The sequence below is a fragment of the Agelaius tricolor genome, unplaced genomic scaffold (assembly GCF_023055355.1).
Source record: "Agelaius tricolor isolate 1412-34295 unplaced genomic scaffold, bAgeTri1.0.p SCAF_1, whole genome shotgun sequence".
Lineage (NCBI taxonomy): Eukaryota > Metazoa > Chordata > Aves > Passeriformes > Icteridae > Agelaius > Agelaius tricolor.
The window spans coordinates 34,758,393-34,830,481 of NW_027269261.1; the positions used below are offsets into that span (position 1 = coordinate 34,758,393).

At 37.5% G+C, this 72,089-nt stretch overlaps 1 long non-coding RNA gene across 1 annotated transcript; it reads left to right on the forward strand.

Moving 5' to 3' along the window:
* The first annotated feature begins 25,988 nt into the window (after window positions 1–25,988).
* Window positions 25,989–56,499, forward strand: LOC139589572 (uncharacterized). Its single transcript, XR_011679063.1, has 3 exons — window positions 25,989–26,199; window positions 26,312–26,504; window positions 55,793–56,499. It is a non-coding gene; the product is annotated as an uncharacterized lncRNA (long non-coding RNA).
* Window positions 56,500–72,089: the final 15,590 nt, after the last annotated feature.

The following is a 72,089-nucleotide window of genomic DNA, read 5'->3' on the forward strand; positions in this document are numbered from 1 at the left end:
AGTCCTCTCTTTTGGGGCTGGTATTCTGCAGAAGGACTACTGCACCTAGAAGCCTTTAGTCAGCTGGCTGGAGGAATATTTGGGTGTGTAACCACTAAAGACAACCCTATGCCACTGGAAAAGTGACAGAAGACGAGGCTCATCTCTAACTTGTAGAGTTAGGTGTTTACCTTTGAACTCCCTCTCACAAAACAACAGGCTAATTTTCATAAGGCACAGGATAGACAAAAAAATAAGTATAGAGACTGGTATTCTACCCTTGGTGCCTTGTGCCCACTTGGATACCACCATGCAGGTAGAAATATGTACAGAGTAATAAATGGTTAAACTTTAGTTTGTTTCCAAATTAATTTTGCTAATAGAGAATTTTTTCTCTATTAGGCTTGGTTCTTTGAAACCAGGGTTTTATCCTGGAGAATGTTATCAGAGTTTGTTGGACTGGAAATCAAAAAAAATGAGAGAACACTTTAAATTATTAGATTATTTTTCTTTTATTTATTCTTTTTTGAAGATATCAAATTTCTTCTGAAACAATTCCGAAACTCCTGAAATGGAATTTTCATAGGTAAATAATAGGAAATTTACAACTAATAAACTTTGGGGCAAGGAAGAAGGCAACTATTTTCTAGTATTTGATTTGTTAAAAAATCATTTGGTGAAGGAAAACTTGACTGAAATTATTTTGATTTCTTGTGTTTTATACTTTTCTGGCCCATTTTCTGATAGAAAAAATCTTTCTTACCCATTCGGTCAACATCTTGCATAACTGTTATTTTGATAATCATACCTGGGTATGAAAACTGTTGTTACAAACCCAATCTTTTTATGGATTCCTTATTTAGCATTTTGTCCTATTGGATTCTTTCATGTGTTTTCACTGACTGTGTTATTGTGTATGATATAAATTTATCTCTGCTTACGCACAAAGATAGCAGAAGGTGTCTTGGCAAATGAATAAGAACTAGTCCATCACAGTACTCACTGAATAAGATACCCATGAAGATGTGTTCAGAAAGTGGCAGCAGGGAAGAGCTGGGACATGATCACTGAAATCAGAGACAAATGAGCTGCTGGAAACTGATTAGAATCAAGGACTGTTGAGGAAACATGCAGTGCAGGAGTCAGAGATATTCAAACCAGAGATAAGCAGGAGGATAGATACCCTCTGTGCTCACTACAGTGGAATCTAGGTGTCAAAAGTGAAAAAAAAACACCAACCAACCAAAAAAAAAAAAAAAAAAAAACAAAAACCAAAACCCAAAAAACAACTAATGTGGATTATTAAGAAAAGTACTATCAAATATTTGCAGTCAAACACTCAGAGTAAAATGGCCCTAGAGGGAAAAAAGAGAAGTCTTGGCTTGGCTGCACTAAATGCCATCCTGAATGAAATATAAAACAATGCAGGAAGGCCTAACAGTCCTCCTCCACATATTCCCTCATCCCTGCCTCCTAAAAATGAAAGAAAATAAAAGATGCACAACTAACTTATAACTTGTTAAAGCTGCCATTTAAAAAACCCTTCATAAATTAGTGTTGCCAACTCATCTATGGAACAGTAATGAGACAAGAGAGAGTGGAAGGACAATGCTGATAAAGTTTGAAATTGCACTTCGTGAAATGAAATCAGATGGCTTGGTATGGTCCTATGGACAGGAAATACAAGGTTAGAAACCAGTGATAGCCTCCAGTGCATCTTCTGTGTGTTTCCAGAGTCTGTTTCCTATTTGATAAAATTTGTGTCCAGAGACCTCTTTCTCTAAAGGAGAAAATAGATGTAATTCTGAGACAGGTACCTAAATCTTATCATGTTTGCAGGATTTAAGAGCATCCAGTATCACATACTGTAAATATGGATTTGAAAAAAGCCCTCATCCCTCTTACCATGCTTAGAAAGATGTCCTGCCCCTTCTTTAATACACTTAGTGAATTCTGTGAGGAGTCTGCTAGGGGCAGGCTAATGGGAGAGACACCAATTCATTAGGTGCTATATTAGCAATCCACACACAGTCGCAAGTCTTTAATCATAGCAGGGTTCACTTTCATCTTGTGGGTAGTGTCCAGAAGTTTAATGAAAGAAGAGTTGAATGGTTTGTTATTCCACATGCATTTCTACTGATGCTTATGAACAAAATGTTCTGTTTTAATAAACCAACACCAAAGAAGTTCTCCTACAGTCTTCAGGAGGGCTGACTAAAAAGTTAGTGCTCAAACATCATGTATATTTTTGTCTTCTTAAAATTTGTTTCCACAAATAATTTCCAGACTTCACTCTTGAATTTTCTTGAATTTTATTTTGTTCAGAAGAGAAGAATGGCTGAGCTTAAAATTTGCCATAGATACATATGACCCTGCCTATGGAAAAATATTGTGTATTCATCGAGTGGTAACTAATATAAGGGTTAACAGCACCTCAGCTTATTGCTACAGAGGCAATCCAGGAATATCCCAATAGCAAAAGTCTTCAGGCAAACTTCACCACTCATTTCTTTATCTCCTGCATGCAGCTATTGCTGATATTTTCCCCTCCGTCAGCCAGATGAAGTGTCCCATGCAAGTATGACTTTGCCTGCTCCTGGACATGGATCACTGGGGTCTCAGGGGTTCTATCCTTGTGACTAAATGTGAGCATGTGCAGAACAGGACTTACAGCTAGTCTTGTCACTTAATACTCAATGGAGTTTATCTAGTTTATATAGTCAGTAATGTATCTAATGCAATCCATCTTATCCTAAAGTCAATGTCTGTGTTTTCTGAATGAATCATGCTCTTACTCTAAGGACATCAGCCTTGTTGCAGATCCCTACAGTGCCATTTAAAAAAGATAAATTCCACAGTAAGATTTCATTGTATCACAAAACTGATCTATACACCTATTCATACCCTGTTATGGGCAAACAGGGAACACAGCGGACATATAGACAGAATAATTTATTGTTAGTCTCATTAAATTCTTGACACATAAAACAAATAGTTATTAATAGTCCAGACACAATAATAAGAACAGTCATAGTCCAAAGGAACACAGGAAAAAACCTAAAGAAACCTACCTAATTAGCAACTTATTAACAACACCTTATTAGCCCTATTAACAACACCTTATTAAAATATTTAATTGAAAAACCCTAAAAACCTGCAAAGGCCAAATTTCCTCTCTCCTACCTGGTTGTTTCACTATTGTTATGGTTACTCCTTCTCTGAGTCACCATGTCACTGTTTCAGGGTTCTTCCAGCAAGGGATGAGGATATCAAGAGTCATTGGTGCCTTGGAGGCATTGCCCAGAAAGGGTTTGATACTGGTCACAGTGATACCTTCTTTATTAGTGCTGCAGTCTCCTAAGGGTTATTAATCTCTGGTTTCCTGACACGACATATATGTATGTATATACTCTTTCCTTTCCTTGCTTGTCAATTCTGTTTCAGTTGTCCTTGCTGTCCCTGATTTGCAAGGCTGCCCTCCTGCCGAGACCAGTGGCAGCCACTGTGATTTGTGTTTGCTGTAGGGGACCTCTGATCAATCTACCAGTGTTGGTGCTCTTCCACAGCTTGTTTTATTCTAGAATTTCTGCCGCAGAATGCAGCTACTGGGTATTGTTATTAACAATAACCATTAACCACATCGTTGCACAAGATTAAATGAAATCAAAACCGATTTAGGGAACAGTTACATAGTTGCCAGAAAATTGCTATTGCAGTTTAAACAAGCTAAACCCAGCTCAAGACAAGTCAACATCAGTCCTGCAGTCTATTACCGCTACTAATGGCAATTTGCATTTCGTGTGCCACAGAAGGGAGCCGAGAGCTGCAGGTGGAGTGAGGGTGAAACGTGTCTGTAGGAATATAAACTGCAATGCGAGCTATTGTGAAATGTTTTGGCTGTGCAAAGGCTTGGTAACCTTGTGTAGGGCTCATGCAACAGCTGGGGTTGGAGTTAGGATGCTGTTCATTTTTAGTACATGTGTATGACTCAGTGACATCACTGCACTGAGCATGTCCATGGCTGAGTCCCTTGCCTTCGTGCAGCTTCATTTTCTGGAGCAGTGCCAATCATGTAAATTCTTCACAGAAAAATATACCAAAAAATTCAGTGGGGTCAACCTCTTCTAAAATGTCCTTGTCAAGGTTATTGAACACCAGCCAAGCCTTTGCTCTTTAATCAGTAGAAGCTGCCATTTGAGTTATGATTGTAACCTTTGCTTTACTGTGTTCAACTCCCAGTAGAATCCCATAGAAACTGTGTTATATCCATGGGAAATTTATGTTAGAATTCTTTTGGTTAAGCTTTGCTTCTTTTGGTTAAGCTTTGTTTCTTTAGGTTCTTGCTTTCTTGCATTTTAACCTCAAACCAGAAAATTATTATCCCATTTTATCTCATTCATTGTAACAGTTATTTCATCAATACTCTTATTTTTTATCTAATAGTTATAATTTAGATTTCTTCTTGCTCTAGCCAATTGCTTTTGTGAATCTGAAAAATATTGCCTGCATCTTTAATTCTCCTTGCAATAGCTATTGGCTTAAGAAATTTTCAGGAGAATTTTTTTTTGACATAAAGAAAAATCAAATCTGTTGTAAGTTTGCCAAAGTGGACAGAAAAATGTATCCCTCAAATAATACCATTCTCAAATGAGCCAAGACATTTTATTATAGTATTTTTAGGTGCATATTTTAATTTTTTTTTCTGTTCAGAACAACTAGGAGCGTTGCAATTTCTCTCAATGTAAACACTACTGTCAATGGTGTGTAAAAGTAATAATTTAAGACAACGGCTCTCAAGCAGCTCTCAGAAGAGTCTTTGTAGCATATTTTTTATAGTCCACAACAGTCACCACATGATTCTCTTCTGTTTTATATTTCAAAAAGTAGCACTCTTATCTCAGGGAAGAAAGAAGCAACTGGATATCTTAGAGACAAGGGTCATCAGTGGAGCTGAGGTTCCATGAGTCATCAGCAACATATCACTTAAAGGGAAGAAGAGAACCAAATAGGACTAGTATCCTAACTTTTTCCTGGCTTGACAAGTTTTGAAAAAAATGAATGCAGATATTTATAGAAAGAGAAAAAAATACCGCAAATAATTCTTATATCATTAAAGACAATGAAAATGCGTTAAAGCCTTTTCTCGAGTCACAGATTAGTCTAAGCTATGAGAAACACTGGGGAAGGTGAGGCATATGACAGTTCCCCCATTAAAAAAAAATACAACAAACAAAACCCCTTTGGAAATGTTTAACATTTTTGGAATCCAAAGAGAAAGACATACATCCACCTGAATACCTTCCAGTACACTCTGGTGTGTCAAAAATAAAGCCCTTTGAAATCATGCTCACAGGTGTTTCAGATTTAGCTTTCCCTAAGTTTCTGTGTGAATTGTTAATCATAATACTTTCTATTATTTGTGAGAAGATATTTTGCTGTCACACAGACAGCATGAGTGACAGGTTTTTCTCCCACCATTTTATATGAATAATGAATTGTTTCATTGCACACATAAAAAGGACATAATTTAGAGTTAGTTATCATTTCCAGACTGTGCTTTATCTATTTTTCACACAGCAGAAAATGAGCCCATATCTTACTGCAATAGTTTCTAGTTCTAACTTATTTTTAGTATTTTTCAACATAGAGTATTTTATTTAAATCTGTCTTAGACCATGCTGTCAGCAGTTTTGGTTTTCTGTGTTTATTTGGTTGATAGGGTTGGGGGGTTTTTTTTTGGTTTTGTTTTTTGGGGTTTTTTTGTTTGTTTTTTTTTGTTTGGTTGGTTGGTTTTTTTGTTTTGCTTTGTTTTGTGGGGTTTTTTGTTTTTTTTTCTGTATGCTTGGTTTTTATTTTGGTTTCTTTTTCAATCTGTTCTAAATGAACTGTTTCTGGAAAATTGGAATTCAAATTCTGAGATTTGTGCTTTATTTTTAAGAAGAAATGTACGTTCTCAGTGTCTCAGTTAAGCATATGATATCTTTCTTGAGTATATCATCAAGTCAAGGGAAAACTTTCGCTTTGAATTTAAGTGGAGAAAAATGTATCAAAACTAAGGCAGAAACCCATCTGGAACTCTAAGATGTTAAAATACAAAGAAGTATTGACTATTGCAGAAGCTACATACACTGAAATGATTTCAAATTTTTTCTTACTTCCACTGTTCTGAATTACTTTGTCCATTATTTATGAACTTCTTATTTGTAGGTGTTGAGTTAAGGTTACCCTTTTATTGTTTAGTTTGGTGAGTAATTGACTTTGTCTCATACTTCTGCTGCAATCCCAGAGGCATGTGGACGGGAGATGATGTTCATTGTTGATTTTTAAATATTTTTCTCTTTTTTTCTTATATTTCACTCTCATTCTCCACTGCTTTATATTTTGCATAGCTACTAATAATTACACCTGTGCACCATGGGAACTTAAGCTTTTGCACTAGAGCAAGAGAGTGACAGGTACAAATGATGGAAAAAAAATTAAAAAACCACAACAAATCCCCAGAAACATTGGGCTTCAGCCTGATTTGTTTTTTGCTGTTTCTCCATTGTCTTCTGGTGCAACTGCTGCAGCTACCAGAACCCCTTAATATTCTGTAATTTTCCAACTAATATGCAGAAGAGTCTCATCTCTTGTCCCTCTTAAAAAAGATGATGGAGAAACTATATAAAATGTGCTCTAACAAGTTACTTCAAAGAATCATCTAAAACTGGTGCTCTTTTGCTAGAAATTGAGTAAGGCTAGGTGCTTCTGAAGAAGATGTAAGAAACACTAGATAACGATGAACTAACTTGTTATAATGACCAATTAGTAGCTGGCTTGTGAACCTAAGCCGCAAGGTTGGTATTCAATCATATTTTTTTCAACACCTTTTTCTCATATTGCTTTTCCCACTACTTTGTTTCTCTACAGCAGCACTGACTGTGCTCATTATCTTCAGAAATGCCTATTTTCTGACCCTTGAGAAATTCTTGGCCTTATTTTGTCAAAGAAATATATTTATAGGCTAGTTATGAAGTATGTTAAAGTGGCAGGTTTTTTTCTCAGTTTGTCCCATGTTGGATAAGTAAGTGATAAAGTTCAGTGCAAAGTAGTCCCAGGGAAAGCTAAACAGTATCAGGAACATCGGGAAACTCAGGAATATACAAGCTAGAGGACATTTCTTCATATTATCCAAAGATTTTCACATTTCGATACTGAAATCATATAATCACTGTCATAAACTTCAAATTTTATGCCTCTGAACTCACACAGGGAAGCTATTCTCACTTTTATGCTTATGAGTAGAAACTGGCTTCACATGTCTAATGTAAATTTATTTATTGACAATGTTTTTCCCTTTGACAAGTTGTTTTTTTTTTTTGTTTGGGTTTGGTTTTTTTTTGTTTTGTTTTAAATTCTGGTTTGCTCTCAGACAATCTTGCAAAACGCTCTTGGATCCTCACTCAGTCTTTGATTTACTAAACAAATTGAGCTTTCCTAGCCTCTCCTCAAAAGATCATCTACCAAGTTTATCTTTGCTTACCTGGTTAGAAAATGGTTTGTGGTAGGAACTGTGGATTTGTGCAGAATTCTGGTTAAGGCTTCATCAACATCTAACAAAATATTTCAATCACATCCACACATCTACTAGAAACAGCTTTTTAAAATAGAGTCTTCCTGTTTATCATTTTCTAGTAAGTTTACTCTTTGTGTTCTCATTGACATTATTTTGCTGTCTGCAGGCCTGAAACTGTTTTGTCTCTTTTTGTTCAAGATTCAGATTTTGCATAGTTTTTTTAAAAAGTATCTATCCTAATAAAATTCTAGGTGCTCTCTCAATATTTCTTGATACAGTTAACTTTACATTCCTCTTCTTTAATTAAAGTTTTCTCTATTGCCCTAAAGAATATCAATTACAGAGGTACACTTATTGTTTCATTTTGTTTAGATCAAGTTGATCATAGATCATTCTGACTGAATTAAGTCAATTCATCATTGACTTAATTTTCTATAGCCATTTTTTCTACACTGGCCTCATTACTTTAGGTAACTAAATTTTTATTTCTTTTCAGTTAGTACCTGGTAGGAAAAATATATCATCTTATTATCTCCAGGCACATTTGTACCCAAATTACTATAATTTCTGTCTCTATACCTGGAAAGTTAGATTATCACAAAAAAGAAAAGATTGATACTTTATTTCTTAAATTCTATTGCAGAGATTTTCATCCATAAAGCAGCTCAATCCTGTGAATTCTGTACTAGAGTCCTTAACTTTCCTTTAGCAGATCAGAAATATTCCACTGAAGATTAGCTGTGACTCTGCACCTTCCTCATTCTGGCATGTTCATTCTTGTTCTCTTGCAGCTGAAATCTGGCAATAGCTTTTATCATTGGCATGAACTGGATTCTTTTCCCCCCTCATTCATTTCATCCTCAAGTCCAGATTCAAGCCCTCAAATTTCAGTCTCATGGGCTCACTGAATGTAATTGCTTCTACAGCAATGAACTTTGAAAGCACAAGGCCAAATTCAGAAGCCAGGGATGTTGCATTGCCTATAGATCATAATTTCTCCAACACTTTCTATTTAATGTCATGTCTTCTTTTTACCACTCCCAAATCATGGCCAATGCCAAATAGGACTAGAAGTGATATCAAGTGATATTTTCACTATCAAGTGATATTTTCATTACAGCTGGGATCAATTATTATGGATCATTATTTTCAGATATTTTACTTTGTCTTATTATAAAATACTAGGTCATGTGAATGCTCCTGCTCCAGTGATTCATAGAGAATATTGACTATCCAATATTCTATTCCATTATTTTTCATCATTATTTTCACTTAGAGTTCTTTAATTTATATTTTCCCTAAACAACAGTTCTTTGTGACTGACTGTTGCCTTAAACTCCAGCAGCTGGCTGTCCCTTGCTGTTCCAGCACATGAAAATCAACAGAGGTTCCACAAGGGTAGCTCATGCTACAGGAGACTTTGCAAATTCTCACTTTTCTGGTCAAAATTCTCAGAAAGCAAAGTTCATGTCAGAGGTAAGGACTAGGACTACCCTCACAGCTGCAAAGCAGTCTTCCAATTAATTTGTGCTACACTTATCACTGTAGTACATGAACACCTTGCATGCTCCCTCTGTAGATTTTTAAAGACCTATTTTACTCTGAACTGAATTGGAGAAAATACACTTGGCTTAGCTGTTAATTGCTGACAGACAAGACAAAAAAGTAGATGAGGCAGATATAATGGGGGCACAACGTAATGTTATCTGGCTAAGGATTTTAGGAATGGCCCCTAATAAATGTGTACTCTCTCATTGAAGAATTGTTGGGAAGAAGGTTTCCCTTTTTCTGCCAAAGGAGGGCCAGGCATGTGATCAAAGAGGACCCACATCTTTTATTAAAGTAGTGTCACAAGCCAAATCTTTCTATTTTTCAACGAAAATAAAAAGAACAGTCATTACAAGTGTGAGAACTTCTGGTTAAAGCAAAAAATTTGGGGACAGGAGATTTTCTTCCTGTTGGCAATACAGCAGGCAGCTATGACTTAAGACTTAACCATTTATGGTCTGGTTTGTAGAGATCCCATTCACTTTATATGGAGCAGGTATGCTCAACACCTTTGAAAATAGGCTTGTTAATTTTTTCATGCTCTAATTTTCCTATTGTAAGGTGAGGAAGAAAACAAGAAGATCTAATTCATGGCTTGTAAAGAGTGCTGGAAAAGGTTCCCCAGGGAAGTGTCAGGCCAAGACTGACAGAGTTCCGGAAGTATTTGGACAATGCTCCTGTCACATGGTGTGAGTCTTGGGAAGGGGTCTGTGCAAGGCCAGGAGTTGGACTCCATGATCCTTGTGGGTCCCTTCCACCTCAGGATATTCTCTGACTCTGTGAAAAGTCATAGCAACTGCTCTTGAAAAGCTGTTCTTGCTGAGCTGAGCTACGTATAACAGATGTAATATTCTAAGAATGATCTAATGCCATACCCCTCCCTTCCCTGATCTTGCCCTTGCCCTTGGAGTTTTCCAGGCTATAGCCTCTTCAAGCCTCTGAATTGAAAGGTCCTTGATGTACTCTGCTGCAAATAGCAGGATCTCAGGAAGCAGGTTTTAAAACAACAAATCAGTCTGCAATGGCTGCTCATTTCATAAAACTGTTAAATGTTTCAGGCTGTAAAATTTTTTATATTTCACAAGTCTTGCTTTTAGAGCTTTCAAGTTCCTGATTTGCAGGGAGAAGCTAGTATTACTTTCCTAAAGCACTTGTGTAATATTAAGCTGGTGAAATTGCTTTAGCTTTAGTCATATATAAAGAGATAGATCATTCATCCCTATGTGCTGACTGGAAGAAATATCAACCCACCATTTGTGAAACAATATTTGTTAGCAGATTATCTATTAGCCCACAATTAACTTATTCAATTTAGGATCTGAATTCAATCTTACATTGTAAATAAGAGACAAAAATACTTTTTGTATTGGTATTTCACAGTAATATTTTGTGGAGATTCTTTGCTGTAAGCTTCCCTATTTTGCAGGATTGTATTTACCTTGTTACGTGCTGGCACAGCACAAAACATTTAACTGTTTCAATCTCTGCAGTAGAAGCATATTTTATATAGCATGGTATATCTTCCAGCCATCCACCTTTCTTCTAGCTTTGATGAGTACGTCTTCCCTGATAGTGGAAGACAAGGAAAGCCATCATGTTGTCATCAAATTTCAGAGACCTGGTGCAGCTGCAGCTGGGTGTCTGCTGTCTCTCTGCAGGTTGTTTCCAACCAAGCCCCTGTCATTTTGCCACAAGTGGGCAGTAATTAACTGGTAATTGAAATCTCGAGAATGTCAGGTTGCTCAGTCCTGGCTGAGAGTAGTAACTCTCAGCCTGCCCTTCCTCACTATCTGCTCTAGGAAGGAATCTGGCAGTTAGTGCCAATTTGCTCTGGCATTCCTACAGAAAGTGATTTATTGTCTGCAGGGCAGTTTGGGAATGTGTGTGTTTCTGACTGAGGCTCAGTACAGAGTGACACCCAAAGCAACACCTTCCTTTCAGAGCCACTGCTATCACTGGTTCAAGCCTTGTATTCTGCTCCCAACAACTTAAATAAGAAACTTAAAAAATATTTTATGTAACAAGATATTTGCAATATTGTAATTACTGCAGTTCTTACAAAGATAAAAAACTCCAACAGAACAAATTCAAGCAAGGCAATTTGTCTTTAGTATGATTGACAAGGCTTTGGGGCCAATGTTGCATGGCGTGAGTATGTCTTTTTATTGCACTTGTTATATTAAATAATGGAATATTTGCTTCCATTAGGCTGGATGATATATATATATAACCAATATCTTTTTAAGTCCAGGTTCTTGTCTTTTTCATTGTGGGAGTATTGCCACCGTGCTGTTCTGGAAGATTGAGAATGGTTTTACCTCACTTCAGTCTCTTTTTAAACTAGGAGGTGACTTATGACTATCTCACATGACAGGTAATACTTTATAATAAAAAGTGATATGTAAACATGACATGCCTCCCTTGGCACATGCCAGCCGGGTGAATTAAATGCTAAGAGAAGTTTGTCTTATTTCAAGTTAGTGTCTCTTGAAATGTGCTGACAGCAGGCATTGAAAGCTTCCAGAGTCCAGGCAGGAAGACAGAAGAACTGGAGTATGTGAGAACTGAACCTGGAAGATGACTGAGCTATGAGTGGCTGCAAAACTGTTTCTAGTAAGCCAAAATATATGTGGTCCCATTATGGAAAAAAAATGACAACTCTCATGATGATGGGAGACCTCAGTTTGGAGATTTATCCAGAAGGAAGGTCAAGGCCAGCAATAATTTCTTTCCCCTGGCCAAGCAGTGTCCACTTAGCCTCTGCAGGAACAATAATTTTTTTCCTCATCCTGTTATGGACATTTCTCTGTCACTGCTTTGCTTATGGTGGTGTCAGCTGCCAAAGCAGCCACCTGAAGCAGTCTGTGCACAGCCTGCACACAAGAGACAGGACACTTGAGGTGGGACCTCTCCTACCTCCTGGGGCTGCCTACGTCCCCCCTCAGCCCACACAGGCCTGGGTGCATCTGGACCCCATATTCTCTGGAAATTTTTCCAGCAGCTGGCTGGTTTCCAAAGCTCTTTGTATTGACAGGTCCAGTGTGATCAAAAAATTCTCAGCACATCCAGAAATCAAAACAATGCTATTCTGTAGTCCCTCCCCACTGCAGTCTCATGTCTCATTTGCTCTTCCGACCACCTCTGCTCACTGAGCAGATGTCTTCAGTGATCTGTTCATGATGATGCAGCCAGTGTACTTCAATTTTGTTTGGAAATAGGAAGCAAGAACAGATGGTGTAAAGAAGGTAAGAGAATTATCTGCCGTTAAAGGGAACAGGGCCCAAGACCAGCAAATGTCCTTTTCCTTTTCCTTTTCCTTTTCCTTTTCCTTTCCTCCCTTTCCCTGTTTTTTACCTTTTTTTTTTTTTTTTTTATTTGAAGAAAGAAGGTCCAGGGAATTGTGAAGCCAAACAAGTGGTACAGAAATAGACAACCAGGTGAGAACAGGTTCGGATTAAGGAAACACTGGAAGGAAACAAAGATGTTCAGATGAAACAAGAGCAAAAAATGCATAAAAAGAAAAAAGAATGTAAAAGCAAAAAAAGTTTTAAATGTATATAGGCAGACTCTATGCAATTTCAGGTGGCTACTCAGGAAAATGAACAAGTCAAGTAATTGAAAGCAGAAATGAAATTGCAAAGGATCACAGGATTTCAAATTAAGTGAACAAATAGTATGGGGGAGGGGTACAGACCATACAGTACAATAGCTTGAATTGGCAGACAGCTTATAACAGTGGTTCTGAGTGAATGACCCTTCATCTTCTGTGACAAATTGAAGATAATGCCAGGATTTCACAGTCATTTCACTTTTATTATCACCAAAAGTTTAGGCCAGTATTCTATTACCTTGAATGTCTTTATGGTGTCAAGTTAAGCTGGGCAAGTAATGAACTGGATGACAAATTTGCTGACTCCGAAGAAGAGGGTGAGAGAACAAGGCAAGACCTTTGGGATTATCAGAAATTTAAGCAAATAAAATAATAAAAATTATTCTAATAATGCATTTGGAATTGAACAGAAAATATTTCATTTTGTTTTGAATATTTTTTGATATTTCTAAACATTTTTCCCAAAAACTGTATGTCAATACAGAGAGCACCAATGCTATTTCAAGAGATCACTATTTTACATTTTAAAATGTCAAAAGTTAATGACAATATTGAAGCAAAAATTTTCTACCAATGAACAGCTTTCCTCCTGTTTCAGAAAATATTGCCTCTTTCAGTTGTCCTGGGCAGCAGTTGTTCCTGATTTGGATCATAGCCTGGCTTCAAAATGTGTTGGTTGTTTGTATATTCACTGGAAATATCTCTGCCAAATTTGGTGTCAGAAGTCCAAGCTATACCTAGCCCCTGAACCCTCAGTTTTCATGAAAATTACTAGGATGTGACTGAGTCTGTCAATACACAAATCTGTGGCACAGCTATAGTAAAAATAAGTAGGAACAAATTAAAGTTGAGAGAATTGAATTAATCAAAATAAGCCACCAGCTCCTATGGTGACTGTATTAGTGTTATATTCAGTTTTCTGTATTCTTCTAACCTCCCAAATAAATCCACTGCTTAAACTTGTGTTTGCCACATGCTCTACAACATGAAAAAGCATTTTTTGCTTCAGAATTCTGCATATTAAGAGGCAAGGTGTGTTGTGGGACAGCTGCTCTTAGGCACTACACTGCATCCCAGATTTAAAGCAAGATCCTGATTCTCTGTCCTACCCTTCTTCCTCTGCTTCCTTATGAAGGTGCTTTCCCTGGAAGTGTTGCTTCCTACTCATTGCCAATGTAAAAAGGTTTTACTCTGCAAATGGACATCAGCTCCTGTGATTTGACAGATGACTGTCAAAGACATTCAGGAACATGAGGAGAAAGTGATATAGACTATAATGAGATCATGTAAAATTTAATACAGCATATCAAATGTAACATTTTTAAAATTCATATGTTTAACTGGCAGCCAAATGCAGTTCTTTCTAGGGAGGTGATATGTGCTCCTAGCTTTTCTTATGAAAACTGTCAGTCACATTCTGCATCAGCCTGGGTTTATGCTTAGCTTTATCAGGCAGACCAGTCAGCACCGAATGGCATTAATGTCATCTTGGGGTAATGAAAGTGTAGATAACTATCTCAGAGACTGGTTGGGAAAAAAGTACTCATGCAAGTAGCTGAAGGCTCTATTGGCCACATAATTCACATTTCTCATAGAGGAAGTTATGGTCTATAAATTGTTTTAGACTTTCTTACTGATGAAACAGCAAGAATTTTGTTGCTGATGGGCACAGGAAGCAGTAATAAATAGCCATGGGTGCATGCACGGGAAAGAAAAATGGTTTGCATTTTATCAACACATAAAAGGAATTAAAATGTAGCCCTAGATGTTTTGCAAGTTACAGCACTGTTAATGGAGAAAAATGTGTCTTCTGTATGACAATGATAGCATGAATGATAATACAGATCATTCACCCCTTCTGCACTAGGTATGCGCTGCTTGCTGTAGCTGTGGAAGACATTCCCTGATGACAGACCACAGTGGAGTGAAATAATTTCTAATGAAACAAATCTCGTCAACCTTCATGGGGATTGGACACTTTTTGTTCCTTGTGGCATTCAAGGTATGTGCTGCTTCTAGTGGTAGATCCCCTGTTCACTGCTACACCACAGCACAGATGATAAATCACTTTATAAATGGAGAATCTCAGATGTTCTGCTGTGCTAGCCAGCGTACCTGGGCTCAAGGGATGCCTCACAACAAACTGTTTCAAACTTTTGGTTGAAAAGACAATAAGAAAACAGGGTAAAGCCCTTTCCTTCCTTTGCTGTTTGAACCATGTTTAAGCAATTATAAAACCAAAGGTAATATTTACACAGGCTTCATGTCTTTTTGGGAAAAATGGTGTACAAGACTAGTCTTCCCCCTCCCCTCATGATAGTCAAAATAATGTGACCAGTATGACCAATATACTCCTTGACTGCTGAAAGGGACAACTACAATGAATCATTGTTAATTGTTAGTTAAGCTATGACCCCATATTTTCATGAAAAGCAACCCAGGAGCAGTTGCTGCTGTGTAGTTGAAGGAAGCCAATATATATAAAGTGTCCATCAAGAAGGACTTGCTGAGAATTCAACCATTGTCTGTCAGTCTTCCTTAATTTGATTATTGGGATGTTTATATATTTATGTACAATATTTTATATATATATATATATATATATATATATATATATATATACACATATATATACACACATATACATATATATATATATATATATATATATATATATATATACATCTGTATTTACATATATATTTACATATATACTATATTTATAGTTTCATAGCTGGGGTGATCTATGATACTTTCTAAGTAAATTGTGGCTCAAGCAATAAGCAAGAGAGCTGGTGGGGACAGGAAATCAGAGAATTTCTTGAGGGAATTTTTGGGAGAAAGGACTCTATTATATTTAGGGACAAGACTTGCCACGATAAGCTTGAGTTTGCTAAAAAAAGTGCACACTGACACAGAGGTAATACAAACGTTGTTGGAAAGGTGGATTACAAGCCTCAGCCAGAGCCAGATCAATAATCCACAACTTTCAAACTGTTGGGAAAGGTGCCAGCTATGTCACCTGGTATGTGCAAGTGAGTAAGAGAGGAAGAGGAGCATACAGAGTGGATGGTGAATGCTGGAGACTGTCTTTGCCAGAGAACAAACCTGTCCAGTCTGACACACGAAGTGGAATTGATTTCAGTACACCCTTCTAGGAATGAGTGTCAGTCAGAAGGTGAAACCCAGACAGGGGAGAACAGGGTTGGTGAGAGATTGGATGCCAAGCTTTTGGGAATTAATAGCTTCATTGGGAGGTCTGTGGGTTAGTGCACAGAAAGTGCAGCGTTAAAGCCCTGATTTGTGCCAACTCCTGAGAACATGTTCCCTGGTGGATGAACTGTTGAGCAAGGGAAGGTATGTATGGTTTTTCTTGGTTCCCTGAAATGGGGTGATCACTACTATGCTTAGTTGAGCCAGTCAGGAGTGGCCATCATTGCCTTCTCTTTCCTTGCACTTTCCATGCAGACCCTCATCAGCATCTTCTCAGCTCCTGTGTCCAGGATGTACAGATTCAATGGCTGTAGATTTCCCATGACACAGTATGTGCAAGATCTCAAAATATAACCAGGGAAGACACCCAGTTTGCCCAAGCACTTGGGGTGGCTGATCCCTCCCCAGAAAGTGAGATATGGCTGAGACCTACTTTGGGCTGTAGGTGTCACTGGGATAGCTCTGGCGTGAAATCCTGAGTGCCATTTTTATCAACTGTCATATGGCTCTGATTCCCAGGAGACTTCCCTTCTGATCCTGGGCAGGTCCTATATGCCACATATCACCCATTTGCTGTGCCCTGCTTAGGATTATGTGGCCACTAGAATTTGTTAACTCAAAGTATGACCAAAAAGAGATGAGTTCTGCCCACCATTCCACATTTCAAGGTTACGTCCTTATTTGTGAATTGTACAAGGCAGAGTCAGAAAGAGTAGGAGGCCTGTGCAGCTCTGTCCAACTCCCCATTGTTCTCATAGAGCAGCAGCCTGGGTGACTTGCTGCTCATCATCTTAGACCTTGCTGTCCTAAGTGACCCAATGGGATGATTAATGACTTTATTTGCTGAAAAATTATCAGACTCAAATTTATACAGAGCTGGGTGGAGAACCTCTGAGGCTGGCCAAAACAAACTTGACAGGATTCCAAAGAAAAGAAAGGCAGCTTTGAATCATTCAAAAAAATAGTATTCTTCACATCTGCTGCATTAACTATTTAGCATCAATTTCTGGTGCCAAAGGCAAGGTCTGGAGGAAGAGGCAGGTGCTACCCTAGGCAGAGTGTGAGAGATGAGATTCCACCACAGTTGCTATGTATGGAAAAGATTTAGTGCTGCAGCTTTTTACTGTTCTAGTTTTCCCAGAAAACAAGGGCACGTTTTAACTTATTCATTCAATTATTTGCTTCTTTATTATTATACACTGTATAAAGTTTGGAAAGTTTGTAATGCACTGTATAAGGCAGATAAGCCCAAGAGAGAAAAAAACCCCTATTTTTTTCCCCTGTGATTGTGTGTTTTATCTAAGTTTAGGAATAGAACTCTGTAGTAATTGGAGATGGTGGCCTGGAGACAGTATCCAGCTCTAAAGGGCTCTAAATCTCTGCAAAAATGATCACAGGATATTTCCAGGAAAGAATCTCTGTGACTCATAATTTTCACCTAACTCTCTACCAGCAGACATGTTGAGAAGGAGGGTATCAGCCCAAACTGACTTCTCTGGCCCAGGCTGAGAGTTTTCCAGGTATGTGAACAGTTAAAATTTTTCAAAAACTTCAAAGAAGGGCTCCATAAGTCCTGGATGATTGTACAGTGCTAAATTCAAAATTGCCCTGTCTCCAAGTAAACATAGACTAAATGACTTAACATTAATGTAGCATACTAATGAATACACCTTTCAGATAACGACACAGGCAGTGTCTCATATATTCTTTCAAATAAAATGCAATACATCTCAGAAAGGTGTTTGAGAATCTGCTCTGCATATTTATTGGCAAGATAGTCTTTCTGGTTCATTTAAGTGTTTCATAGGTCTGTAGCATATACTCTTCTTTCCCTTGTCCTCCTCCCTACCCACTCTAAAGCTGACTTGATAAGGAACCATTTTTCAATATCATAATATTTACTTTATTAAAGTAGTCTTACACAATTGACTGCCAGGCTTCTCATTTTGCATTTCAGCATGGCACATGCACAGTTTTTACTTTATATCCCTTATAGGATTTTGCATATATTTTTGAGGAAAAAAAAAGAGACTTTTATCATTCAGGCTAAATAAAATGTTTAGTGAGGACAAAGAGACAGTAACTACTATCAGAAGCTTGTAACTCACAGTTATGGTATCAGGAAGCAGCCAACATTTATATCTGCCTCTGTCTAGGATGTATTTGGTGCTGGGTACTATATATTGGATGTGAGGGTGTCCTTGCATTATGGAAAATAAAGCTCTGAGTTGGTTCAAGGTCACTGTTGCTGAGAGCACAGGCGTTCAAGAAGCTGAGTAGGTGATAAAGTTTGACTTCTAGAACTTTCACATTTATAACACAAAGATAGCTGTTCTAAGCCTGCTGTTAAGTGTTTCAGACTGTCACAGCTACAGCTCTAACAGTCACATCTTGTTCTCTATCCTCATGAAAGGAGATGACCACAGTACCACTTGTTCCATGCTGTATTGTGCAATTACCTCTAAGCAGGTTATTGCAGGTATCAGAAATCATCTGATTGCAGCAGCATGAAGATCCACTCAGGTTAATTTCTCCTGCTTCCTAGTAACTTTCTTGGCAAGGAAATTGAGTCCACATGGTGCTCTGCTTTTCAGCAGAGCAGGCTGGTTTGGAGCTAGTGTGGATATCCATCCCGGCAGTGTACTCCAGAAAACCCTGTGGGCAAAGCCCCTACCTGCAGCAGAGGCAGACAAACACACACTGAGATGGGCTAGGAGGAGTCCACCCAGAAGGGTGAGGGATGGGAGGCCACTGAGGAGCCCCCTTGTACAAGGGAGGCATGGGCAAACTGGAGTGTGTTCTGCAGAGGCTCACCAAGATGGTGGGATCCAGATTGCTTGCCCTGAGAGCAGAGGACTGGTAATATGGGTTCATATTATCCTGGAGAAGAGAAGATTTTAGTGGGGGGTTCACAGCAGCCTCCCAGTCTCTACCAGTAGGGTATGATGGTGCCAGACTGTTTGCAGAGGTGCCTGGGGAGAGGACAAAAGATAATGGGTGTAAAGTTGAAACAGAAGTTCAAAGAGATAAGCTTTTTCAACATGAGATCAACCAAGGACAGGAATATGGTGCCAGGGGATGTGTGTGACCTCCATCCTTGCAGGGTTGTGCAGCAAAACCAGCCTATATCAACAAGAAGGCTCTGATAATGAAGCCTAGGGTGCAACTTATGTTTTCACATGACACAACACATACAGTAATTTCCTCATCTTTCCACATGATCCACAAGATACACTAATTTCCTCATATTTCCACAATGCAGTCCATCATCATCCAGCTGCTTGCCTGTTCATTTTATACCTTTTGTCATGTTTCCCATACACAATCTTTCTCATTAGGATATGTGTTGGAATTAAATTATTTCATTCTCTTTTGACTTACTTACAGCCTGATATTTCTTTTTCTGTGATTAGGTTAGATAAGTATTTGAACTTTCTCTGTAACCCTTTGATATCTCTTTGATGATTAACAACTAACTAGGCTGTATATCTTACTCCCAAATGTTCTCTTCAGAGTGAAATGCTCATGTTTAAACGTTAGAAATGAAAGAGATACCAGTACTTGCAGACATAATCCATGTAAAGTTCTGTAGATTAGATATGTGTATCAAGGTGTTTCCTTCTCATATTTTGTCCCAGCACATGGGCTCTACATGGCTCTACATGCCATGCTCTGTTCCTGCCTCACTGGAACTATAAGCAAACCCTCCAGCAGTGTAACACAGTGTGCTGTGGAGCAGGGCAGGAGCATCCCACTACACCAATGGGTGGCAGTGTAAAATCCCCAAGCAGATACAGAGCTTGATTGACCTGACAGAACCCCATATTAACAGAGACTAAAAAGAGTGCCTTGACAACTCCTGTGACCCAGGAGCAGCCTGTAGTTTTAAGGTTGCTGGTTTGACATAAATTAGCAGCACAGCCATTTTGCATTACCTGTTGTTCCCTCCATACAGCTTCTGTCTCAGCCCAAGGCCTTAAGTCACAAAAATCCTTCAAAAAGCACAAGGTCCTTTTCATTTTGTGTCAATTGTGGATCTCAGGAATTGCTGTATATGCAGATTCAGACATTATCTTCCTTTTTTCTTCTCTGGGTAGTAAAACACACTCTCAGAGAAGGTTTTACTGGTGTAAGAAGAATATCTGTTTCCAATTCAGCTTTCATAGCTGCATGGTTTTCCACCAGACTAAAACAGGAGATTACAGTGTCAGAACTAGTGCTCACTGCAAGGTGTTCTGACAGTACAGGTTACAAGTAGTTCTGAGAATAACCTTTGCCTGTGAACGAGGCTTCTTCATCTTAAACTCTTAGACCCACTGTCTCTTTTCTATCTTTAATATATATATTTTTACCATGTGATACAGAAACAACCCTTGTGTCCTTGTCCTTGCGTGTGGCTGAGTCTTCTAGATTCTTCCTGACTGCATTTTATAACAATGCACTTGAGAAAGGACTCTGACTACTGTGAACTTAGCAATGTTTGAGTATATTTAACACTTGAGATGTCAACCTTCAATGATTTAGTATGAGGACTTTTCAGGAATAAAGGCAGTAAAAATGTAGATAATTGGATTTAAAAGTGGTTTTGACTTTACAGCCATATAATAGACTTGCTAAAATCTACTGTTGATAAGGTGATATCCCTTTTGTTTGGAGCTAAAGACATCCTGTTTTCCTCAACCATTAAGGGAATGAAGGGCTCAAATCACTGAAAGTTCAGTGGCTGCATAAGTCATGTTTATTTTCCCTGGAAGGGAGTCCCTGATATTCACTCAGTGGAAATGAAAAAAAAAAAAAGGGAAAGGAGCAGAATCTCATTTTCATGTCACAGTAGCATAATGAATGAGACAAGCCATCCACTTCACAAGGATTGGACACTCTTGATGTAGGCAATCCATAAATCTCTTTCATTGTGTTTGTCAGCAATCATTTTTAAGGGCTTCTTTCTCAATTCACAGGTTGTGGTTATTAGTAACCTCATAGCAGTGCTGCAGATGTCATTGAAGCTTATTCCTCGGAGCCGTGTCATCAATCATGGCTTTCACATGGCTTTCACATACTGGAGCAGAATAATCCATACCATTTTTTTCTCCCCAGTAAGTATGACTTCAGTAACTAAATGGAAAATGTTAAGATATAATCATCATGCCCATGCACAAACCACATTGACTTGGCTGCTTAAACTGACACAAGGCAGTGACATTTTTGGTAATGCTCTGAGGATTACCCTGTATGCATGGAAAGAAAAGGCAAGCACAGCTCTGAGTTACATACAAGAGTTGCTGCTGATGCTGCTGACATTGGAATTGCCATAAGCTTTTCCCAGATATCACTCCTCATGAGGCAGGTTGCAGTGTCATCCCCCAAGTGTTGCCACATTGTTAAACATCTCACATAGAGCTGTTCAAACATATATGAAGAAACCATATGTGATGGTTGAAGTTTTGTTTCAGGGCAAGGAGGTTTCTTGTTTTTGAAAAAGTGTCTTCTTAATTAAAGCACAAGAGGTATTTCACACATTTCAGCAAGAAAATGTTGTAATCTTACTACAGAAAACATCTTATCTAGTACGCAGTTCTCAGCTCTAAGGTGGAAGATGAGGAGTCTAAAGTTTTCTCCAAAATATGGTGCACAAGTGTGGTAAGATATGATATGCTTTCTTATATAATTAGTTCTAAATTTGTGCATGCACATTTTCTAATTATGATATTTCCAATCCAGGAGGCTTTGTAAGTATGTTGCAAACATGGTGAACAATCAACTTCTTCCCTGGAATGAGTTGCATCTTACTAGTGAATCTCATAAATTTAATCAGTAGGCACATATATCAGAGTGGTGATTTATGTTCTTAAGTTCTTAGATGTTCATCAATGACACCCTACATTTGCTGCTTGTTTGCAGACTAGATGGAGTATTTTGGATCTGTGCAATTGCAAACTGAGCTCTCCACTTTACTCTCCTTGCCAAATATTCTTTTTAGTATTTAGCCTGAGCATATTTCTTCTGTGCTTTGATTCTGGATTTAGCAGAAAAAATACATCTCTGATGAGCTCTTCCTGAAATTGCTGCTGCAGCTCTCCTCATCCACTTAAACCATCCCCACAGACTGTCAAAAACCAAAAGCAGAATCTTCCCTGATGTGTAAGCTTGGGGCATGAGCTTCTGATCTTGCCTCCTTTCACCCACTTAGTTTGATTTTTGGTTCTCTAAAGCTTAAATCTAGAGTAAGTCAGCTGACATCAGAGGTGGGAAAACAGCCTTGGAGGAGAATGTATAGATATTTGTCTTCTGTTCTTCCAAGAATGGAGGAGGAAATGGACTCCCCTTGTAGAATGTAAGCCTAAACACAAGAACAGACTCAGACATGTAGATGGGGGACAAGCCTGTCTGCTGCTGGTCACCATTTCTGAGGAAGCAGGTACTGTCAGATCACCTTCTCTCACCTCCTTTGCAGTTCCTCCAACTGGGGAAATATTTCCTGCTGCTGATAAGCTATTTGAAAGAGCACTGTGGTGGAAAGCTATTCAGAGTACACTGTAGGAGTGCAGTTGCACACAAGTACAGCATGCCATGCTCTGTTTCTGTCCCACTGGACCATAATGGTGGCAGCTTCCTGAGCCTGCTTGTAAAGAGAGCATTGACTTAGGACAAGCTCTAGACGTTAGGTCCTTCTTTGATAATTTTCTGGCTGCTAACAGCTATCCTTATGCAGTCAAAAAGCCAAGCTTTTTTCTCTGCCTGACCCTTTTCTTTGGCAGGTCTGATTTCCTCCTATTATTCTGTGCACCCGGAAAGTGTTTACCACATTCCATCCTTGCTTTCCTGTACAGAGGTGCCATCCATTGCTCTATCTGTTCCTCCATGTTCCTGATGGAACTCAGCTATTTTGAAAACAGCAAGTGTGTTGAAAAGATCAGATCCCAAATGGGACCATGAATGAGGGGCAAAAATCTCAAACTGAAATGTTGGCTGTTGGACAAAAATTTGGATGCCTGGATAAAAGTGGTTTTGTTTTCTGCAGCGCTAAGGACTTGGAGCTCTGGGAGCTCTCATTGAAATCCAAACCAGGAGCTGTTAAGATGACCATATTTTAATGTCCTTGGAATTTCACAGGTGAGCATAAATACATGATATTGCCTGATGTTCATGAGTAGCAAAATTCCACAAGTTTCTTAGCCCTAATACCAAACAGAGAAAGCATAAATCTTTAATTTCATTGCCTTGTTTAGCCATGTAAGGCCCATTAAGATATTGACTCTATCAATGCTTTTTTTTTTTTTTTCCTTTGCCACAGGGAAATTCTCATTCATTGTTGCAGAAACACCCTTTGAAATACTCACAGCTTTTATTCTAATGAATATTCTTTCTTCACTTGTGGAAGCATTACAAGGGTCCGTAAGTGATGCAACAGCACAATGGGGAGCAACATCAGTTTCAAGTTCAATATGAATTGGCATATGCTAAAACAAACTAACATCCCCAGAGACAGCTGGATTTACTCCCTCTGCTCAGTACATTAGGCCCATCAGATAATTCACATATACTTTGTACAACATTACGCTGATGACATTAGAAAAATGTGAACTATCAAATAATTTTTGAAGCACCTGTCAAAACAAAAGAGCTTGATGGAATAATTTAAATATTCTTAGATTAGTTGCTAAAATTTTCAGACTTTCAGCTCATTTTTCCCCCCTTTTTTCCAATTTTCAGACTTTCAGCTCATTTTTCCCCCTTTTTCCCCTTCCACAGAGTAAAATTTTCTTATGCATATAATTCCTTTGATTTTACTGAGAAATGAAACAGTCCAGTGCAAAGTAACAGAAGTAAAGCTGGCTGTATGTTTCCCAGCTTCTCTGCACTAGACCAGCTTTGTGGAAGCTTGTACTGCAAAACAGTACTTCCACTCTATGAAAACTGCATTTGGTGTACTCTAGAAACAGCTGTGGAGAGAATTTCTTGTGTAGCTCACTCATTACTAGCTCTTCTGTGGTTTTCTTGGATGATTAAATGCAGGATTTTTTGCTGTTCCTTCATATGCTGAAAGGCAACTTATTTTCTCCAAAATGTTCTGTGCAACATGACACCATAAAAGAGAAATCATTTCAATTGGCTGAAGAGATAGGAAATTGCCAGAAAAAGTAATTGAATGCCTCTTAAAATTTAAGGAAAAGAGATTCCAATAAACTGCAATAGCTCAGATGCAGAAGGTCTTCTGTGTTTTGGAGAAGGCAAAGCTCAAGCATTGCGGGAAGTTGAGACAGGTATATCTCTTATGGTAATTTAGATTGTATTTAGATCTGTAGCTTTAGAGCACACATCTTTCAAAAAATCTGGGGAATTGTCACCTGCCAGCTTGTAGTATCTCTTTCATTTATCTTAGCACCTTGCTGTGTGACACTTCTGAAGGTGTACGGGGTGCAAGTCTCTTCATGAGGCACAAGTCTTAAAGTTTTTTATCCACTCACCTTGGATACCCACTGTTGAATGGGAACTCTGAGTTTGATCTTCACAAATACTGATATTTTGAAAATTTGATCTACAAAATTATAAAGGGGCTGAAGACAAGGGCTCAAATGCTTAGATTTAGGATTTTGTAAGTATTTATTTTGAGTGACAGTCAACAAGTCAACGTAATGTATACAAATATGGCCGCCATATCATAAAGCTCAATATTTTTATATTTTGTGGGGTACATAATGATAACTTACATGAGAAACATGTTCTTCAAAAGAAAAACAAAGTCCTCAGAGACCTGTAAGATACTATAACCTCTGATCTAAATGTTTGATACCTTTTCCCTTCTGTTAAAATATCTTTCTCTCATATAAATTACAAATCAATACTCTAACCACAAGAGATTCATCAGTCTTATCTTCTGCTTGGCACATACTAAAACGATCATGATTATCACTTGTAACAAATACTTGGTGTTAATTAAAGTACCTTTTCAGGTCATTTCTTCATGGCCTATGACCTAAGATTAATGGCTACAGCTCAGTAGACCATTGTTAGAGATTGTTTTCTCCATTCTGAGGAATGATAAAAATTTAATTAATTATATCTTGATTAATGAATTGGAGTAGAACATGAAGTTGGTGGGGGGATCATTTCCTCCTATAGAAAATAAAAGTTTTGAGTTTTGTTCCTAACAGTATTTGCTAGTTAGTAATGAGATATCAATATTTAAAATACAATTTTGAAATGTTCAGATGAAACTGATCAGACTTACATTGTATTATGTAGCATTATATATAATGTGTATATATATATATATATATATAATATTATATATAATATATATATATATATACTTTATGCCTCTAGGGAGGCATGACCTGTGGTTAAAAGCAAGACAGGACAAAATAAAGAACTCATTCTTTGGTAATGACTGACTTGGACATTTTCATTATGTTGCTTCCACATTCTCTCCTCACCTGCCATTTTGGCAGAATGTTTGACAGAACGGTGCATGGCTTGTGCTGTATTATTTGACAAATATATTGTGTTATAAACACATACCCTACTTTATATTATTTGCATAAAGAGTAAAGCTAATAATTGAGGTATTATAATAAAGTATTCATGTCTCTAAGTACCACAGTTTTCCACAACATTTTAGTATAACTGAAACTATTCAGAATCCTTGGTGTATCTATGAAAATGCTTATTACTTAGTATTAGAGCCAAAATTTGGAACTAATCACAGTGCTTTGACAAACAGAGTTTTGGCTGACTGACACAATGTTCCTTAACAATAAAAAGTTTTGTGAGAAAAGATACATAGGGTCATTTGGAAATTCAGGAACTTCTAAGATCCTGAAATTAGATACAAATAAAATTATGCTTCATATAATCACATGTTATAAGGAAAGAGTTCTTGAAATGAGTGTGGTGCTGTGCTAGGATGTTGTTCAATTTGAACTGGGAATGTTTTAGTTTCTGATATTTTATGTGTCAATAATCCTTGATGTACAGTGAAATTAATGGCTGACTGTTCTTTCTTGCTTTGTTCTTTTTCCCACAATGTCATTTTGCATTATCTGGCTGATTTGCATGGATTATTACTTCTCAGAGGTAAGGACCTGCATGGTGTCATCCTTTTTTGTTGGAGGGAGAATTGGGCAGAGGGTGAGCTGTGCAACTCTGTTGGCTTTTGAAGGATACTACGGACAGCTGGATTGAAGCCCAAACCTTGCCTTGAACCTCAATCTAGTTTGTCACTTCAAGTTCCTAGTGGGAGAAACACTTGCCAAGGTGGCACTGGAGGCTCTTTGGATTCCTTATTTTTAAGGTAGAAATGTGCTGATTCCAGATACTCCAGGTACTCTATTTGTCTGGTGTAAATAGACCAGCAAAGTTGAATTCTTTAATCCCAATACCTATTGTGGTTTCTTTTCTTCTAGACTGTGCAAAGAGGACAAATGATTGTGTCAACTCAATGCAGGCATGCCAAACACAGTCAGTGTCTCTGTGAAGCCTTCGAGAATACCCAACAATTGCTCAGCCTGAACAAAGAAACTCAATCACAGACAACCCAGTCTTGTCTATGTAGGAGTTCTTCTATTTCTCAGGACAAACTTGCTTGGATTTTGGGAGGTAAATGCCATTATTTTCAGTGCTCTGAAGATTTAAAGAGCAGCAGGCTGTGCACACATCCAAAAAAGACTGATTTGTTTTGAAAAATCAGAGAGCTTTTTCATGGTCCAAGCTGCTTCTTGTTATGTCCCTGGTTATAATGTCACATTGATTACTGGGTCTGAACTAGACCAGAAGCCTTTACCAGGAAGACAGCAGCTAACCCATTTTCTTCTACTTTTTTTTTTAGGCTTAAATTAGAGCAGTTTGAATATTTACTTATTTCATACTTCACACAATCACATACGGACATAGAATAATTACCTTTCAAAACACAGAAGAGCATATTTCCCCTTTTTTAAACTTTAGTTTTTATCTTACAAAACCTATATACTTGAATTCCAGTGATGTTTCACAGTGGCAAGAACTGACAGATGATACAAAGGGGTTTTTATGTTGGGTAAAATTTTTTACTTGTTTTCTATAGTTTAATTTTTCCTGCATTTAATTGTATTAATGTCTGTCTGTCCATCTCTATTGGAGTCTGCTGGTAGAAAACCAGTTCTTCTAATGAGGAGGTAAAACTATCAGTTTGATTAATCAGAAGTACTCATTTTAATCACACTATAGTTGTTGAAAGTTGTGGGAGAAAAATATTCTGAAGAGCCCAACCTTTTATTTCATGTTGCCTTTGTGTGTTGGAAGGGGAAAAGGAGAAAGGTGCTGCCTGGGGCAGTGGTATGGGACAAGAGGGTGCAGTCCTGCTCTGGGCTGGGGAGTGCCAGGATGCAGAGGGTGGGCTTGTGATGGGGGACACCTGGGAACTGGTACAGAGAGGACCCTTTGAGGGGGAAAACAAAAATAGAAAAATGTGACAAACCTATTCCTGTGTGAATTTGCATTGAATGACTATGATGCAGATTTTTTTCTTCATTTTTTTAAAACTTTTTAGTGCATCATGAACCTTTCCATTAATATCTTTCCAATGGATTACCTGATATCTATTTTTTTTTCCTCAAAATAATTTTCTAATACCTAATTTCTTTCCATAAGGGCAAACTCCTTGTGATGCCATAAAAAAAGGACACAATCAGAAAGTACCAAATATCTCATGAGAGCTACATGAAGAGCAGACATTTGATACTGTTAGAAGAGAGAAGTGTAAGACATAGGTCCTTCAACTGAGTCAGATGTGGTGTGTAGGTATCCTTGTAGATGGGTATCCATGGGCATCTGAAAGAGAGAGAGATGAACATAGAGAAATATGTGAATATACTTCTAGGTATAGGACATATTCCCTAGTAATAACAATGCTGTTTTCTAGAAAAGGTTTTGCCTGTCTTCCATATTACCTCTGCATAAAAGGATTTGATGAGTCTTATTTTACTATGGATACGCTTGTGGGTAAAAAAGCAATGTCTTCAAATGCAAGGACTACATTTTGCAATTATAAAGCCTGCTTTTGGTAATAATAAGCCTAGAATAGTAATTTCATGTGCCTAGATCTTTGGTATGAATTGTATGCCCAATATTGCAAACAATTTCTGAACTTATTTTTAAGGTTTATCACTGCATTTTCTTTGTCATGTGACTCATCCTTTTTATGTATTTCTTCATCACTTTACTTATAAAAACTAATTTCTAATCTTTGGTTTTGAATAGAGATACAGGCACTGCATTCTGAAAATAAGGAATATGTATCTTTCTCCATCTTGATGTAATACAAATGATAAATAATATTTTAAAAGCCAAGTTTCAAAGTACAGATTTCTATCTAGATCTCTCTAATCTCCTTTTTGTCAACTCTATCACCTCATAAAATAAGGAGCAGGAAGTAGAGAGTGATGCAACAGGCAAAGCAAATTTGTATTGGTGTGTTGAATGTTCCATTAAGTGCCTTGTACTGCCTTGTCAAATCGAATCAAAACTCTTTGATGTTGTGCATTCTGGATGAGTGATTTGATTTTAGGCAAATTTGGCACTCATATTTGTGCTTTAAACTAGATGTGGCATATAATGTTCATGTTTTGATCACTGCTTCAGTAAACACAAAGGGTTTTTTTAGTATTTTATGCGTAAGACAGAGTTGCAAGATTGTACTTGACTTGCAAAACAACAAAATAAATCATACAAGAAAGTCAGCATTCGATAAATTATGCACTTCACATCAAGCTGTGTCGACATCTTAAATGAAGTATAGCTTGAAGATAAGGTGTTAAAAGGGAAAACTATAGATGTACAGTGAGTTTCTTTAAAACTATCACTTATCCCCATTCCATCACTGTCATTTCCTCTTTTGGGCTTTAGTTTTCTTTCTACATTTTTTGGCCTAAAGTGTCTGAATTATGACAGAAACTCCCATATTATGAATAATTCTTGGTAAATGCAAAAGGAGATGAAATCTCTACAAACTCAATGAATATTTAAGGTCACATATATAATATTAGCTCTGACAGATTGTTAAACCTGCAGGCTCTTTTTGAACTGAAGGAAGTTTCATTGAAAACCTGGGATTTTCTTTAGGTATATATTGCATGTCATACATTCATATTACAAAATTCTTGTTTCTGACAAGCACATGTTCACTTTTCCTCCCTGTAGCTCCAGTCTGATACACAGCACTCCTGTTCTTTTTACCCTCTCACCCTACAAGATGATACTATAAGCCATACACTTTCTACTTTCACTACGGGGCTATCACTTCAAAAGGGCTGTTTTGAGTTGGGAAGAAAGTTTACAGCTGAAATATGTGAGAATAAGTTCCAATAAAGAGGAAATCTCAGAAAATTCAGGGTTTGCATTTGCTTTGGATCAGCATTTAAAATTTCACTTATCCAGCTCATGTGTACTGTACACAAAGGCGAGCCATTTGCTCCATTAGCAAATGTCAATTCTCCCAATTGTTGGCATTTCCTGCTTTCTTTCAGGGTGGAATCAGGAAATGTGAATATTATGAAAATATTTATAATAACTACAAAAGGCTGACAATTATCTTCAAAGCAACTGAAGTCAGGAAATTCAGCCTTAAGCTTCCAAAATTGACCTAAGATCTGACTCTTATTTCCATCCTCTATCAACCTCCTTAAAATACAGGGTCTGAATCATATATCAAGGCATCACAGAGGTTTGAGACATTTTACTCAATGCCAGGATGAATGCTGAACACAGGTTTTTTTCACAACGAATTGCATGCTTTCTCTGTAAAGGCATAAAATGGGAAGAGGGATGTAGAGGTGGTTAATACTTGTTGTGTGACATAGTTTCAGTAGATTATGTTGTGAGTTTTGGCCATTTGCTGGCCAAAACTTTACAGATGTAAGCTGTATTAATAACTCTTTCCCTTTTTAACTTTGCTTCCTTAATATTGAAGAAAACTGCAGGATTGTGGGCTCATGATGATGCCTTAGAGTAGGAGCTGTGTGAGGAAGCCTGGATTGTACATGGGGACTGAAAACTGATAATTTACACTTGAGAAACTTAGCTATAACTGTTAAAATTAAAAAGAACACCAGACATAAAAACTTTGGTTTATCAAATATCCTAAAAGCCCATTCAATTCTATATTGTTTTTGTGAATATATTATGTGAATAATATGCAAAAACTTGCCAATATTGGATTTTTACCTGCTAATTCTTGCTAAAAGGGTAGAGATGTCATATGGTAAAGTACAAGGAAACTTAAATCAGATTTTTAAATAGCTAAGAATAAATTGTGTGGCTTATTTGACAAATTTTGCTTGCTTCACTGGCTTTCATTGCAACCTGCATTGTCTTAGGAGCACCTTGAAGTTCTGCAGGCCATGGTTCACTGCCCCAAAAGGCCTGAGAAGCTTTCTATTGAATTAAACAAAGAGTGTATCTGAGCCAAGAAATACAGCATATCTTTGATTGAATTGATGAACCTTGCAGTGACTTGATGAAGCTGTCAAAGATGGAGATATTTTTTGAGAAATTACTCAAAATTTACAACTGAATCTTCATAAGATTAACTAATGTGACAGCGAACGGAAAGGTGCTTAAGGGATATTTTAAATAAGTCATCATCACATAATCATTCTTGTATGTATTTTACTAACTCCAAGCTCTATCCTTAAAAACTTCCTGCAAGTGAGATCTGCTTTTAGTGGTTTTTACTGACTTAGATGCAGCTTTGAAATAACTTAAATTAACCATTGATTCTTTTTACCCATACAGTATCTTCCTATCTAAGGGCATGAAACTTTCTATTCTGTAAGATTTATCTTTGTACTGTGTCTGAGGAGAACTTAAAGATTCATTATTATTAGAAATACAAGACATATTATCTAATGTTAAATGAAAGACAAGTTTTTCTGCATAACTGTTTGAAGTTCATTTATGGTTATGATGGGAGATTTTAAGGAGCAGTTTCTGAAATATGGAACATGAAGGAAGGATGTCTGCAATCCTTCCTGAGACTACTGAATATCACAAAATATGAAGAAAAAGCATATTTTAGTACTTCATGAATTCAGACATATAGGAGAAAGAATTCCCTTTAATCCTTTGATGTTCTAGAGGTCAGAACATGATTCTTAATTTCTGTGGAAACCTTTAAAATTTTAGTGATTTATGTTAGTCAAAACTCTGAAATATTTTGGTCAGGAAATATTTCTTAGTGGTTCTAGTAGTCTGAACTGTATTGCTCAGGTTCTCTTGTTCCTAGTCAGGCTACATCTTCCCTCATGTATCATAATTCCTCAGTGAAATGAAAATGTCCTTCATTTTCAAATAAAGTTAAGTTGTATGAACTTCAGTTTCCTTCTTCTCAGATAAAGTTTGTTGTATTCTAAACTCTTCTTTAGTACTACTCTTGGTTCACCGAACATGCTGGCAACTGCATAAGATAACTTTTGTTTTGTGATTGAAAAGTAATATACAAATGTGGTTAGGGTACATTTTCCATTTTCTGCTGCTGGGCTCAAGTGCCTTCTTTGGAAGACAGGCAATTTACTTCTAGCCTCCTATTTATTTTTGTCCTTTGGTCCAATTCCAGCCCTTATTATTCTGCTTAGCATTAATTTGCCTTTCCAATATCCAATGTATATATATCTCATTTATTGAATTTTTTCTTTTATGCTTACCCTTATTTTTATAGTTCAACAGAGAACAGCCTTTCAATTTACATATCCAATAAATTTTTATAATGTGAAGTTGTATCTAAAACTCTCTGTAATTGCTTGAAAACAGAACATCCAAGAGACAACTGGTTGATGAGACAAAATTCATTGCCTTGGCACAGAAGAAGAACAGATTACCAGGCACATGATTTTACTAGTTTTTAGCTTGTTAGTCTAGTCCCTGTGAATTGTTCTCAAGGTAACTGAAGAAATACAATTCAGCTTTTCCTTCTGCTCAAATCATCTTCCTATTAGAACTTTATTTCCACATTTGAAGCTGAATGGGACCATGAATCAACCAAGTCCTTTCTCCCCAGGTTCTTAAGGAGATTTCTTCATTATATCTTTCTTTTATTGTTGGTGTATAAAATACAAATTGTAAGTAGAAAATTGTGAGGTAATTCCCTTAGAGAGCCCTGGGCACCTGCTGCCTGAAAGCCTCTCATCCTATCCCAGGAAAGATTGCTAGATTACAAATCTTTCCTTCAGGCTGGACATGGATCTAAACTGCCCAGCAGGAGACATCTCTATGATCCTTGAAAAATCTGCCCATATAGTGTGGCATTTTTCATGTGCCATGTGCCCTGCCACCACCATGAGAGGACCTATTGCTCTGTCTGACTTGGCATACTCAAGCAGACTGAGACTCGAGCACTGCACATTTCTAAGACTCATTTCTTAGTATAATGCCATCTTGCCAATTCACATACAGGCCCCAAAACAGCAAAGGAAATGCAGTGTCATATTTTCATTGGCATGTTAGGAGACAGCTACTTCACCAGATTCCAAAGAATTCCTTCAGCCAGCTCAACAGTGTGAAGCAGACCAAAGAATGCTCTGGAATTTTTGTAGTGAATCCTCTTACTGCAATTACTCTTACTTGCCATCTCTCACTGCAATTTCAAGAGGTTAATTGGGATACAGTCAAATATTGGTACCTCCCATCATATTCCTGAGTAGTGCAGAGAGAGATGATAACCATGGTGTCTTACAGACACTGTCCTTTCATTTTCTTAGCTTTTGTTGGGGAAATGGAGATAGACTTTGCTAGAGCATGCATTTTAGTGTAGATAAGAAAAAATGTTCAAACTTTCCCACATTTCTCTATGATCTCCTTTTCCCTGTTGTCAGTGGAGTTGGCAGTGTGGCTTTCTGTCCCTTCTCTCCCCACTGTAGAGATTGCTTTCACCTACAAGCTGAGCAGAGGGTACAGTGAGTTCTGTCCTGTCCTCCCTGTCCCCCAGCCCTTGCACCCCTGTACCTCATGGACTGAAAACAACATAGTTGCTGTAAAAATCTTGCTGCACTTCAGACCTTGCTGTGTCTGACTTCTACCTCACACTGACAAAATGCTGAGTTTTCACAATTATTCTCTTCTGAGCAATTGCTGTATAAGTTATCTGTTCAAGTGAGGAGTGGCAGACACTGTGTAAGGTAGGACTGCTATGATGATAATGAGCAAGGGTGCAAAGTCAATGGACTCAGACAGGCAGAGCTCAGAGACTCAACTCATTAGTGTTCTTCTAACCTCCAAATCATTTTAACTCCATCAAATCATCCTTTCAACTCCATCCCTAGGGGCTGTGATTTGTGTGAGACGTTAAAGATAAGGCCTTAGGACTTCTGGTACCCTTGACAGCAAGAGGAGGTAGATCTTTTCACTCCTTTCTCTTGGTTCTGCTCATTCTGTTTCTGGGAATCTCTTTGTGGAAGTTCTGCACCCCAGATTTTGAGCTTTGGAATGTCAAATACAAATTCTCCTCTGTTGTTTGAGAACTGTTGAATAAGGAACTGCTGATGTACATGAGAAGGGAGAGCAAAATAAAAGTATCCCTCCCAAGGACATTGCTCACTCAATGAAGAATTGTAAAAAATAAGAATATGATATAATTTTTTATTCAAGTTTTCAATAAGGAGAACTATTGACTGAAAAAACAAGAAATCTCAAATGACTAACAATGACCTTCATGGTCCAATCTTTCTCCAAGTATAATTATACTGAAATTAACTGATTTATTAGACACAAATTTGATGGTATGGCACAGAGAAATGGACACAATAATCTGTCAGCACTTTCTCTAGGGCTAACAAAAATAGTAAATACTTTGCAACAGCAATTGCATTAGCTCATTATTTACTTCAGTACTTTCTGAAGAATTTTTACAGCTGGAGAGTAGAAGGAGGTGGCAGAGCCCTCTGAATGCTGAAGAGAAATTATTGCAGTCTAAATGAAAAAATAACTGATCTTTTTCATTTAGACTTGTATGCAGTCAGCTTTTCTGATAGTTGGCCTGAATTGCCAATTGCTGTGCTTCTCTGTTCTTGTTCTTTGGAAGTGTAGATAAGGTGTCTTAAAAAAAGTCTGCTCGTTTTCATTGCTTGATCATTTTGATTTTAGCAAAAATAAGTATTTGTTAAGAGTAACACTGTGAGTAAGCTCTTCTAGGCCAAAGGGAAGTGTTTGAATTTTGTCAGAAGTACTGAAATCTGGACAGTTTCGGAAATCTGCCCTCTTTTTGGTCCTCTTCTCCTTTATTTTTAAAAGGTACGAATCTCTGTATGGGCTCTACTGGCAATACACACCTGACTAGCTGCAGAAGATGGGAATCCATGGAAGTACTTCTTGCAGTAGGTACAGACGTTTAGCTTTGTGCATTGCAGAGATAGCTGAACTAATTCCTCTCGGAGGACATGTGTGCCAGAACCTTCTAGAATCTTCTGATCCTCTGATGTTCTGCTCCAGCTGAGTTATCCAAACTCAGGAACTGCACTAATGTACCTACTTTTGGTTGTTGAGCTGGCTTGAAGAAATGCAAACTTATACTTGCATATAATATTCTGCATGGACATGTGCAAGGTTCACTTCATAAGGGTTTGACCACACAAAAAACCCCAAACATTATACTAATATCAATCCTGTTTAATCATCTATTGTATTGGATTTGATAAGGCCTGAAATGATTCCTGTATGAATATTTATAATAGGACTATCACTCTGAAATAGTAAAAAATATGTCTTTATTGCATGACAAATATAACCTATTGTCATATAGATAAAAAAACCAAACAAACAAACCAGCAGGTATTTCCTTACATGAGGAATTCCATAATGCATGTACTATAGTGCTACATTATTGATTTATGCTGGAATCAAAGCATCCAGTATCACATAATAGATTAGAAACTCTGTCATACAGAGAGCTGAGTTAATGCATTGAGCAGTACTATAACCATTAGTGTTTAAGATCTTGTGATTATTTTAAAAGGGCTGTTACATTTGTCACTGGTCAAATTTGACAGCTACATCAAATTAAGTGTATCAGCAAATAGAAGGAAGTTAAACTGCAAGGAGACTTAAAGAGGTTAGAATAGTACAGTGCAGGAACATGACATACATTTTGTTTAAAATACCAAGGAAAAAAAATATCATCAAAAATTTGAAGGTGGATTTCCTGAAAGAACCAGGGAACATCTGAAAATGATAAAAATAACCAAAACACATGACAGATATTCTGGATTCCATGTAGAACCTCTGAGGAAATAGGGTAACTTTCGTAGCTCTGATGAGTCATTGTGTGGAATAATGCATGATCTTTTGATTTCACGGCATTGGAAATATTAAAGAAAGTGTGAAAAGATAAAAATACAAACAAAAATTATCTAGGAGACATTAAGTCAGGATTCTCATGTAAGAGATTTCAAAAAACTTAAGTAATGTGAGTTTTTACTTCCCAATGCTTTAGGACAGAGGTAGGGGTCAAATGCACATTTAATTCAGTAAAACACTACAGTGGACCTAATTTTGAACATGGAGCTCAAGCAGACTTCTTTTTTTTAGACATTGATTTATTTTCCAAAATACTCGGTAATTACAGAATTTAAGCATACAGGATAATTTTCACATTTGAAAGACTTTCCTAAATTGCAACCTATTAAGAGAGAAAAAAAATATGAGAATGAAATCTTTGTGCAGCAGGAGGTATATGGAATAACTGATTTTTGGGAAATGTTATTTACCCTGTTTGCTTTATTTTGCTTTGGTGTAAATAATGATTCAAAATGGAAGACCTTTATAGTACACCTTAAAATATATTTCAGTTCTTGGACTTGCTGGGATCTAAATCCCCGTGTGTGAAAAGAACAAATGGGAAAACTGTTCTTCCACTGATCCTTCCACCTGCATTTGTTTCACTGAAAATTCTGGAGAAATAGAAAATTTAGCTTTTCATTCTGTTAAAAGAAGTCTGCCTTTCACTGTCTTTTTCACCTTCATTTTCTTTCACCTTCTGGTTGTTTTTTGGTTGGTTTGTTGGTTGGTGTTTTCAATGCAGTGGACATACCCAGGATGACTGAGGGGGTGGGAAAATTAGGCTTCAGCAGTGCAGTCATAAGGAGTTGCCAGCTGTAACCTGCCATTCTCATACTGGGCAGCAAAAATGCCTCAGCTTCTGCCCCTGTCTATGCACAGTCCTGAGTACTACAAAGCAGAAAGGAAAATGCATCTTGTAGAGTCGAAATAATATAGTACTTTCCATCTATAAGAGAATTAGCAGCAGAGAATATTTGCCATGGAGAGAAATACAAACAAATATTTTCTTAGTTTGGGAACTTATGAAAATATTCATGTGTGCAGGTGAAGTTAAGAAGAAATAATTAGTAACCTCACCTAAACACAGAGGCTGAGATTGGCAGGTCTTGAATGCCCAGCACAGCTCAGATGGACCAGCTTTAATTCACCTCTTATACCTGTCTTTTCTCCCTGGCCATGTGAAATGCTGTCTGGTAAATTTCTGAAGACTTCTCTAGCAGTGCTGACTGTGAGCTTTCCAAAGGGATCTTCTCACACAGCCTAATATTCCCTTGTTTGTTGCCTCAGCACTCTTACCCTGTCTATATTCATCTGTATTTCACTGATGCTTTTCAAAGGACTCCTTTCTAGGGCTTTGAATCTGATGATAGCTTTTTTATCATTGAGGAAAATTCAACACTGATTTCTGAAAATGCTCAAGGCTGTGACTCCAAGAGATTGCATAGCCTGTCTTTAAATTCAGAAGTCATGGGAGAGGTTTCCCTAGGTATGATACAAAACCACCTTTTCCAATATATGATCATGAATGTGAGGTGTGCTGATCTGATCCTTGAGAAACCTACCATTTACTAAGATCCTGGAAGCCTTATGGGACAAGCTATAAATGCCATTTCAAACTGTGCTTGATGTTTCAGGTGGTTTTCTCCATTTCACCTATAAATGGGAAAAAATATTCAAGAGGTGAAAAGTGGAAAATAACCTCAAGCATCAGTTTAAGCAGTTTAAGAGGTGCAAGAGAAATTTTAATTAAATCTTGATGATTATGTGAAGATTGTTTTGGTGAGCTGGAAGCAAACTGAATTTTACTTCATGTTAAATTTTAATTTGTTTTGTCTGCTCTTCTTTCACTAATTTTCAGTGGCTTCACCTGTTATCACAGCATTTGGAGATTAGGAGTAGAGGGACTAAAATTTAGTTTTTTCTTGGGTGACTAGATACTTAAGCACAAATTTGTAGATGTTGCAAAACTTCAGATCCAGCCCAGCAGAAAGACTTTTGTGACTAACTTTGACCAGAATTCACCAGAGTTAGAGAGATGTCTGACTAACTTGGGTGGTAAGCATCATGAACATAATTCATGGTGAGTTGTAATGAAGGTCAAGCTCACAAGTGATTTAATCCAATATTCATGCCATCTTCTGCAAGTTTGCCTTCATTGGAGCCTCTGCAATATGAAGGCATGTCACTATGTGCAGGAATGAAAAAAAACGTGGGACCTTCTACTTCTTGGGGCTCTCTCTGAAGTCAAGAAGAAGCCATAGCAACTAACTTGAACAGTTAATATTCTGAATAGAGCACTTTGGTGCTTTGGAAATATTTTACTATGCACCAAAATAAATAAAAAAAAAATAAAGACAATCTTACTGGGAAATGATCAGATTTAACAAACCAGTTTGAATGCATTTATCCTGGCAGGCTGGTGAACCTTATTTGCCTGCTTTATTTTTAAGGGCTTCCTCATCCCTATTGTCTTTTTGCCAGGAGTTCAAACAGTGAGTAGGAACACCTTGTTCTGGAAGCTGCTTTCCAAAGTCCTTGCTGGAGAGCACACAACAAAACTATTTTGCCATACATGAAAACAAATATCTCTGAATAGCAATTACAAACAATTACTTAGCTTTTTGAAATGTTATAGTTGTGTATCTGTTTGTTTTTTCTCTCCTTTCAGATACTCAGTTATAATTTGTTAAACTCAATCAAATAATTTTAGAAAACATAATAAACATTTAATATGCATCAAAGCCATCTGGAATTGCTCTGCACTGCACACAGAAACAGTGGGATTCATCTGTGCATATTCAGCATTGGAGGTTTTCCACTCTCTAACTTTTACATTAGCAACACAAATTACCTGGGTTGAGAATGTGCTTAAGCAAAAGAGACTAATCAGTGTAAGGCTTTTAGAGGTAGAGCATTTGAAAATCCTGTGAAGCTTCCCTATCCTCTCTGACATTTAACTTCCAGTGAACACCTAACCCCATTTTCAGATCTATCTCAGCTGTTTGGGAGACCTAATGCAAGTGCCCAGGTCAGAGATGATGACAAAGTCATGAGCTGGTCACATGCCCAGCTTAGACCAGAGCTGATTATGGGTCAGACAATCCAAAATACAGCAAGATTTTTTTTGTGTGTTTTATATGCAACACATACACAATTACTAGGATTGAGTTAAAGCAGGTGATCAGCACAGAAAAATGAAAACCCTGAGAGGGGAACATGACTCAGGGTCTTAAAAGATGCAAGTACTGCCAGGACTGCTTGGGTCAAGCACTGTTGGTCTTGATTGATAATTTTTGCTGCTGGAAAAAATCATGCATGTTATCATACAAATACCAAAAGAGTGGGTAATACCACAAGTTTGCTCAGAACAGCTTTGGTCTTCTGTGTCAATGCTGACACAGAAGAGGAGGAGGACAGAGTTTTTCTATTTCAACAAACCTTTCTTTTCTCTTCATTTCTCAACAGGGTCTTTCCCTGGAAAGAAGGATGGAGAGTACTAAAGTACTTGTTTTATATACTATAGGACAGATGGGTTTCTATGCTTGAAAATTATTGTATTGATAATATAATTAGCCTCCCTCAAAATTCTGGAACTCAGTGCCTGAGGTGTCTCACCTTCACATGTGAAGAAATAATTCCTACAGCAAAGAACTTGTAGCAGAAGAGGAAATAAATTTAAAATACTCTATTTGGACAAAAAGAATCCCTCTTATTACACAATATAGAATATAATTAAAAAGAAGTTTGCATATATTCACATAAAATTTGTTGAAGTAAACCCCATTATGTTCATGGAAGTCTTCACCTTAGCTATCTCTAGGTGAGGTCTGAGGCATTTCAGAGATGTGGAAAAGGGAGGAAGTCCCATCCAGTGCTGGGCATAGGTGCAGCAAGCAGTGTCTAGCTGCTCCTGTCTGTCTGTCTGTCTGCTGCAGCAGGGGCTTTACCATGTCCTCTCACCCTAGGTTTTCTTTCATGCTTATTGTGACCTGTTACTGCTTGAGTGATGTAGAGTGCAAGACATCTGTTGAAACAACCTGAGGCTTAAAAAGGTCCACAGTTCTCCTGTAAGAGCATGACTTCACAGCTGTTGAAACAAGTTTCCCACATTTTTTTGCTTCATAGTTTCTACAAATTAAAATACCTCCACCAATATTTGCTCATTACATGACTAATTGCTGGTTTCCTTGGGTTAGCCCATCTGTTAATAGGCTGGATAATTCACCTCCTGTGTCCAAACACTGCTCTGATGGTTCAAACACTATGGTATATTTTGTGCTACAGAAACATATTGCAGCAAGAAAATTTGCCTGCATTCAACTATGGTTCAGTCAACAGATCCTCGCAGGTACTAATAATTTGTTGGCATGTTGTAATATTACAATGTAAGAAAAAAGTCCTTCAATCTTTTAAGTGGTGATTGTCACAATAGATTGAACATGCAGGATTCCAAGATACGAGCAGAGTTACTCTGTGACAGATCGTCTCAGTGCATGTAGCAAAAAATTACATATCTAACAAGAATTTATGAGCACAGCCCTTTCATGAGGCTTAACTGCATTTCACTGGCACTGAAAGCTGGGATGAAGGAAGAAAGTATTAGCAGTCAGAGCTTTTTCTGCAATTTGTCATGCATGTCAACACAGGGAAAGACATGCCTGAGCTGGCGGTGACAGCGCAATTGAACAGATAGCGTGAGACATGCCCTTCACTCTGCTGACATGCACTCAGCATACGTCAGAGCACACTCAGTAAAGCAATTTCTGTCCTTGAACATTCCCAGGGAAGGGACGTGCTTCTCACCCTGCACCTGTGCTTCTCTCCAGGCTCTGGCTCCTGATTAACACAACGAGAGCAGCAGTCGCGGCTCCTGTCTTTGCCCGTGCTGGATCTATAGTGTGAGATGAAAAACATTCTCAATTCATATGAGTAATGAGCATTACAAATTAGACTCAGATCAATTATTAAATGAAGATTATTATGAAATATTAAGAGGAATCTATTATGCATAATGTATTTGTCACAGATTAAAAACCAGCATTCGACTAATATCCTTCTCTGTCTGATAATGTATTTGGATATTTAACATATTTAAAGGGAGTGCAAAAAAGTGGGAGGGAGGTGCATCTATTAAAACAAGAAATGCATTTGCTAATGGCTTCTGCAAAAGGGAGTTTTCTTCTGTCTTGGGTATAATTTATCTCTGGTCTCTGGTGAGGACATGCAGACCCATCATCTCAAGCCTTTGTACCGTTGTTAGCATTACTTACTGTGAAGACCCTACTCTATTGTACACACTCTAGAAGAAAAATTTTGATTTAATGTGTAGCCCTGTCAATTGTGTGCAAATTCTGTTGACTAAAGAGTGCTTTTGTACTAAAAAAATGAAGTTGCTCTTCAGCTGGGAGTTCATCATGACAGAAGGTACAAGTCACTTGTTCCCTGAGCTTCTTCTAAAGCCCTGCTGTGCTGAGTTATTTTGCATTGCGTCAGATGATTCAGTGGTGCAGCTTTGTGTCCCTGCTTGATGTGGTGAGGACATGATGCTTCTACAAAACCTCATTAAATTTATCTCAGGACTAGAGATGGTTGAAAAAAAGAGGAATCATTGATAGAGCAGTTCTTCCATCAGAAAATACTGGCTCCACAGAAATGAGACAACCCGTGGAGATTTGTTGGTTCCTGTAGGAATCAGGCAAAGAGCAGGATGCCTGCTTCTTCCTGAACCTTCCTGACACCCCAGGTGTTGATGACACTTCTTTCTTACCTGACACCTCCCTTTCCTCATGGGTTGGAGGTCTCCTGACCTCAAAGCTGGAGTGCAGCTTTCCCAGCATGCCAGCATCAAGGAGAACACACTGGCTTCTCCATCCTGATGGCTGAGCCCAGGAGGAGTCACTGGGGAGGGAGAAAGGGACAGGTGAAAGACCTCATGGTTCCAGGGCACTGTGGTTGTCCAGCAGAAAGGGGTGGGAGGCTGCTGGGTTGCTTGTGTGCTGTGACACAAGCAAGGAAGGAGGAGAAAAGAAGCTGAAATATGGGATGCAGGGAGAGGCTGCTGGTCCTCTGCACCATGCAATGGAGTGTCCAGAGTGTGGGGCAAGAAGCAGGAAGCCCATGAGATGGAGAGAGGGAAAGATCATATTTAGCTACAAGAAAAAAAGCAAAATATTCCAGAAACCTGTCCTTTAGGGTTGTTTCCATATTTCCATAATAACATCTGTTTGAAAACTGGTCCATTTCAGGATTTTGCCTTTTTGCCAATACTTAGAAAAGAAGCTTAAAAGGCACGAATCATTTTGTTTTTCAGCATGATGGACTTTTCCTGTTTAACTCTGCTGATCTATTGTTAACAGTTTATGTTTGGATTAGGTTTTTATTTTGGCGACCTCTCATTACAACAGCCTCTGTCATCCAAAAGCCATCACATCTCTTGTGTGTTAATACATGAAGATATTTTGGTTCTACAGGACATAGGGCTGAACCCTGCAGTTATCCTGGATAATTATCCCGGAGAAAGGAAAATTTTGAAGCCCTTGTGGTCTATTTTTGTCTGTTCTAGAAGGAATATCTCACTCAGGCTTCAGTTCCAAGCTATTAATGGCTGAAAGCAATAATAAAGAGACTCAAAGAGCATTGTTATATAATATTAATATTATATGAAACATATGAACTGAAAATTATTTAATATTATAAATATTATATAATATTTATATATTAAACAATATTCTGTTAATATATTTATAAACTGAAAGGCGACAGATTTTTAAGCAATAGTAAATTATTAAAATATTTTTTAAATATTTCCTGGAGCATGAAAGATATTCTTTGAAGCCTTTTACATCTCTTGAGTAAATATGTGCAGTTATAATCAGAAAGTTTTGTTAAACATGTATTATATAACCAAAAACCTGGAGAAACTCCAATGACATTTCTCTCTTTTGTGTAAATATGTAATTAGGCAAGGTTTTTTCCAGTACTTTTGCTGATTATATTTTCCTCAGTCATGCAAGAATGGGATTTTTCTGCACTCAGACATACTGCAATCCGAGCTCTACAAGCCCTGACGTGGTGTACTACCTTTCCACTCCCATTTCCTAATTCTCTGTAAGTCTCTTTCTTTTAAATGGGGCAAACCCCTTGTGAGATCTGATAAAATATCAATCTAAGAGATGATTAAGTACTCATAGCAGCACTCAGAATAGGGATGAAAGCTAATATTTTTCCATCACTTGTGGCCAGTGAGAGTGGAATAGGTCACAAGACCAGAGGATTCAGGTCATGAGCATGATTCTGGTACTCAGCTATGTGGTACCTCTTTGCACAGTCCCTCTTCTGAGAGAGTGCCAGACACAATATGTGCTGTGTCCATGGAAAACACAGAAGTTGTAGCTCCTGCCCCTTGCAGCACTTATTTGTGAACAAAAGTTCTGTCCTGGACTCTACCAGCCCTGATGGGTAGTGAGGAATGCTGAGCTGGACAGGCTGGATGAGTAAAACTTGCCCTGACCACCTACCTCTGGTCTACTTAGGAATTTTTAGGTGAAGGTCAATTTATACCTTCCAAGGGAACTTGGTTCAGTTGAGAATCTTGCAATGTTAGGTTGGACTTGAAGATCCTAGAGGTCTTTTGGAACCTTAATGATTCTACAATTCTTTTTCTTGCATTGACTTGAAAAATATAGACATTTTTGTGCAAGCTTTGTGACACTCCTGATAGCATGTCTAAGGGTAGGAAAAACTGACAAAGATGATTGACAGGAGCATATCAGCACAGGACAGGTATCAATTTGGTTTAATTCTGGCACAAATCTCTTGTGATTATTCCAAGAGCTTTCTAATAGTGGATTTTCATGTTTAGAATTAATTCTGAAGACAAGTGAGTAATTTTGAGGATTCATGGGGCTTGGACAGCATTTTTATTATTTCTGGCTTTGATTGTACTTCCCTGAGAATATGCATCACTTTGAAAGACCCTTAACATTCATAAGGCAAAAAGAGCTTTTTAAAAACATAATTAACATTTTAGTGAACTTCTGAAATAATTCAGGCATGTATAAGCCACTAATGACTCAGTGGAAGGGAATTTCTCACCACTCACCAGTGAAACAGAGCTGTGTGGTGGTCCCACACTGAATTTCAAATTCTTGTCATTAGATTGGTTGTCATTCTTATTTCAGTTACCCCATAAATAAACTGTTATGCTACTTTTCATGATGAATATAATAGTAATATCATTCCGCTTACTGAAGATCAAGAAGTTAGAAAACATTATATATATGCTTTGAAAAATCAGAGCTGATGCTTCAGAGAACTGCTGAAAATTAAGACTTATCTTAGCAATAAATTTGATCTTTAAAAACAAAATTATTCAATTTGCAGAGATTCGAGGTAATTCAAAGATACAGCAGCAATTTTTCTTTAAAAGAATACTATCTGCCTCTAATCTATTGCAATTTTTTGAGCATATAGAAATAATGGCAGTCTGTGGGAAAAAGGTCAATGTAAATTATGAATATTTTTTAAAAAGCCAATAATAAGGTTCATTTTAAAACTCTATGAAGTGATCCCATGGTGTGAAATGTACCCTCAATTCCTTTCAAACAGCTCAGCTGTGAAAAAATATGAGCACAGTCCATTTTTTTTTAATTGAGGGAAGTTAACATCAGGTGTTACAAGGTGCTCTATAGGATCAATTTTTTAATTATCAATTTTACTAATGGAGAAATGCTATAAATCTATTACATTAAGTATTACAAGTGTGAAGCAAAGCAGTAGTGGGGCTGAAAAGAAAAATTCTGAAACTTTCCTGGGACACAAAATTATTTCCACTAATCAGTGCAACTGATGACTGAAACTCATCAGGTCTTAAAAATGAGGAGCACAGAATTTTCCAGCTTTGATTCACTGTTGACGTCTGCCCATGGTCACATACAATGATAGTCTCATTTCTCTTATTTGTCCCAGAGCAGCTTTTAGTAATCCACAGTTTGGGGATTTCAAGAACAATCTATACTACTTCATTTTGAGAAATGGCTTTTCAGAAATCCGTGATTAGATAAGGTTGGATTTTTATTCTCCCACTTCACATTCTGGCTCAGCTTTTTGGGTGAACCTGTAGGTACACATGTATAACAGAAGAGAAGCAACGCCAGGGCAGAAACATCACAAACTGGGACTTCCCAGCTGCACCCAACTGCACAGTAGTGGCTGGATATCTAAGAATTTGCAGAGGAATCCTACTAAAAATGATAAAATCCAAACAAGTTAAAAGAGAAGGGAAAAGAGAAAGTTATTTGCACGTCTTTCTGTGGTGCATGTTTTTGAAGCCCAAGGAAGCAGGGTGTTCCAGGTGTTGTGGACTGAATCCCTGGGAGGACCCTTGTCCATCACATCTACTATCTTAATTTTTTTTCATAATCAATATAACCCTCCTGTCGGGGAAAGTGAGGAAGTTTTTGACTTAAAAAGCTGCCCTGCATTAGCAGTCATGAGAACTTAAGGCAGTTTTTAAATTGAACTGAACAGTTCGCCTTAAAATAACAGGATGGCATTTCCCCAGAGAGAGGAAAATCAAAGCCTGATCTGTCATAACTAATAAAATTTGAACTTTATCAGTCAAACAGTGAGCAAAGACCTCAGGGGAAGGGAATTAATGGGATTTATTAACATGTTGCTGTTGCCTGAACATGTGCAGCAAGTTTGCTATACAGCTGTTCAATTAAAACGTGCCACAGCAGTTTTGGAAAGTGATGCTTTTTGTTCTATTTTCTTACCTGTAAAACTTCAAAAGAAAAAGAAATCATAAATTGCACTGAAAATAAGCCTGCTCATTAAGAAAGGCTGAAATGATGTGCATAAAATGAGCACTCACCTCATCTTTATTCATATTTGGAGTGAAAACATATGTGTGATTTAAGGAAATACAGAAAACTGCAGCTGATTAAATGATTGCGTTTTTTTTTTCTCTCATAATTATTGTTTCACAGTATTCAAAGGTCATGCCATACCAGAGCTATTTTTGCTAATACAAAATGTGTGAATATGTTTGTACTTTTTTTCCAAAAGCAGCAACAACAAAAGCTAACTTATAATAAAAATTGTTGCATAAAGGTACTTCTGCATCTTAATTATTCTGTTGTCAAATGAAAATAGGATTTAGATGACAGGACAAGAGGAGATAACATCAAGTTGCATTGGGGTAGTTTTGGATTCGATATTAGGCAAAAGTTCTTTATGTAAAAGGTTGTAAAGCATTAGAGCCGGTTGCCCAGGGAAATGGTGGAGTCACCATCCTGGAAGTACTCAAAAAAACCTTGTGGGTGTGGTACTTGAGGACATGGTTTAATGGTGAACATGGTGGTGCTGCAGGGGTTGACGATCTTGAGGACCTTTTCCAACTTTAACGATTCTATGACTCTCTGAAATGCTTAAATATGCAGCAAAATACACCAGAAATGCCTGATTTACATGAATTCAGGTAAAAAATTACCTCCTAACCCTTTCTCCTTGCTATTAAAGGGGTTCTGCAAACACTGAGTATGAAGCCATGCAGGTACTGATCCTTATGCCTGCAAACTGCCTGGAGAATTTTAGTGTGACTGTTCATGCAGGTAAAGCTGAGGGCTTTTTTTGAAATGCTTTAAATAAAAGGCTAAAAATGATCATTTACTTAGTTCTCTTAGGAGAAAATGATGTTATTCACAGCTTCAAATTAGCTTAAAGTTGTAGCAACTTATAGAATATCAAATGAAATAGATTCTCACTGTGTTGTGTCATGTAGCATGGATCGGAAAAGAGGTATTTCTCTGTCAGGAAGAGCTTTTGGTTCCTGTCAGTCACAGGAGGGAGGTGTTGGTGCTTTGCTCTCCCTGCCATGTCTCTGAGGCCCCACTACAGCTTCTGGCAGCAACTGCTCCTGATTGAGGAGCCTGGGTGAGCTTCACCTTGCTGCCAGATGCACTGGCAACACATCTGGAAAGCAGATGCTGTAAGTTTTAAATAGGGTAGCAGATGGTGGTGTGCTCCTTTGCCCAAACAGAAGGCATTATAACATCAGGAATATGTGAAACAGGCAGGTACTTCACCTCTTCCAGCTCTGAAATAGCCCTGACTTCACCCACAAAATACATCTCTCCTTTTGACATTTGTGGTTTCCAAAAGGTCACTGCAATAATTGAAGTTGCTGCCATTCACTTTTTAGTATTAAATCTCATGTCCCTTGTGTCCCCCCCTGCCAGAGGGGGAAGCTGCCCAGGGTGCCCAACCCCACAGCCAGGTCTGGCTGTCCAGGCAGGGTCCAGGCCCAGCCCTGATGTTTCCTGCAGCCCCCCAGGCTGGCACAACCTGCTCAGTAGGCTCCTGGCACTGTAATGTTCCACCAGAACACTGAAATCAAGGGACTAGAAGGAAATTCAAGCCTAAGGAGATGAAATTCTCAGAAACTGGCACACAACAGTGGAACTCACAGGAGGTCAAAAAATATTCCTGTCTTCTGCCATTACCAACACTTAATACAAGCCACATTTTTTAAACTGAATTTTCCTTCAATGCTAAAATAAACACTGCACACATCACATCATCCCTCCACATTGCCACTCACCCACATGAACCTTATTAGGGACAAATCTGTTTCCCCAACCAAGAGTTAACTGAATAAAGCAAAATTAATTGAAATGCTATGTGAATAAAATGAGAAAAGAGGTTAACAGAAGTACTGATTCTTTTTCTGTTTTGAAGTGGTGGGATGCTGCCCATGTTTGCATGTAAACAGCTAGCTCCTTTGTACAGATACTGGCGTTTTATTGACCTCAAAGAAAATGCTGTTGGTTACAGCTATGGAAAATAAGTGAATTATAATAATATAAAAATACCCTGAAAAACAGAAAGCTGTCTCCAAAAGCCCAGGTTTTAAAATAATGATGTAAAATTACATCTGTAATTAAACGTAGACAATGTGGTCTCAGAAATAAAGTAAAAAAAATTGATACTCCTTATAAAGATAATTTGAAAGTTGGTGAGAGAATTGAAGTATCAACCCATTGCCTGTAACAAAGATAAATATAAGCACAGTGTTTTTTTAATTGGAACAACACATTCATGATGGAAACAGAGTAGATCGTTACTGGAACAAGAAAGAAATTATAGCTTAAATAAAACACAGATGGGAAGCTATGTAATAAGAGTCTTAGTAGTGCATGTCTTACCATGGTATCAACTAACTAATTAAGGTTGTTTTGAAGCCATGCCTGTATTATGTTCCAATATTTATTTCAACTTTATTTAATTATTTCAAATCTGTACTAATATGTACTAATCAATTTGTGCAAAACACATATTAGGAAATATATCAAAAAGAGGAAAGGCTTCCATATAAATATTTTTTTAAGACATCACAGTCATTTTGTGACCTTTTTTCCCATACTTTGTGTGTGTTTTACATGGGTTTCTCCTGTCTCTTTAATTTTTTAATAGATTTTTGCACTGAACCAACATAACCTAGATTTGAATAAGAGCACATGTTTGGGCTGTTCCTTTTTTATTATTTTGGGCTGAGATATTGGATGTTTTATTTTAGAAATTTATCCTCAGCACGAAACAGCTTTTATTTCCCATCTTCTCTGTCTCTTCCATGTAGGATCACAGTAATACATTCAGATTTGTTTGTAATTCTTAATGACAGTTTAATTAAAAAATTCATGCAAATAGCAATTGAGTATTTGTGCAGCATAATACAGCTACTTCTATAATCCTTCAGGACCCCATTACAGCCAAATTGCCAGCTAGGTTTTACCAGGGGAGTGCCTTAATGCTCCTACAGAGGATAAAATAGTAAATTTTCAGGGCTATTGTGTTATGTCAGAAACTTTGGCATTGGAAAGGATGACATGCAAAACATTTTCTAACTCTACTTTTTGCATTGATTTTGATACTAATTATAAAAAAATTCTGAGAAATGGGCTGAGAGTTGATGAAAATGGAGATGCAGGCCAAACAACACCACTGCTCTGCAGCAATGTGGGCTGCAGGGCTGAAGGGGTTGCAGGAGTGTGAGAAGGCAGTGAGATGGGAGACGGTGAGAGCTGAGGGTCGTGTGAGCTCGCACTGCCAGTGGGACTGCTGAGCCAAGTGGACATTGTTCACTATTAGCAAGAATCATTCAGAAGTAATGTGTTTTTTAGACCAACTTTATAATGGGGGAAGGTTTGTGTGTGTGTGTTGTACTATTCTGAGACCTTCTGTAGTTCAAGGGGCCATAGCTGCATAAGGACTTTATTATAACCACATATTACAATGTCACCATAATATTTCTTATATCTTTTTGACACTCATGACATTTGTATTGCACTACAATTCTGCACTCACTTTCAGGTATTTCATTCACTTTGGTGAATTTTATTCACAGAACCTAGAAAGAAAAAGCCAGCTGTTTAAAATATAACAAGTGTAGACAGATTGAAAACACTTTTTTCATGTGAAGCTCCCTACACATTTTATGTAAGCTGCATATAAAAAAAAACAGTTTCCACACAGAGAAAACAGGTTTTTTTTGAGTGAAAAATGAAATCAGAGAGTTCCCTGAAGTCCTGGCAGCCAGGAAATGGTAGTCCTGGGATGTGCTGCCTCCCAAGCTACCTTTTGGTGGAACACAATCTGGAGTGAGAGGTCTTCATACCTGTGAACCTCCAGGCTCTCTTGCAGCTAGGCAGGTTGAGCTCTTGATGTCATGAATCCGTCTTTCCATCTTGATCCTCTCTGCCTTCTTAAAGCAAAATTTTAAATGGTAATAACCCTTGAAAATCTTCACCTTTACAGTGCAAATATATTCACATGCTCTTAAGCTTGTTTGCAATGCAAAGCAAAAATACCAGCAGTTAAAAGCTGTCATCTGAAAGCTGAAAAAAAAGTTTTACAGGGATGTTTGCTCTATAGAAAGATTTCAAGTGGGTGCTTTTTTCCTACCACCTTTTGAATAAACTTCTTGGTGCCTCTTAAAATTATTTGAATTATAACTATGAGTAGTATTGCTTAATACATCATACATTAAGGAAAAAGACCTTATGTGAAAACACAGATCCATTTAGATTGTGCTTTCATGCATTAGAAAAATTATTTTAAAAGCTTCTTGAGCCTCTTCTGAGAATTGACTTGATTCTCAAATCACTTTCTCAGAAGTGCAATCAAAATCTCTTAAGAACAAGATACAGTCTAATTGGCATACTTAAAAAGCTTAATTGTGACTAGGAGACAGCAGTTTATTTTAAGGACATGGTTTCAAAGAAAGAATTTCTTTTCTTCAAGAACCATTACAATGGTTAGTTATGTCTTTGAAAACCCCATCAAAATTTAACAGTTCAACTTCAAACTTGGGTTTTTGGAAATTAAAATGTTCTGTTTTCCCAGAAGATATAAATTACTAATGTTTAGCTCAGCAGGTGTAAAAATCTTTCTTTTTTGTGTATTCTTGAATGTTTCATAGCCAGGTTTCAGGACAGAACTCCTGTTCTTGTTTTCCATTAATAGCAGCCTTGAGAACAGGACAGAAAACCTCAGTCTTCTGGTTGTCCTAGTGTGTCCATACACAGTCAGAAACACGCATTTATGTCTGTGACTGGAGCCATGCACAGAGACTCATGATGCTGCTTCTGGCATTGTTTTGCTGTAAAGTCAGATCTTCCTTTTGCCACAGGAAGCCTCCATCCCAGGTCCCTTCAGTTATATAAAGATCAGAAGTATTGTCTAGGAGAGCCAAGAGAAGCAGCTGTCTGTCTCGCCAGGAGGTGAGCGGGTGTCAGGGCACTTCCAGGGGCAAGCCATCCTTGCCTTCTCTCATGAGTAGGAGTGGGAGCAGAAACCCACAGGTTTGTGTTTTTGATGCAAGACCCAGATTGGTTTCATCCAGTTCCCCCAGGATGCAGGTGCTTCATAAACTGTACCTGTCCTGCTAAATCATGAGGGGCTGTCACAGATAAAGATCTATTGGAAGTTATGCCCTAATATTTACAAACAAAAATGAAAGCTGGAGGTGTAATACTCTCATGTAAAGACTTTTAATTTGCAAATCCTCTGAAACATTCCTTGTACATCCCTGTACATGGATGTTCTGTCTACTGTCAATGAGTAGGTTTATTTGTTTTTATTATCTTTAACAGACCCCTTAGAAGTAGCCTAGAGAGTTGCTCAAAGGGCCATAGATGGATGGTTTAAACAGCATTCTTTCTAAATAAAACAAAAAATTTTTTGGTCATTTCCAACAAACAATATGTTTCCTCAGTTCCTGTGATTCAGTTATGCTGGATTTTGTTTTTAGTGCAAGCGATTTACCACAGCATAAATGAAGGGAAGTCTTGTGTGGAATACAGGCACAACCAAGACAAATATATGTGGCAGCTTCTAAGATAAAATGGGCTAGGCTAACACATAAAAAGAAGATTCTAAATATTTTTTGTCACACTGGAAGGTGGGAAGAAAGAGATTTTGTGAATTATGAGCCTCTGAACAGACAATGGCTCACTGGAATAGCTGAGAATTTTGAGATGTGGAAGAAGACAAAAAGTGACAAATATCATAGAATGAAAGAGGCATAGTAAGGTTTGTGAGATTAAATTAGATTTACTATGTCAAATAAATATCATAAATCGTAATGTGGGAAGGGACACTGAAGGTTTCCCACCCAGGCAGATCCATTTTTCCCCATGCATGTTTTTCTAATTTTAGGAAAGTCCTTGAATAGTCATTTCAGTGCTCTGGACTTATTAGAAGATTTTCCACATATCCAGTTTAATTTTTCTGTATTCTATATATCTTTCTTAGCAAAATTTTTTTTCTTTCTTCCCGTACCTAAGACGAAACACACCTTTTCCAACAATGGCTGCTTTTGTAGCCTCTATGCTGCTCCAGTGTAAAAAATATCAAGATTCTTTCTCTGTCTCTTATAAAAATGGCATTTCACAAATTCACAGATGCCTTCTAATGCTAATACTAAGCAGATTTTCACTTTAGGTAAAAACAATATTTTGCTCTAAGGCCTACAATCTCAAAGAAGGGGGTGGAAGAAATTTACAGGAGGAATTGAGGCTTTCAATTTATGAAGAACAATTTGAAAGAAGAACATGAAAAGGGTTTAGGCATTTTTCACAATTTGAATAAGAAAAATCATGAAACTTTGGAAAACATAATAAAAAAAATCCTTTTCAGGATAACCTTCTTTTTCATTTTGCATATAACTTGAATAGCAGTTAACCACAAATTGGGAGGAGGAAATAGATGTATCAGATTAAAGACTTTTAAAGATCTTTCTCCTGGATCATAAACCTCTTCCTAGAATTATCAATTATTACAGTATGTTAAATATATTAGTTATTACTTGAGAACTACATGACATTTTTTGCAGGCAATTATTTCTTTTCCTTGTCACTAACACAGGAAATATTTGCTGTGCTAAACAAGAGGTGCATTCTGTCCCATAGGTGTTCTGTTTAGTTGCACAAGAAAAGCTTTACTTATTCAGTTGCTCTGGTAAACAGGTCTATTATAACCTGTAATATCTGAAAAAAAAATAATCAAGAGAAGAAAGAGAGGTGTCCCGCAAAGATTTACAAAATACCTTCAGAATATATAGGATGAAACTTTGCATACACACACACACACATAGCCTTCTAAGGGTTTGTGAAAATTTTCCCCTATGATCTTTTCCTACCTTTTGTAAGAATGGAAGAAAAAAAATAATGGAAGATCACCAGAGACAGAATAAGATATGCCAGGTATAAAGAGCATATCCCAGGGTGACTTACTAGGGAGAATTGAGGAAGAAACTTTTAGGACATACTGGCAAATTATAAATTTCCATAGCATGGAAAAGAAGCTACAGGAGCATTGCGCTGAGTGAGCTTTCTGTCTTAAAGTTATATTAAGTCCTTTCATTTTACAGGCTATCAATTCAGTAATTGTCTCTTCAGGTAGTAAGCCACACAGCACAATGACTGAGAGAACTGGGTCCCAGGGACAGGCAGCTGGGTTTTGGGTTCTAGCTCTCAAAGGAGGCTCAATAATTTTGTTTCACACCTGAAAGACCCCAAGACAGTATCAGACTTTTCAAACGCCAATGATTGGAAGAATTAGGAATCTAGTGGCTGCTGGACCTTGGAATAATGAGAATTTTGAAAATATCCCATTAAAATATTTTGTGATGATTGTTCTGAGTTTGCTTTTTTTTTTTTTTTTTGTATTTTCAGAACAAAATTCAGCTAAATTCATATTAGCAGAGCATTTCAATGATGCCAGTTAGGGCTCCAGCAGCCTGCTCTGGTGGAGATTCAGTAGTTGGCCTTTGAAGCAAGCTCAGTGCCCTAAAGTGCACTACTGAGCGTGGCCTTCACAGCACCATGAGGCTCCAGGGGCTTCTTGAGGATGAACCCTTGAATTTAGCATGTGTGGGAGAAAGAAGGGTGTCCTCACTGCCTTCAAGCTAAATCTCAGCTTGTGTTGCCAAACCTTGATAAGAATTTACAGGAGATGCTTCTTGCTGTGGAGGCTGACATTTCAACTCACAGCTTCTTCTGGAAGTATCAGGTGGGCAAGAATTCTCTCCACCTGGGGCTGTTAAAAGCAACACCAACTGCAGCACAGTGGATTGTGCTTCCTCTTGACAGAAAGTGCAGGGCATTGACACAGGGATCTGTGACATCTCCAGTCCTTTGCAATGGAGAAACTGCAACCACATTTTTTTGACTTGTTGGCTTTTTAAAAAACTTGGGCTCTGCCTGAAAAAAAAAAAAAAAGCTTTTCTTTTATTTGTAGATGTGATTCCACAAATTAGAATAATCTGTCAAATTTGGGAAAAAATCACCAGTTATAAGATCATTAAAAACAGGAAAAAAAAAGAGACTTTTTTCCAGGTCAGAATATTAATGTGAGAAAACAAATGATTAGTATATGAGCAAATGGTAATTATATTTTTCAAGTGGTTGAACAAAGTTACTAGCATTTGGTAATAAAGCAGTTAAGTCACTGTTTTATTATGATAGCTGTTACATGATATTTTAATTCTCATTCAGCAAATTTGTTTGCCTATTTTTTTCATTAAAACACCTAAAAATTCTGTAAGGACCCACTGCAAAAGTATTTCTGGAAAAAAGCTCTTTCTTTTACTGTTCAATGTAGTCTGCACATGTTTGTACCTCCCTCCTTCTGAAACATGTGCACTAAAAATATTTGGAAAGTTCTGTGACTTTTCTTGAAGAACCAGCCCTATTTTGCCCTGAATTTTTGGTGGTACCTCATCAGATGTGAGATTATGGCCCCTGGTAGGAGCATAAATGCTGGGTATGACACGGGAGGACACAGATGTACTTCTCATTGCAGGAGATTCTCTCTCCTCCTCTCTCTGGACCCCACCTGCTGTACAATACCTCACCTGTTTCAAACTGTGACATGTAGAGCTCTGGGAAGAAGTCAGTAGAAAGTTGGTCAGTAAGTAAACTTTGTTTCCATGGAAGATTAAAGAAAAAATTGTTAGTGTGGAAAAATGTTTTAATGGAAAAAATGTAATGTTTTACAGCAGCAACATATGGACAACTTGATTTTGATTTTCAATTTTTAAAGGAAATACAAAGCATTTATTATTTGGGAAATATGTTTTACATTCTTTTTAAACAAGAGTAATTTGCTTCAACTTTGAAATAAGCAGAAGTTGCTAGCTTTGAAAGTTCTATAAACAAGAACACTGAAATTTGGGTTTTACTACAAAAAACAGTTCAGGTGTGGGAGACTGAGAGAGGAGCTGAGTGACTCAGGTTAGTCCATTGCTCCAGATCGTATGTGACAGACATCATGCCTAGTGGTGGTAACATTTCATCAGATTTAAGAGGCAGAAGCATGTTTTCAATTCTGGGGATGTCATGGAATTCAATGGCTTATATGGAAAATAAATCCAATAAGCTCCTAAGATGTAGCGTCCTGAAAATATATTCAAATAAATTATGAATTTAAATGTATTTGCATAAGGCATTTTGTTGAATAAGCAGCAGAAGTGCTGATTTTTCTGGTGAGGTATAAGAACCGATGTAATAAACATTAATTATTAGTAAGAAAAAGTCTGAAAGCAAGGGTTTCTAAAGCACTTGGCAGTGACCCAGGTCAGCAGGCATTGAAGTTATTGGAAAATTCTTTCACTGTGTTCACTAGTTAGGCCCACACTGAGTGCTTTTAAACATCTCCTGTGGTTTGATTTATTAGAGGCAACATTTATGCATCATCAGTGCAAACACACAGCACATTTTCAGTGAAAACCTTAATTTAAAGAAAGGGCAATTCAGATTTTCCCATTTCACCCTTTTGGACTGGATAATTACGATAATTTAAACAATTAGCAAGCTGAGCTGCTCAAAATTAAATAAAAACAACACCTACTTTTGGTTATGAAAGTGTTCTCTTAAGCTTTTTTTGTTTATTTCTTCACTATTTCACAAAATGTTATCAAGTCGTATCAAATCAGAAAGCATAGCCGAAATACTGAAATTCAGTGATTACTATAATATTTTATTAACATATAGCTCTTATATATCACATAATAACAATCATATCATATAATGTCAAAAAGTATTTCATATCAAAAAGATAGTCCCTGACTAAAGCCTTTTTAGGATGGACATTATAATTAAGGCAGAGCTCAGAGTAGTAGAACCAAACAAAATTTTAAACTGGCCTGAGTGTCCTTGATTGAAAAAAACCCAAAACATGGAAACAAAACCAGGAAAAGTAATATTTACAATTTATTAGAACCAAGAGTTGTGAAAAATGCCTACAAAATTTAAGCTAATTTTTCTTTACATACATATTACTACAGATTGTAAAAACTTTTTAAGTGTTAAAAATTGTCTAACAGAGATTATCTAAGGGCTTTGCCACTTCAGCTTTGCTAATAAGCTAATTAGTACTGAAATTGTCCATGCTGACAATTTCAGCCAAGCCCTGAAAATAAACTCTATGAAGTAAAACAGAAAATATACGCAGTAAATTAGCCAGGAGATCAAACTGAAAAATAAAAATTTCTCAAGTTTTACGGGATGGCCATTTCGTGTATAATGTCCACACCAATGGGTTATTGTACTTACTCGCCTGGACAGCTCCCTGTGTTTTTATTTTAAGGACAAATAAACAGCTTGTAAGGAGTTTTCAAAGGAAAAAAAAGGAATAACCCAATGAACAAAAAGAAAATTGGAAACAGCCTGAGTACACAATAATGGTCAATAATAGCATTTCAACATTTCACAACACTAGTACAAAGCCCTGAACCAAAGCAAAAGCAAAACAAAACAACAACAACAACAACAAAAAAACCCCAAAAAAAAACCCCACAAAAAAACACCACAAAAAAAAAAAAAAAGAGAAAAAGGAGAAAAAGAAAGAAAATCAAAAAAATATGTCACAGGGCTAGCAAGAAAAAAGGAAGGTGTAAAGAAGTAAAGTGAGGCCAACCTTCTGTTGGAAGGGTAGAGAGGGTTAATGCTGCTGTCTGAGCCAGGATGTTGTTGCTTGATGTTTAGACACTGACAGTACATTTTCTCTTTTCTGGGATTCAGACTTTTCTGCACTGATCATCTGTAGGGGTGTGGGAATGAAATTGCTCCTGATCTCTGGTGATGTGAATGCTACTACTACAACATTTAAAGGCACTACTCATAAGATAAGGTAATTTTAGAGATGTCTCCTGCAGATACCCAGAAGTGCAATGAAGCATTAAATCTTTCCTCACTTCTCACTGCTTGCACAGGTGTATCAAAATTTTTTCATAAAGTGATTCAAAAAAATCCCTCTAGGAAGTCTGTCAGGAAGAGAGTGATTTTTTGTTTGGTTGGTTGGTTGGGGTTTTTTTTGGTGTTTTTTTTGTTATTTTAGAATGAAAAAAATGTCAAAATGTTTTCAATCACTCAAAAGCAGGGCATGGACCTCCCTGATGACAATTAAATTGTCAATTAAAACGTTTATTCTCATTTCCTAGACAGAATGACTTTTCCAGATAGCTGCTTTTTTCTTTGCCACACCAGGCCAAACCCACATTTATTTGATTACCATACCCAGGCAGCGTGTCAGGCAATTCCTTCAATTGCTTTTCCAAAAATCAGTAGTGTCAGGGGATATAAATTGTGACAATCATGTGATGTCTGGATTTACACAAAAAGGAGCTTGCATGGGACGGACCCATATTACACCATGGAGCCCTGTGCAAAATAACTGAGGTAGCCTTGAGGGAAAGTTTCAGTGTCCTTGAATGCTCACCAAAGCACAGCTCCTGTGGTCAGAATAAATAGATGTATAATAGACTTTCAGCCCCTTTTCCTTGGATCACTCCATTATTAGGCAGTACTCCTTTACATAATGCCTAGAAATTTTACAATATGCGGATGAATTGGAAATTTAAATGGATTATAAATTAAATAGATTAAATCTGTAACAGTAAATACGGCATAAAATGTCTTTATTTTGATATCTTTATTAATCCCACTCTGTGAATTTCTGCCAGTGAAATAATATCCAAACACAATAATTCCTTTTTCTTTCTGGCTCATTGCTGCATCTTCCTCTTTGGAGGAACAGAAAAAAATCTTGAAATGTAACTGGATTTGGTTCAACCAATGTTATTTGCTACTTATTTTTGTTTGCTGGTTCTCATCTGACCCCAGATCATGGCCTAGATCCATGAGTCCTGGTCTTTCAAGGGACCAGAGAGATATCTGAAAAAAGAGAGTCGGATGAAAGGAAGAGGAAGCCAAGTTGGAAATATCCTGCTGTTGTTTTAGCCATGCTCAAATGGGGAAGACACAGAAATCAAAAGGAGCACTGTCAGAGTCTTCTGAGGTAGAAACAGCAGGTTTGGTTCTAATTCTCCAACAAACTGTAAGGAGCTGATTTGGACTTGGTCCTATTGAAAAAACAAACAAAAAAACCAGATTTTTTCACTCTCTATCTCTGTCACATCCCTGAAAATTGCAACTGCAAACTATTGGTTTTTGATCACTTCTAATTTCACAACTCACATCTTGGTAAAATACCCAGTTCTTTCTCTTCTTGAACAGGTTTTTTCCCTGCCCCAATCCCCTTCCCTTGCCAGAAACATTAGCTGTTGAAAAGTTTCCTTGAAAAGTTTCATATTATTATGCAGTGTGTCTAACATAACAGCAATAGATTTTCCTGCTGTGTATTGCAGTACTGGAAAACATTTAAATATTATCCACAAAGCTGAACCTTTTTATAATCAGCCCTTCTGTTCTCTTTAGTAACTCAAAATAATTCCTGAATTAAGCCAGCTAATATCCTCCTGTTTAAGTGTTTCTGAAAGCACTTCAGTTGTGTGCACACCAAGGTTTCCTCCACGCTTTCCTCTTCCATCCCTGTCATTCAATGTTCCAGTCCAATGGTTTTTCCATTTCTGTTTCCAGTGAGCTCATTTTAAAGTTCCAAGTTACTTCTTACATTTATATTCTCTATTCATTTCTTTAATTTCCATTTCTTTCTTTCTTTTCTTTTTTTTTTTTGTATGTCGTTATTCATATTATCATTGCCACTATCTTTCAATTTGCAATCTCCATCCAAGGTTTTTTTTACTCTATGGATCTGGAAGATGTAAGAGGTGTACCTTGATTTCTGTAACCAATTTGTTACCCTTTTTTTTCCTTCTTCAAAATAGAGTATTTTCTCTCTCCTTTTTTTTTGATTAAAAAATAAAGAATTCCGAAACATAAAGTTGCTTAGAAAAGCAAGTATGTTGACTTATTTTTCTATATTAAAGTTTTAAACTAAACATCATCCATAGATGAAATATGAGGTGTGTACAGCCCATATTTTCTTAAATGTCAGTTTCCTAACTCAGCTTGAAGTCAAAAGTATTTTTGAATGAATTCTTTTGCTATTTGTGGTGCATCCTGAATGAATATAGATCTGTAACTCTAATAAATTAGTATTCAGGTTTTATTTCCAGACCAATTGGAAAGGACAATAATAACTTTCCTAGGAGAACAGGGGAAAATGGCAGCTATATTACAGTTGGTTTGCAGTCTACTTTTCCATGAGATATCCTGAAGGCACAACAAATGTTTCAAACACTAAAGACCCATGGCATTAACTGCTCTAAGAGTCAATTTTAACAATTACGATTTAGCTCATAAAAACATGTTAAGCAAAGGCAGAAGGCTGAGTCAAGCACAGAAGAGGGAGTGCTGGGAGAACATTTCATAATGAGAGGATGTCAAGGGAGGAGGACAGATAGGAGCATGATGGATTGCCCATGAGTGATAATAAATCATATGTACATGTTGCATCTGCCAGAATAGGCTAATGGTTGTACTTGTTTCAAAACCCAAAGGCCAGAGCAAAGTTTTCCTCAGAATCTACTTTATTATGTATATCTATGCCCAAGTTTAGAAATTAAGTAGTATTGTTTTTCTTCTAGGTCATGAAAACAGCCCTATGCTAAAAGTAATGAGATCACTTGCTGCTTCCAGAAATTCTTGAGTTTGGAAGATTGAGCCTTCTGGAAGAGCTGAAGTGCTTCAAATCAGAAAAAAAATCCTGCATTGTGCTGATAATGCAAGATCACACCTTTTGAAATCTCACTTGTTTATGCACAAGGATTTCCCTCCAGGGGAACAGTTGGATGATCAGGTTTAAAACCATGTAGCATGAGAGTTCCAGGAGTTATCTGCTATGAATAGATTATCCACTGTATTTAACTTGTTTGTTTGTGAATGGACCATGAAGCATACAAAGATATTTGCTATTCAGAACTGTTCACAAAATAGTGACTAAATCACTGAATATAAATCTTATATCTATGAACATTTCACTGCAGACTGTCTGTTTGTAATATGTGGTTGGTCACTTGAAACACAAGTCCTTGTTCAGCTTCTTCAGATGACTGAAATCTTTCTGTTATAATGCAAGTAATAAAGAACCAAAGTTCTGCCTTAGAGGGTACTCTGCATGTTTAAAATCAGTAGTTATTTACTGTTGATAGCATTAAGTCCATTAATTCCACATCCTTCAAAAGATAATGATGATGATGATGATGATGATGATAATAGTAACAATGATAATATGCTTCTTGTGTTTTGAAAAAAGGTATATAGTCTCAGCACAAAGTGCTGGTAGATGTTAACTACAGTCCTCAGGCTGCTGAGGGGCAGTGTTATTTGTTATTTCTAAGCTACAGTGTTAAAGAAAGGTAGGGTGGATTAATTTCTTCACAGGAGCAATGGTTTGGGCCCATTTTGTCCTCCTTCTGACACCTTTCTCCTATGGGCTCCAACCCTAGGGGCTCACCACTCCACATGGCTGGCAGAGGGAGGAGACCATTCCAGCAATGCTTTCATGCTCACTGCACGTCCCTGCTTAACCCTGTAGCCCACAGGATGACAACAGGAGGAGACCCACAGAGCATTACATTGCTCCTGAAACTGGGATTGGTGCTGGGAAGGGATGCTCTTCCTGCTTGTAAATGTTGAGAACCTTTAGCTGGTAGGAGAACTTGGTAGAGATATTCATCACTGAAGGTAGTCATCAGACTAAACATAACACATGGAGAATATGTTTTTTATAGTCGTAAAATCAATCCTCAAAAATATGCAGTTCTACTGCAAATATTTATGTAAAGCACTCAGTGTTCATTTTGTGTACTGTTTATGTTCCTCTGCTTCTTAATGTCACTCACTGAAATTTCCCCTGAGAGAGAGATGCATTTTTTTTCCAGGAGGAATTTCTACAAAAATGTCTGAATGCAGAATGGAGGTTTGGGTTGGAGTTTTTTGTTTGTTTATTTTTTTGTTTTGGTTTCTTTGGTTTTTTTTTTTTTGGGAGGGGAGTGGGAGGGCCTGGTGGGGGAAGTCTGATCTGAAGTAGTGGATTTTGCTTTATAGTTGAGAATCAGCTCATATTCACAGCCCTGTGAGAAGAAGGTTGCTGTCCTACATGAGGCCAGCAGCTGCTGGTTCAGCAGGCAGAGGTCCATGGAGGTACCTGCAGGAATGCTGCAGGCATTGAGACCTATGCTGCCCCATGACAGGGGATGCAGAATCAGTACCAGGCCCACTGTGTTGGGTGTTTGGATGCATGATACTTATGGCTGGGTTACTCAGGATATCTAGGAAGGAAGGGTCACTCTTTGGATCAGTCCCTTCTCTCTTATTTCCTGAAATAAGACACAAAGAGGAGGAAGTGTGCTCCCCGTGTGTAAAATAATATTTTATTAAATTGCTGTATTTCTGTAATTTTTTACCATGTCATGTTGATAATAACTAAATAATGCCATATATATTTTCTATGAAAATGCATCAACCAATCCTAAGGAAATAAGAGAGTCAGGAGTTCCCTGAACCCTTTTTGAGTGCCTGATCTGTAAGGTTGCAACACCCAGTTGCATGCTACTTTACATTTTAGAGCATCAGGCAGATTGTGGTTTATAGTGGTCACAATACCCTGGCAGTTTTCTCAAGTTGTTATATACTTACACACTCTTGTAGGATTAAAAAGCAGCTAAAATGGAGGAGCAGTCCCACAGTTCATTTCTGTTATGCAGGCAGGAGTTCTGCCTACATGGATGATTTAGTAAGCAAAGTGTTTGGTATTTTTCTATCAGTACTTATTCAGGTGTTAGTGAAGACATTGGAGTAACTCCTCAACATTTTCTGTTGGCTGAGCCATTGGGCTGACACAGCCTATGTACTACAGAATGCAATTTAATGCAAGAATATCTATATTAAAATATCATTCTAGAACAAAAGTGGATATACAGATGAGAAGGCTCACCCAGCACAGATTTCTCTTCCACATTTTTTTCCTTCTTTTCTGTTTTTTTTTCCCACATAGGAAGTCATCAGAGTTATATTTTTCCTGATTAACACATTTCTTCATCAACTATAATTGCAACCATTAAATTAGATTGCCTCCTGTTAATCTTCCACTGCTTCAATCCTATTATGCAGAAAAATAATGTAAACTGTCAGAGTGAGAGGATGCAAGTGCCAATCTTGAAACTGGAGAAAAATATTGTTTTAATAAAAAGTCTTTCCATCATAGTGAATTTTAAAGCAATACAGAGATGGCATTTTCTTAAACCGGAATAAATATGCATAAAAAATGGAAATCCTTTCATTAACAGGAAGAAATAAACATCATATCAAAGCTGATGGAATTCTTGCATGCATCATTTGTATAGCTCATCAGATAGCTTAGAATAAAAGGTACCCTCAGGCAAGGAGTCGAAGAAGCAAATAGTCTTAATTTATATCTCAACATAAAGTTTATAAGCCTACATGAAAAAGTAGGTAGTGAAACATTAAGTCCCAACAGTCTAGCCAGTCTGATTAATATCTCTTTGAACAGAACTTACATTAAGACAGAGACAGCTGGGTTTAAAACACAAAGTCTGGCACAGCTGCCAGGCTTGGCACATAATGGAGGTGGAAGACTTCTTTTAGAGCTAACTTATGTTAAAGTACCATATTAATCTTTCAGGGAGTTTCAAGGATCTCATCTGAGAAAACTTACTTGCTTTTGCAGTACTGAAACATTCTATACATCCTCCTCTGATTCTTTGAAGACTTTATCAAAGATTGATTAGAGATGCAGCATGTTCAGAAAAATACTGCATTTTTAAATGTTAAAATAAATTATAAACTGTCCCTAGTTTTCTATGTATAGATAAAACCTGTGACCCCTGAACTTAATAATTAATCTTCAGTGCCATAGTAATCCATGGTCAATGAATTATTTTTTGACATTTGAGATAGTAAGGGAAAAAAAAACATATTACCAGAATAAGTGGAATTACATTAACTTTGAAGTGAAGAATAAGACATTAATATTTATTGAAATCTGTTTGTTTATTACCTAGTTTCTAGGATGGCTTAGGAACACTATCATTGGTAGATCTTAAGAATTGGTTGTTCATTCAGACAGAAAAGATGTGACTGGAATGCCAAAAGAAAAAGAAAAAATAAATTAAAAGGGTACCTTATAAATTAGACAGAGTACTTCCATAAATTCCCAGCTCATACATTTTCATTCCAGGTTTTTCCATCAGTTTTTATAGGATGATTTTTTTTTCCTCCCATAGGTTATCATGAAGGTATTCTCAGAATTCTTTCAGACTCCCATTTGTAACTATTATTATTACAACAAGCATTTTCCCTGCAACAGCAAAATTTCTCATTATATTTTTTTCAGGCTTATTTAGGCTATTGCAACCTTTGCAGTCCTCCTTTCCTTGGTGCAGTAACTTGGCCATTCTCCAGCTGTGGCCTGCAGGGATTAGTTGATGTCCAGGACAATCATTTCTATTTTCAAAGGGGTGGAAAGAAGCTTAAATGTGCAGTTTGTTTTTTTGACCTTACTTTTCTGCATATCTGATTTCAGCAGTCACCCTCAGCACATTCTGCCGCTGGGAGCAGTGAGCAACATTAACTCAGTGCTCCTGAGTTTAGGAGAGGTGCACTCGGGAGTGGGGATGTTTCAGAGGAGGACGCCCCTGAGTCGTGGGTAGGGATCCGTGGGATGCCAGGTCTGCAGCTCTGCTCCTGCAGGCTAGCCTTGGCCAGCCAAGGACTTGGGAAGCATTTGGAGGGAAGCTCAGGGCTTGTGGTCTGCAGTGCAGAGCTGTGGTCACACATCGCCGGCTGGTTGCGCACAAAACTTCCATGATGTAAAATATAACTGACAGTATTTGGAAAAGAGAGTCATTGTGCTGCCAGTGGAGCAGGAATGACTTTAACAGCTGAGGATGACAAGTAATGGAGAGCTCACTGTAACAGAATAGTTTATATCAGCGGGGAGGCATGCCTTCAAAGGTAAGGAGAACAGAAAACAGGAAAATGGGAAAGGCAACAAGGAAGAATTGTTGGACAACAAGAAAAGAGGAAAGAAAAGAGAGATAGAAATGCAAATCAGCTAGGAAAGTGCTCATGGGGAAGAAAAGATGGAAAGAATTTGCAGAAGATTCACAAAGATGCTGAAGGAAACTAAAGTGAAAATAAGCTAAGTGATTCAGAAAACAAGAAAGTGTGAAAAATTCAAAGTAAGTTTGAGCAGCCATTGAAGAGATGCAAGGAAACTGACTGCCCTGAAATGCTCCTGCAGGGGTGGGTGATAAGGGGGGCCAACAGATTTAGGGTCATGACCCAGCATCCCCATGGATCAGACACAACAGCAGAATCCTTGTGCTCTTCCAGGCACTCCTTGGACCTCAATATTTCCAACTTAAGCTGACATAGTAAAAGGCAAAAGTACATGAATGAGTCAGGCCTAGCTGAGTTCCTTCCGTTTGTGAATGTGATCTGTCACAAGAAGGAAAGGCCTGCTGGCACCAGTGGGGTGAGACATCACAGAGGTCTGAGGAGATCTCCCACTCCCTGCAGTGCTGCCCTCAGACCACTTGCTTTTTATACTCAGTTTTCAGTTATGTTGTCACTCTGGCAGTGGTGACATCTGTATGGCATGTGGGTTTTTTAACTGATGACAAAAGGCTTGTCAGAAGTGGATAATGCATTTTTTTCAAGGAATTCCCTTTTTGTGTCTTTGTCTCTCAGTCTGTCATATCTAGTTCAAAACTACCTACTTCAGAGTCTAAGCAGAAGGTGTATTACTAATTCTATGAAATATTTTCTAAAGTAGTTTATGTGCATGTTTGTATGTGGAGTATGGAGGCTAATTAAATTAAAATTATATCATAATTTTAGTGGTAAAAGTTATACATTTGCAACCTAAATACAGACAAGTTTAATGAGAATTGAAAAGCTGTTAGTGTATCATAGAGTGAAACATTATAGGTAATCCCCATTTTGTCTCATTTCCCCTCACTGTCTAAAAAATACCATCACAGAATTGCTTGCATGACAATCTCAAAACCTTTTTGCTGAAAGGAGTTTAGCAAAAATCTGTTCAGATTTGAATGAGCCAGATGATGAGAGAGCTTTCTTTCTCTCATCCCCAGACCTTTACATTCTATCATCTCCACAAACCACAAAAATTCTTCTGGTGGACAGACATGTCTTCACCATGTCCTCAGGTGCTTTCTGAGATAAGATGGAGATGAAAAGTAGAAGAGCATCTGTGTACTGGATGATAAGAATGAAAAAGCTGTGACACTCTGATTTACAGAATATCCAAGATACACATGAAGTCATTTTTCTTGGTTTCTTTAAAAGAAATGGAGCTTTGCACGAGTCAATTTGGACTCTTAAATTTGGCTTGTCAAAATGAGATGCAAGTGCAGTGAGACTGCCACAAGATTAAACAACTGAGCAGAACAGAAATTTTCCAAAATATGGATAACTGCATACAATTTGATGTTTTGCATCAGCTTTCAAATGTTTTGAACAGCATCTTCACGGTCACAGTCTTCATGAGAGAACCGCTATCTACTGGAGAAGTATTTCAGGTAACCTTAAGATGGCAACTCAGTTATTTCTATACTTGTTACATCTTTAGTAATGACCTCACTGTTTAATTACAGCCTCTTTTGAAGGGAGAACTAAGACCTGGCTCCCAATTGCCTTACATCTTGTTGGGAAAGAGACAGGTGAAGCTATTCAGGTCTACATGGTAAAGCCTAAAATGGGGAGTCCCTTTTAACCATTGCTTTATACTGGTAAATCAATGTGAATGCATGGAAGAGATAATTTTATCAATAAAAGGAGAAAGGTCCCAGCTGAGGCCATGCTAGGGCCTATTTGCTACTCATGGAAGCTGAAAAGCAGAGTGAAATGTCTCACCAATGCCTGCCAGTGGACTGTGCCAAACCCCTGTTAGGAATGAGCCTGCACACCCCAGCAGCACATCCTGCTCCCTACTTGCTAAAGAAGTGCCAACAGGTTTCAAAATAAAGACACTGGTGTTGAGTGGACTGCAGCATGTTTTTCTTTTCCATCATCACCCACAAGGGGAGGACTAATGATGTTGTTGCTTCTGTTGGCAATATTAGACTTTGCACTGATCTTGGGACACATACAGAAAGGGCTTCTGTGGAGTTTAACCCCTATCCCTGCTCCTGAAGAAAAACTGCAAGGTGGTCCTTGAACCTCAGCATCTTCCACTTTATTATTAGGCATGAAAGTAAAGGAAATAAAGCACAGAGTACAAAATGTTTTTGTGGTGTAAATGCATGTTTAGAAAACCCAAAAAACCAAACAAACTGAAATTTTTCTAGTCTTGTTGATGTTTTAGCCATGGAAAGGAAAAGACTGAAAAGAAGCACTGACAAATCACTCATTGCAAAACTGGAACTGCTCAGAAAATTTGTACATGTAGCTATTTTAAAACTACCAACAGAGTGATGACATCTTGGAACGAATGCCTAGAGAGTTAGAAAGCATAGAGTAAATTAATTTCAGATGGATGACAGACATATTTTTTAGAAAAGCTTAAGTGAGTTAGAAATCTAAATCTTCCTTTCAGACATGACTAAAGGCACTCAGAGAGACAGTTTCTTTCAAAGTGTGACTTGATTGCCTGAATCACAGACACCCTTTGAAAACTGCTTACATGTAAGACAGTTTTCTTTGTAAACTAGAAATGTGAGAAATTGAGATGGCCCTACATGAGGAAGTTTTTAAGGAGCTTTACTGAGTATTGTTGAGATGAGACTTCAAGAAAATAGAGTTCTTGGAAACCTCAAGGCCTGGCTAAAGTGTCTTAGGCTGCTTACTGACATGCCTGTTGTTCATTTTCACAGATGAACAGCAGTAAAGGTAACAGGAACAGATGAAAATATGAGAGTCATTAACCAAAGTAGATTCTGTTTAGGTTTCACAACTTAGCAATAAGGAAATTTGCCCAGAAATGCAAGCAAAACCTACACTTGTATAGCAGTTTATCCTATAATGTTCTAGAAAAAAGGGATATTCATAAAAGGGTTGTGTATCTTTCTTGCTAAAACATGTGGGGGCATCTTACAACAGTCAGGAGCATTTTCAGGGAAATTCTTCCAGTAGGAAGTGCTGTGTGCCCTCTGGTTTCTCATCTGTTCCTGTGCTCTTTGGTCTCTGATCTCTGCCATGGAGAACAAACTGGTTTTAGTTCAGTTAATTTAGTTACTAAAGAATGAATTATTCTCCAGGCTCCAGAGTTATTGATATATTTTCACATTTTACAGGCTAAGAACATTTGTTCACAAGCTGCAAACTCTGTTACCCCTCGGTTTGCCATTACCTTATGTCCCAAATCTATAGATTTTGTGGCAACCCTCTGATACAGATTTGGGATAAGGATTGCTCTGATCCCAGCATCACAGGCACACAGTCTGAACAATGTTAGAATTAGTTATCAGTAATGTCCAAATCTTGATGTGCTTCACAAAGGCAAATTAAAATTAACTTTTCTTTGTGAACTTATATGCTCTATATAGAGCAGAATTTTGCTTTTCATGTAGTTACACCTAACACACTATGTTAGAATCTCTGTTGGAAAATGAGTCTTTGGCATTAATTTGAGAGTTTTTGCGTAGGGATTAGAAAACAACACAACACAAGGAACAATCACATTTCCAATGTTATGCAGTTGGTAATTCCAGTGAGTTATGTATTGTCTGCTTGATTCAACACTCCAGGTGGGTTTTTTTCAGTACTTTTTTGAATACCTATGTGCTTTGTGAGCATCAGGGTCCTGATCCAGCTGCTACCAAGACATGAAAAGGTATGATATTACAATATATATAATGAAAATGCTATCAGAATCTTTGCAAGTAGTTTCTATATTTTGGTCTCTAGTCAATATTGACAACTTTTTTCTCAGTATTTTGATAGGACTCGAACAGGTTATTTTCAGGAAGCCATGTTCTGCCAGGAAAATTGTAAGACTATTTTACATAAACAAGCATGAATAATTTGGTCACACCAAACAAAGAATATAGAAAAATAAGCTTCATTGATCTTAAGGCAGACATTTTCAATAAAACCAGCCATCCACGGATGTATTTAATCACCTTAGTAAAGAGGATTTGATTTTCTATGGCAACCGAACATCTGTCACATCCAGTAATTTCCAAGATAATATGAATGTTTCATTCCAAAATGGATGTCCACAGTGACCTTTGAGTGAATATTTGATGTTCCATCTGGTCCAGGTGTGTGTGTCCCTGCTACTGCATTTGTAACAGATTTCTACCATCCAGATTTTTTAAAGAAAAATTTCTAAGCAATGGCTTTTACTTTTGAGTGCTCAGGCCCCATCAGCCTCACTGAGCTTAAGATGCATTTAGGATAAAGCATACATGCTCTGCTGGATATGACTGCTTTCTCAGTCAGAATGTATGTTAATAAAAGTAGAATTTTACATTTTTTTTAGAAAGATCCATCTGATTTTTTTTCTCCTCTGAGCCTGTGAAATGCAGAATACCCTGGCTTTCTGTAGCATTTTGCATAACAACATGAGTCTCCTTAGTGGACTATGTGGTTTGAATGACATGATTCTCTCATTCAGACATACCCTGGCTGCAGCTGCTTGCTCCTGAAATAGGCTTCAATAAAGCAGAGTAGCTCCAAATGAATGTGATCTGCAGGTCAGCTCTGCCATTCACCCCGAGGGGCACTTCCATAGGGCAATTATTTCTGTGTTTGGGAGCAGTGATGTCTGAGAGCCCCAAGGAGGCTGCTGGAGCTACATCTTCACCTGTGGAGGAAGCTGGGTTAGCACTAATCATGCCTCCTTACCATATCTAAAACATACATGCTATACCTTTGTTTAAATGCATGTGTAAACGTCTTTATGAGATTCTGTCAGAGAGTGATGATCAGTCCTGGAAATTTTAGATTAATAAATCAAATTTGATTTGATGAGCTAATTTGAATTTTGATGATGAATACGTTGATGGCATCAAATAACAATGGAAAAAGAGCAGAAGGAGCTTCTGAATAGTAAATCTTAGTAAATGCAGATGTGATACAAAAATGAAAGCTGTTGCATAGCTTTCCTCACTGGCAGGGCTTATTACAGGCTTTAATAATTTTATTTTCCTAAAACTTCTGTTTTCATGTGCAGTTGATTAGATGAGGGGAAAAAAACTACATTTATCTAATTTTCAAGTCAGGTATTTGATTTTAGAAAGCCAGAAGGTATAAAAGAGTAAGAAGTTATGTTGTCTAACAGGGTGGGGGTCAACAAATTCCTACGGTGGCCCTAGGCATCAAAACCTTCTTGAATTGTTAAAGAAACTCAGATGCAGAACAGACTGAAATACACTTGGCATCTGGAGAAAGTTAGCATGCTTCAAAATCACTATATTTTATTGATTTCTAAGCTTTATGAGACTTTTGCTGTTTGCATTAAAAATTGTTTTGTTGGTGTGATGTCCCACCTTAAGGGGAAGGGAGCACCCAAGAGTGGTAGATGTCCATTGTCAAAAACAAATGGCAACAGTCAGAGGATCCTCAAAAACTTAGAATTGTTTTATTAGTGAATTACACCCTTAACATGGAAATTGATATAAGTTAGTTCCTCATTTTTTAGTATAAACACACTTGAATGTATTTTGCTTAAGGGGTAGCGTGAAAGAGAAGAGAGAGAGACAGAGTAAAGAGCGGTAGAGACAAAGAAAGGAAGAATGAAAGATAGAGATCACGAGTTCTAGCTCCAGTGTTGATCCTGCTGCTGTTTTTCGGGTGCTTGAGGCACTGCCTAGTCTTCCTGAGGGTGCCTTTTCATAGATAAGTTTCCCTTGCTGGAGCTGTTTCATGCTTCCTATGCAAATTCTTAATCATGTGCAGTTTTTTCTTGTCAACCTTTTGGGAAAAGAGTCGGAAGTCTTCAGGGTCTATGGAAATATTGATCTATGCTACTGAGTCAGCCCTTGGTCAGAAGTCCATGACCACTTCTCAGCCTCATTCATGTGCTTTTGCTGTGTTGTGCTTATTTCCAGGAGCTAGAACAAGAACATTTGTCCCAGAAAAGTGTTGCTCTACATCTGTATGGCTCCTTTCCCAGGTGCATCCTGTTCTTTCTCACAGTGTGTTCTTGCCAACAATCACTGACTCTGGCTATCTGGCTATCAGTGTCAGACACATACAGTATAGTGCCTTTTCTTCTGGGCTTTTACAATAGGAAAGCAAAATTCTAAATAAAAATTTGCTATTTATTAACACTGAATCCTTGGTCTATTTACATTGCTTCTCTGCAGCAAGAATTGCATTAAAAAAGGTGCATAATTATAACAAGAATTCGCACTGAATCCAAATCAGGGATGACTGACACAAAATAAATATTTTGCTTCCAAGTCAGTGTTCTTCTAAACTTGTATATTTTGATTAGATTCAGGGCTTAGGTCTCATTTTGAAAAAATGGAGTAGAGTCAATTTTGCTTCCTTTAAATTTTGCTGCAAATTGTTAATATATGTTTCCATGTCAGAATCTAAAATAGTGCTCTACCAGAAGTGCACATTACTTTGATATTAAATGGACAAATTCTGCTCTTGGATATGTGTCGTAGTGAGGGAAACTTGGACGCTCAATATGAGTGTTTAGCAAGCTTTGTTTATTGAAGAGAGCATCAGACTTTTATGCACAACAAGTAATAAGCTCATACATATTCTGCAAGCTAAGCAATCTATTGGCTATACTACAATATCAGCTCTTCCTCATACCTTAGGGGTTACATCTTTCTTTTCTCATGTCTCTCTCACGACTTGTTATTGTACCACAGCTATGCTCAAGGACACTGTGTTTTGCAGGTGCAGGGACCCAGATTAGCTGCATCCTCCCGATTCTTGGTCCAGAACATGGCCCCTGTCACGTAGCCATTCTTCCACAGATATGCATTTTTACTTTCATGTATAAGATGAGAATTTGATCCACAATTTACAACTGAGCAAAGATAAAAAGTAAAATTTCTAGCCTGATATAAAGAGACATGAAGCATTTTTATCTTGGGCCAAATCAAGCATGCTGAATCCAAAATGTAATGCTGCCTTTACAAGACCAGAAAGCCTAGATTTTAGAGACATTTATGTCCTGGTTTTATGACATATATCAGTACTTCAGTCTGCTGAAAACCCAGGTGTAACTCTCTTCTCTGTTTGGACAGTTTAAAGCTGCTTCATGGTTATCAAGTCTTTATGGCTGGATTTGAAGATACCCTATGGTCATTGTTCACACTTTCTCTTGGGGACAGGTTTTCACATGTGTACAGTCATAGCATCTGTGAATTAATTGCTTGTTTATGACTATGTTAAGTTCTGGACTGCAAAGCTGTTGGGTCCGTTATCTTTCCCTACATGATTTTATATTTTTATACTTTACATTTTGTACTATATACATTCATTTTACAGCACTTCATAAAAGGCAGCAAATATTTCCTAGGAGAGGGTGGCATGTGGTGGGTTGAATGAGGCATGATTCCTCAGGAAACAGTATATTGTCATGTATGTTGAAGATGAATGTGTAAATATCAGGAAGAGGTTGAATTAAGATTTCAGCCTTAATGGTGAACAACATGATCCAGTAAAAGAAGGTGTGTGGAATGCACACATTCATCCCAACTCCTCATCTCTGATACAAATCCATAGGTATGGATATCCATAACTCAAATCAGTGAAAAACACATTATGACCACTACAAGGCTAATTACTTATTTCTCTTCTCCCGCTAGTGTTTCTACATTTAAATTTGGTTACCCTCATAAAAATCAGGCTTGAAATCTCCATTAACTTTGTATCACATGCTGAAAGTAAACAAGCAAACAGGCATATTGTTCGTCTTCTAGACCTTTCCCTGGTTTTTGATGATTCCTTGGTACTTTTAAATTGGAATGCTCTCTTTTTTTATTGGAGTTTTCCCCTCTGTGTTCAAAAGAAAGTTGTTTGACAGGGAAGGAGAGGGGCAGTGACAAGGAAGAAGAGGGACAATGCTTTGCTTAGGAAAAGGACAGATGTTTCTCAGTCAGAGCCAGTCTCAGAGCTGATGTTCTTCCTTGGTATGCCATTTAAAACATCAAGCACAATTTAATCCTGACCTGAAAGAGTGCTCACTGAAGAAGGTAACTTTGCCCAAGTGTACCTTAAAAGACCTGACTATGAGAGGGAAGAGAGTTTTCATCTGTACAAATTGTTCCTTCTCCTTTCTACAGTAGTGTAGTCTGATTCCGAGAAGCACATTCATGGAATAGCTGTGGTTGGTTTGGGTTTGGGATCTCGGGCAGTCATTTCATCCTGCCCTGGACTCACAACACAGCTATCTTCAGCCTTGGGTCTGGTTGAGTGGGCCTTAATTCATTTGATGGCTTAATAGCTCCAGGGATGGAAATTCAACAACCTCTCTGTGTTTTTTTCAGCAATGAGTTCCTCTGAGAGCTAAACTAGGCTGGGATTTTTTCAGTGTGAATACAGAGATTGTTATGTACCCCTGAAATTCTGTCTCATATATTCTGTGAGATCCTCTGCATAATTCCCATTTGCTGCATATTAACTTGATTGATTTTTGCTTTTTTTCTTTTTTTCCAAAGGACTTTGTGATTTTTTTCAGTTTTGTCTCTGAAGAACAGGCATAGTCATTTTCATGCCAACTAGTATAAGCCACCTGAGGGAGTCATCTAAACAGAGAATTGCAGTGAGCCCATCTCACATAGTTATTGGAAAAGAATAGCATCTCTAGAAAATGTTTTTGCCCACCCAGGCTCTGAAAAGTTGGAAACAAAGAAAAAAAAAAGATGAAATATGTTATTAAAATAAGTCTAGACAAAGCATTCCAACTTGAGGAACAGCTGTTTTTCTACTGACAAAAAACATTCGTTATGTTTGCCTGAATTCACATATTCAATGAATTGCATTTTTTAACAAATTAGAGGTTTAAGGTTTCTGCCCTGCCTGCATTAATTTTATATAATTAGAGATGAGTTTTTTACAA